The 72,089-nt window shown below is 40.5% G+C and overlaps 1 protein-coding gene across 1 annotated transcript; it reads left to right on the top strand.

Moving 5' to 3' along the window:
- Nucleotides 1-27,437: 27,437 nt before the first annotated feature.
- LOC102574446 (gamma-aminobutyric acid type A receptor subunit gamma3) lies at nt 27,438-58,556 on the top strand. The gene is made up of 4 exons (XM_014600476.3): nt 27,438-27,587; nt 46,920-47,116; nt 48,994-49,023; nt 53,436-58,556. Exons 1-4 carry the CDS (start codon nt 27,449-27,451, stop codon nt 53,712-53,714), a joined length of 645 nt encoding a protein of 214 aa, XP_014455962.2. The 5' UTR covers nt 27,438-27,448; the 3' UTR covers nt 53,715-58,556.
- The last annotated feature ends 13,533 nt before the right edge of the window (nt 58,557-72,089 follow it).

Below are 72,089 nucleotides of genomic sequence, written 5' to 3'. Positions count from 1 at the left end.
CTTCTGCTTATTGTTTTAAGTAGTGTGTATTGCTCTGGTTGTACCAAAGGTGCCATCTTTTGCTTAATGAAGTTTTGGGGTCTCTTTCATTGGAGATCTCCTTCAAGAACCTGGGATGATTTAGGCACAATGAATCTTTCACCTGTTCAGGGAGTTGGATTAGCCTGGGGCGGCCAACCTGTGGCACATATGCCGCAAGTGGCATGGGCGGTATCTGTGTGTGACACACAGCAGACTAAGGAGGGGACAGGCAGTACAGTGGCTCATAGGGCAGGGAGTAGAAAATAGAGCACCAGACAGGGTAGGGAGCACATGCAGGAAGCAGAGTGCAGAGCAGCTGATCTCCTGTGGGTGGGGTATCGGAGTGGTACTTGGGGACAGTGTGGGGCTAATTTGTCATATACCTGCCAAAAAAGGTTGGGCAATGAATTAACTCAGGGTTATTCAGCTTCTAGCAAGGTGCAAGCAAGGAGTCAGAGTATGTGTATGAAGGGGTTGGGGCTGCCATCGTGAGGAATAAAGGATGTGGTCAATGATCCAGAGGAGAGAAAGAGAAAGGATATTGATAGGAATAAATTGAAAGGTATGTGGGAGTATAGGTTAAATATGGGGAAATGGGCAGAAAGTCCTGTGTCCACTAGAGCATATCCATTTGAGAGCCTGCAATTTTCAGATCTTGCTATTCCTTTGTAGTCAGCAAATATCCTCAAGCCTCATGGCAAAATCTGTCTGATTCCCAACCCAACCCCTCCACCACAATGACAAACTTTGGCACTTATCACAATAAAGGATGAGGATGATAACCTACTTTTATGATCAGTCCCTGTTAACTCAAGTGGCAGAAGTTGGTGAAAAGGATCTAGAGGTACTGATGCTCTCATTGACTCATGTATTAATAGATTTATTTTCATTTAAATAATACTTTACACAATAGGAAACTACAAAATCCACACTGCAAGACCATTCAAAAGCTAAAATATTAACACTTAAAATTTAGAAAATGTTTGAATGAAGGTCGTGTAGACAACCTTAGTTCACCCCATGTGAGCATGTGTCATAACACAATCTTTATTATATGACCTCTGTATCTTCCCAGAACATCCCCAGTCTCATTCAGTGCATAGGCTGGACCCACACTGAAGCTAAATTATAGGTGGTATGGGGAAGACAGCTCTTGGGACTCCTACCTTATTAGTTTCAGTTCTCATGTGTACCACATGAGGTAAAGCAAAGAAAAGATGATCTTCTAAGGCAGTTGAATGCTAGGGTGGAGAATATGAATTTACCCCTTTTTCCTTCAAGATTTCCTATGTAATATTAGGCAAGTCACTTAAAACCAAGCATTTCTCAAGTACTCACTATCTGTAATTTACTTTCTTGGTGCCTGACATGAGACCCCAGGGTTACAGTTGGGCAAAAATTGTCCACTAGAAGACTTTTTCCTTCAGAAATTGCTAGTTCAGTGGCATCAAAATGTTCTGTTGAAACTTTAAGTAGAAATCAGGTAGTTTGTTCCTTAAGAAAATTTTGACCCGCTCTATGTTTGTCATTCACTACTTTCTGGAGGTAATTGAAAAAAAAAAAAAGCAGATATGTCCTGCGTTAAACCTTTGTGAGATTGCATAGTCTCCTGTAGAGAAAATCAAGGCAATCTACACTAGCAACGTGTTGTTCCAAGAAGAAAGACCTCTCACAGAATGCATAGAATACAAAGATCAAACGGCAATGCCTGAGCTGCCACTACTGTATGCCAGTGAGTTTGAGAGGGGAGTTATTAAAAAAAAAAAGAATAGTCTGCTAGCAGAGAGAACCTGAAGAAACTGTCTAACTGGACAGACTATAGTAAGAGAATAGCTAATTTCTTTGAGGAAGGTCTTGATAGGGGAAAGTTAAAAGACTGGCAAATGGGAACAGGTTTCTATGTGTAAAAGGGGAGCTTTTTTTTAAGCAATTAAAAAAAATTAGACCCAAGATGGCTTTAATTTGAACCCTATCATAGCACCTTTCCAGTAATTTTTTATGATATATAAGATCATAAGCGTACCAATCTTGCTGTGTTTGTGGAAATATAGCTCCCCTGATTAATTTTTTTAAAAAATCATATTTATGTTACAGTAGTATCTAGGAACCTCCCTCAAGAATCAGGGCCCTATTATGCTAGGCACCATACAGACATGTAAGAAAGCAGCCAGCTATTTCCTGAGAGAGCTAATGAAGTTCATGAGGGATAGGACAAAGCAGATGGGCAAAAGCAAACATGCTATGTAGGCATAGGTGGAAAGGCTGAGATAAACAAATTTAACAAAGTTCATCACTATTTTGAGCTGGTAACTTCCACTACTAAATGCTTCACCCCTAAGAGTTACATTTTTATGTTCAGTTTATGAGAGAGCTATCTATATGATCTCCATCAGGAAAGTTGCTTGATGATTTTGTATAGCTACTAATTTTTCAGCATAAAAACATCCAGTTTTTAATTCAATCTACTCCATTGTGATATTTCTTGCAGTGCCGTCCCTGAAAAAGAGGAAGGAAACATTTCTGGATGTTCATAAGAACTCATATGTATTCAATCTCCAATCATTATTAATGGAAGATTCATATTTGTTGGTGAGTGTAAGTCACTCTGGTAAATATGAATCTTCTATGAAGTTAGTATTAAGCATATATCAAACTCATATTTTATGGACTCATAAAGGGGCTAGCCAGTCTTTTAATTATTATATTAACTAAGAAATAGCTTTTCTTCAAGACTTTTAACATCAAAACACAAGTACAGAACAAATGATTCAAGTGAGGATTGCCAGTGTATTTTGGGTTTTTCCAGTCCCTGGAAGTCTGCATGGGTAGAGGGAATATTTAAGTCCAACTGAGATGCATCTCTCCTTCATATGTGCTTGCTGAGGAATGGAACAGAAGTCATGAAGAGGAGAGATGGACAAGAAAATAGCATGCGTATGGTTAGTTTCATCTGAGGTCAGTCAGGCCAATGAAATGGGATGACAGGAGAGAAACACACCAGGAAGTGATTAGGGAAATATCCACAATAACAGCAACAAAAGCCACTCTACTTGTCTCTGTTGATAAATATCTTTGCTCTTTAAGTGTATAATTTCCTAAATAGCTTTAAAAAGTTAGAGCATGTCACCAGATAATTACAGCATTTGCCAAAAATAATAATTGAGGGTTGTACAAAAATGCTGTCTCACTAGTCAAACTTCTAGTCTCACTTCTACATCTACAAGCTACTAAAGCTATTTTTTTTCCTGAAAGTTTGTGAGAAAAAGCTTCCAAGGCAGGTTTGTTTATCAAATTTCATATCTGAATCAATTTACACAGCTGACATATACACCCCTAAAAACAGGGAAATGCTGGTATAACCTGAATTTTAAAGACACTATAAAATGCCTTTTCATAAATAATAGCACAGCTACAAATAAAAAAAAGAGGCAAAATTCATAGGAAAGCTGTCACTTTCCATTTGCTATGCATTAATATTGCCATCCCTGTCTTAAAAAATACACTTAAATATTGATGGAAAAACAAGCTGCTTGTACCAGAAGTGATTTTTCATGCCCTTCCAAGCACTTCAGTGAGTCTGGCAGCTCCTATTCATTTTCTGATGGCTTTAGGGGATTAGCACCTCATTAATATATTATTTGTATACATAAGGCTACAGCGTGCTATTATAGATGGCCTCAGCTGATAAGTGACCTGATTAGCCATGCCGTAGAAGCCTAGTTCCAGGGACTAAGCAGTCCAGTGGATTAGCAAAAAAAGCATGTCATCTTGCATTAATAAGCACAGAACTACTGCACATCTTTGGCACAACTTTAGGGGCAAAACCACGCTAAGGGTAGAATAAAGTTATTGGTAGCTAGGAATCAATCAAGCATGTAAAGAAAAAGCAATGTGAATTCCAAAGCACTGACAACAATAAGGTTTCTATGAATTCTCTTGAGATAGTCATGCACATGAACAAATATCTGAGAATAGCAGTTCACAGTTTTGGTCTAGAATATACTTGGTTTAATTAAAGTAAAATCTGAAGCTCATAAAGAATAGTCTTACATTTTTAAGAATAATCACAGAAGAGAAAGAAGGTTAGAAATGATGAATGTGGTCACTTCTGAGAATAACCATGCATTAAGAACCTTTTTCTAGCTGATAAAAACTTGTGCAGCACCTGTCCATCTCATTATTCCTGGCTTTAACAATTTCACTCTCACACAATGAATTAAGTTAAAATAATATTGGAGTTGGAGTCATAGTGAGCTGGTGTCAAATCACAAACCAACTTTCATACTTGGCTGTTACCACTTAAAGCAGAAAGCCCAATATTGGATATGGGGACCAAACCATATACTTGTCCCCAGGGCTGACCCCTCATCTTAGGTTGTGGTATGATACATTGTGGAGTGGGAGAAAATAGCTTGCAGAAGCTTTTGACAAAACATTTTTGTCCTGCTAAATAAGGTACTTCATTTTCCAGGGCTGTCAGTCTGGCTCAGTTTTTACAAGCATTAATTTCACTGGGGAGAAAAATATTAAAAATTTACTTGCGTTCCTTTCCCTGAATTGATTGTTATGCAGGGAGCATTTAAAAAGACAAATTAGATGTCAAATGCGATGGCTCTACTGTATGTGTTTAGGTTGTAAATATTTGGATTATATTTAACATGAACCTTAGCTGTGAATGAATTTTCTCATTTCCTTTTCATTCTCATCGTAAGCTTTCCCCTCACAAGCCCAAAATACATATTCTAACCATCTCTCTATAAACTGCTACTCTTCTGATACTGGAACATTTTGCATCCACTTTGTATACTCCAGTGTAAGTAAAGAGCAGGACAAAGGAAAATAGAGCCCCTATCAACCACAGAGCCATAAAGGGTCAAAATGGGGCCTACAGTGAAACTGTATTTTGAGCTTTGGTACTAAGTGGGTGCATCTACACATGCCCTTTAATGCACAGTAGTCTGTTTTACTGTACATTCAAGCATCACATAAAGAAGCATGCAATTATGCTAATGCACAGTAAAATAAGCCACTGCACGTTAAGCGTCACTTAAAAACCAAGCACATTCATTACTATGCATTAAGGCAGCCTAATGCGCATCTCTTTAATACCTCTCCTTGAAGGTACTGAATTTAATGGGCATTAGAAAAAATGCCTCAGTGCATGTGTAGACATGCCCAGTATGTTTTAATATCAAAGTGCTTTGTATAGGTAAGCATTGTCATACTTTTTTTACAGCTGGGATAACTGAAGCATAAATCTAAGTAAGGAAATATAGTAAATACAGCTGAGAGTCGGGCCAGTGAAACTCACATACTTTGTTTTTTTCATTAGACTACAGTTACCATAGATTAGGTTTACTGCATACCCAATGAGCACATTTGAGGTAAAACACCCCAAAGTGTCAAAGTGGCTTCAAATTCTGTCATTTAACATGGGTGCTTGTGAAAAGTTTACCGCTTATCTTTTAAGAGAAATCTTGGGTCCAGTGAGTTCAATGGCAAATCGGTCTTCAACAAAGCCACACTTTAACTTCCAGCTCCTCCTGTGAGTAGGAGATACCAAGAGCAACTGATTTCAGGATAGTAATAGTCAGTCAAGACAGCTGTTCATGCTGAAAACCATATGTAGCTAAAACTATATGCTGATATTACTTAACTATGATCCTTTAATTATCTACTCTGTTGCAGCACTTTAAATTCACAATTGAGCCCTTCCACACAACCAAAGGAATCTTGGCAGCTGCCATCTCAATAAAAATATATTTAATCTTAATGTTTCACAAACCTTCAGACAGAAATAACTTTATGACTGTTCAATGTGCTCTCTGTTCTGTGTTTGCCTTTGTGTTCACTCTGGAGCTTCAGTTACCACAGCAACACACGCCTTTAAAAGTCATACTACTCAAAGACACACTAGTCAGGGAGCCCTTTGCTATGGTATATGCTGATTATTCCTTCTTCCTTTGAACGCTGAGCCAGAATTGTTGAACTAGCAAAAATAATGTGGTTTTGCCTGGGAGAATCAACTCGAAACATTCAATGACAATGAACTCACTATCCGTGCATTTAACATGTAGTTTCACCATGGACACTTCCATTCGACTAGAACAGGGTGTCCAACCTCTGGCACAAGTGCTATAAATGGCACAGGCAGCCTCTGTGTGTGCCACATGGCAGACAGCACAGTAGCAAATAGCATAGGGAGCAGAAAGCAGAGCAGGAGATCAGGCAAAGGGAAAGGAACAGAATGACACACGGGGAGGGAACAGGGCCAATTTATGGCATATCTTCCACAAAAGGTTGTCCCCACTGAACTAGATCATGTGGGTGATTCAGGAGCTGGATTAAATTTACAAAAGATGTAGAGGCCAGGATTTATAAACCTGACTGAAAATAACTCTCAAATTTGCTATGTACCTAAATACTGGTGGCTTATCAATGAAATGAGGAATACTGGAACTTTGGAAATAACATTATTATGCTCTTCAGAAGGTCACAATCAACCTAAAGAGTCATATTTTGATCCAACTCAATTACAGGCAACTTGCATTTGAATTTGCCAATGGCCAGATTTGCCTGTGGCATAAACAGGGGCAAATCTGTTGCTTCACTAGCTTTGCATTTTCTCTCAGTGAGCTATGTGTTTTTCATGAAGTGTTACTTTAAGTAAGACAAGGTTCTTTGGGAAAATGTGATATCTTACTAGACCAACTAAATAGTTGGAAAAATTGTTCTTTGCAAGCTTTTGGGCACAAACACACTTACAGGGGATAGTGGGAAGAAGGATTGCAAGAAAAAGTAGGACCACAAGGAACTGCAGAAAGGAGCAGGGCCCCTTATGGTTATAACAGAAAAAAACATAAAGGGTAAAAAAATTTTACTTAAGGTCTAAGGGGCATTGGTTATAGCTGTGTTCATTTAAGGCAGACAAGGTTCTTTGGATAAATGTGATATTTATCCAAAGAACAACAATGGAGAAATGTGATATTTGTCAAGAAGGGTGTGCCCAGAAGCTTGCAAAGTAGGGCTGTGCAAGGCTTCAGACCATGTGTCAGAACTGGAGAAGCTTCAGCATCTGAAGCAGCATGTCTGGATTGAAGTGCTGGCTTCGTTAGGCTTTCTGAAGCGGTTTGGAGCTTCCAAACCACTTTGGAAAAGCTTCAGAGCCACTTCAGAGATCCAGCCATAGGGTATAATGGGGAATCAATTAAATATCTATAACTTTGTTGTTTTTTTGTCTTATTTGAATGAAACTTGCAGGGATGGTAGCCTCTGCTGAGAGCATGGAACCTGCCAAGTTCAAGAAGATCAGTGCAGGGGTTCGGGGGGAACTGCACCCCAAATTCTTGATAGCAAAACTCATGTCACATCTACATGTTCCACCCCAGGGGGTGAAAGCTGCAGGCCTGCTAGCCCCTGCTGAGACCACAAAGTCTGCCAGCTATCAAGGAGATAGGTGCAGGGGGGTTCTTGGGGCAGTTGGTTATCTGTATTGATTATTTCCTCTCCTTAGTCTGTGGTTTTGAAGGTGTTAATCCTTGCTCATTAACTCATTATGTAGTAGCTAGGTACTGTGTATTGAGCTGGTCCCTGAGTAAATCATGATTAATTGGTAACTGGTAACACAGTAGCTTAGCAGCCAGGCCTGCAGTAGTTCGTTCCCCCCTCCCCCCCCCCATGCCCCAAGACAGACACAGCTGCACAAGCACCCATGTCACAAGTTTTGCCTGTCAGCAGCTAGAGGTGCAGGGCCCCAGACGCCAGAAACCCCTGCACCTATCTCCTTGACAGCTGGCAGGCTTCGTGGCCACAGCAGGGCTGCTGCATCTTAACACACACAGTGCCTGTCACCCATGTCATGAGTTTTGCTTGTCTGCTGCTTGAGGTGCAGTTCCCCCCAACCCCCTCCACCTATCACCTTGAAACTTGGCAGGCTTTGTGGCCTCAGGAGGGGCCACCACCCCTGCAGTTTTCACCCCCCTGTGGTGTAACACATACACGTGACATGAGTTTTGCTTTCAGGAATTTGGGGTACAGTTCCCCCCAAACCCCTGCACCAATATCCTTGAAACTTGGCAGGCTTTATGCTTACAGCAGGTGCTAGCACCCTGCAATTGTCATCCAAATCAAACAAAAAACAACAATGTTATAGTTATTTTTTGATTCCCCATTATACCCTATGGCCAGATCTCCAGGGCGGCTCCGAAGCTTCGGAGCTGCTTCGGCCAGATAGAAGCGGGAAACCGATCCGGAGCTCCGGATTGGACCCCTGGCATCCAAAGCAGCCAGATCCAAAGCCAGATCGAATAGCTGCCTACTTTCACAGACCTATTGCAAAGAACAATTTTTCTAACTATTTAGTCGTTCTAGTAATACATATCACATTTACCCAAGAACCTTGTCTGCTGCCCCTGAGACTTTAAGTAAGACTTTTTTTGGTAATGTTTATGCTTTTTTTCTGGTATACCCATAAAAGGCCCTGCTCCTTTCTACAGTTCTTTGTGGTTCTATATTTTCTTGCAGTCCCGCTTCCCGCTATCTCCTATAAGTGGCCACATAGATGAGGAGTGGGTGGTTGAATGTAGTTGAGATGTACTTAGGAAAGATGGCTCTACTTTCTATTTTCACTATTGATAGCACTGGTCGTTTTTTTGGATATGGTAACTTAGCAGGGAAGCCACTTGCACGTTCCTTTCCTGTATTTTATTTTATTTTGCTAAATGTCTTATGGTTTAAAGTTCCTTCTAGTCATCGATTAAGTCTCTTGTTCCACAGATGAGGAGATTGATATAATCACATTCACTCTAGCTTTGACACTGTTTCAACCACAGATTTAAGTTAGAAGTATTGTTCTGCAAATTCTCAAATAGGATTTTTTATAACCAGGCTTGGAATAAAGAAAAATAGTTAGAGAAAAAGCATGTTTGTGTTTGTTTGTCTATTATTGTCTTATTTTTTAGTTTCTTCAGATCTTATTTGCTAAATAACTTAGAATAAATAAGAACAGATTGTTATTTGGGCTGAGGCACTGTGCGTAGATCATTGATTCTGGACATGTGTACTCCAGATGTTTTGTGCCCTGGGACTCTGTTATGTCATGGTTTTGGTTTGCGGCTAGGCAAGTCTGGAATTTTGGCCCACATGCTACATTATTTACTACCATAACTTCTCCATGGAGATCTAAGCAAAAAGGTCTATTTTCACTTACATGCAAATGCTTTTCGCTGGTTAATATTTTATTTCTTGAGTGCCATCATTGTGTAACAAGCTGCAGTACATGGAGACAAAATGTAAGGTGATGGGGACTCAGACAGTCAGTGAAATTTGCAGTCTGACCTGTGCAACTGGTAGGTCATTTTTCACTGTGGTAGAAGTTACCTTATTTTTGTGTACATAGTGTTCAGCATCTTTCCAAGGACTTGGTATGACTGAAAGGTGGTAGGAAGATTTGCATCTATGGAATAACTGGTTATAACCTATTTAGAAAGGACTGAATTGGTAAAAGGAAAGATAACAGCATTCTAAATTAAAACTGGCATTATCTTTTTCTCAATCACTGACAGCTTAGAAGCAAATCATCTTGAATCTTTATGGATCAATGTTTTAACAGATAAAGTGTGAAATAAGTTACTAGGATGACTATCACCAATTTTCAATGAAGAGACCTACATTATTCTCTTCAGTCAGATATTCTGGAGGTTTCATTTTGTTGATAGTAAACATACTTGGGATTTTTAAAACTTACCCATGATAGTTTTCTAATGCAGAAAATGTTGTGCCCAATGTGTGGGGATTCTGTATGATAGGTCAAGAGGAACTGATCATAAAAATGAAATTACTGGCTCTTTAGACAGAAGTGGTCACATTCTGATTATACTGTATGCAAATAATTATAATGATATACCTAGACACATATATAGATAAAACTGTCTTCTGACATAAACTGACATAACTGTTCAAAGTTGAAAAGTAATTATGAAACAAATCAGTTGGTGAAAATAATTTAAATGGAAAAATGTAAATGATTTAAGAATTAATCATTTAAGAATATTTTCTATCCACAAGCACATTAATGAATAAAAGGGTAATTGATAGCAAATAATATGAAATAGACATTTAAAAAATTTGATGAGAGAAGCAAAGGGAAAGAAAACAAAATCATTCTGCCAGCAGAGTGAAGAACAATGACAAGTATTGTTAGTGCATGAGGAACAAAAGGAATCTTAAAGTGGCACTAGTCTATTACTAGATGAAAATGTGAAAATTGTTGATAATGACATAGAAAAGGCAGAAGCTTTTCATAATATTTTCTGTTCTGTATTTGGGAAAAGCTAGGGTATATGTTACTATCACGTGTTGTTTATAATGTACTTTCAATCCAGTGGTATATATATAAGGAGGAGATTAAACAGTTGGCACACCTACATGTGCACATTTACTGCACAGTAACCAAAATTACAGTGCAGTACAGGCACACATCTACACATGCACACTGGTACTGCACAGTAACTATAGCAGCTTACGATGACTTGAGCATAAATTTGATACCTGCATCATGCAGATTAGTCCCAAGCGCTGTGTGGCAGAGCACCTTTGGTGTTTGTTACTTTAAGGCTGAGAGCAGGCAGCCAGAAGGTGCGAGTCAGCCCTGATGAGGCGGCCATTTTAAATCCAGGCTTTCAGGGCTAGGGCAGCAATCTGCTGCAAGCAGCTGAAGGAAAACACCTGGCTGACCTGTTGCTTACAAAACCTTGGAAGTAAGGGAGGTACTATGGGGATGGTAGGAGGGTCCTAAGGGCCCAGTGAGGTCCCAAGCAATAGAGAGAAGGCTGTGGGCCTAAAGAGAGCAGGGCCAGCCTGGGAAGGGGCTTATTGTTTTCAGGCCTATAAAGGGGCTAGGCAAGCCTCTGATTTAGAAAAGGCAGGGGTGAGGCCTGGGGCTCAGATGAGCCCGGTTGAGACTAGAGCTATGTTATTAATATATCTGGGGCTCTATGAAAGCCCAGTGTTAGATGGCTGTATGGTGGAGCCCAGAAGGGGATCCCTGCTGCCTAAGAAGGTTAGCTGCTGCAGTGCTGTGACCAGAGCACCCCAACTGGTTAATGTAAGAGGGCCAGGGCCAGAAGGCTGAGGGGCAATGAAGCCCAATGTGAGGGGCAGGCCTGGGCCATGACGAGCTATCTGACACCCTGACTGGCCTGGAGGTAGGGCCAGAGCCTAAGGAGGCTGAAGGTCCCCTAGATGGGGGAGATATCACTGTCTAGAGAAATAAAGGCTCAGTGAAACAGCAGGCTGAAATGAAGGAAGCTGAAACTCAGCCTGTGAAATGGGAGGCATCCAATGGAGTGATCCCATGAGGAGATAAGAAGGGGCCAGGTGTGTCTGCATGACACCTGAGTCCCATCAGAGGGTAAGACCCTGTGGAATGCCCTAGCTAGAATGCATATGTGGAAGGCCCTAGCAAGTGGGCATATGTGGAAGTGAAGGCCCTAGTGAGAGGGCACAGGTAGAAAGTCCTAATAGGAAGTCATAAGTTGAAGCCCCAGGAAGGGGGAAGTTAAGCCAAGGTAACTGTATGGATACCTGAGGCCTCAGATGTGGTGAGGCTGAGTTTTGGGTCAGAGGAAAACCCCAGTAAGTCCTCAGACATTGTGAGTCTGAGTTTGGGTCAAAAAGTTAAGTACTGTCCAGTGTGAGGGCACTGTGACTGTGAGCTCCAGTGGGAAGTGAAAGTCCCATGTGAGACTCTGGAGCTCAGGTCACAGTGTGGGGCACTGGAGCAACATGGATGCCATCTGTGAGTCATGGACCATGGTGTAGGCATTGTACAGACCCGTGGACTGTGCCCCTTGGCATTGGGACATTGAAAATGGGCGGCCTCTCACATTTTACACCAGCTTTGGAAACAGCAAGTCATGGCAGGAGAGACTAGGAAGACTGCCTTACTTAGACAGGCAGGCAGGCCGATATAAGACCTGACCCTGAGCTGGCCCCCTGGCACATCCTGGCAGCTGGCTCTGGCTTCAGTTTGGGACTAAGATTAGTCCCAAGTGCTGGAATCCATGTGGCCAGAGGCTGGAGCTCCCCTGGTGGCCACAGGGGCACATGATGGGCTGCTCTGACCTGGGATTTAATTTAGTCCCAGGTTGCCTGCACATGTAGACACTAGCCTATTCCTGCACAATATGTTACTGTGCAGTAAATTTAAAGATAGCATAAATGCACATGTAGACATGCAGAGTGACTGCTAAAATTAGATGCTTTTAAATTAGCACATTATATTCACAAACTGGGTTATGAGCTCTTTGGAACAATAATTTGGAATACATCGTACAACATTGGGAAAGCTCTACTGGACTGAAAGAACATTAAATTGTTCCAATTAAAAAAAACCAAACATAAATAGGATGACCCAAACAGCTATAGACCTGTAAACCTGGCTTTGAGCTCAAGAAAAATACTGGCATGTCAGGCACTAGAATAGATACATAGGGAATTAAAAGAAAAAGTGTTAGTAATTAATGCTACTCAGAAAAGAGATCCTGAAAACAGATCTTGTTAAATTGACTTGATCTCCATTCTGATGAGTTTACAATTTGTGTTGATGCAAGGTACTTTTGTGAGGCATTTGACTTGGTGTCTCATGGCATTTTGATTATGAAAATGAAATGATGTAAGAACAACATGGTACACGTAAAATGAATAAAATTTGACTAATCAATTAGAATCAAATTGCACCTGGAATTGCACCAGAATTATCATTGATTAGGTTTGTTTCTGGTGAGCTGGAGGCCCAAAGGGTTTATTCTTGGACTTAGCCTATTTAATATTTTTCCACTGACTTGAAAGTAAACAGAAAATGCATACTGATTAAGTTTGCAGATGAGATGACAGATTGTGGGAATGGTAAGAAATGAAGAGGACAGCTTGCTGATACAGGGCAATGTGTATCACTTAGTAAACTGGATGCAAGAAAACATGTGCACTTCAGAATGGCAAATACATGGTTTACATTTTTTGCTCCTAGAATTATGATTTTTAAATACAAGTTGGAGATTTCTATCATGGAAACCAGTGGTTCTGAAAGATTTGTGGATGATGATATCATCAGAACCTGGGTTCCTGAAACAACAAATGCAGTTCTTGCATATACACAGGGAATACAGAAATAGAAGTAGGTAGTTCTTATTATTTCTGTATTTGACACTGTTAACCGCTGTGAGAATGGCACCTGCACTTCTAGAAAGAAGTTACTAAAACTAGACAAAGTACAGAGAAGAGTAACAAGACTGATTTAAAACATTAGTGAACACCCAATAGAGTAAGAAACTGAAGGAGCTCAATCTATTTGGTTTATCAAAGAGAAAGTTAAAGCATAATTAGATTTAGCTTCTAAGTGCCTACATAGGGAACAGAAATTTGGTAGCAAAGCAGCCAATCTAGCCGACAAAGATGTATTAGGAGCCAATTTCTGGAAGTTAAAGCTAGATATATTCAGATGAACAAAATACACTTTTTTTTAAACAATGCTAGTAACTAGCTATTGAAATAATTTACCATGGGTCATGGTGGGTTCCCCATCACTGGCAATGTTTAAATTAAGATTGGATTTTTTCTGAAAGATAATGGTTATTTCAACCATAAACTGTTGGACTCAAATTAGTAATTAAATCAGGGAGGCCCTATGTCATGAAGTAGGTTAAATTAGGTGATCACAGAGGTCACTTGATGATATTCACAAAACAAATACAACACTTGAAACCAATGAAAAGGGCCTGGCTACTCCAGTTGTACAATATACATATAACCACATACCAAGTATTTAAGCTATGGCAAGTACATATTGTAGCACTCCTAAAATGGGGGAAGATCACTCAGATCAAAATAACTTCAGGGGTATATCCTTACTACACCATCTTTTCAAACTCTCTGACGAATTTGAAAAACATTGCTTAGGGTCTACTCAAAACTTGTTTCATTTTGTATTTCATGGAGAATTCTTTATTTTCTTCTAAAAACATTGTACAGCTCCAAGACAAGAAACTTCTCAAAAAGATTCCTATACAAATTACACATATTTTAGGTCTGGTAGTTCAATTTACCTTCAAAGGCAGGAAGAACATATGGCACTTGATTATTTTTCAAGCTGTTTCAAATACTGATCATCTTTTCTTTAGAATCAAAAGTAAACCTAATGATGATACATAGTGATATTTTTTATGTATAAAGAGTAACAGATAATACATGTTCTACCATATTTGAACATTGATTTCCTTTCCACTTGATGTACTTAGGTATTCTAGGTGACCAAAGTTGTTCATGTAGTTTTCCTATTGTTCAGCCAGAAATTGAACTAGCCATGTAATCATGGATCAAATTCCTGCCTGTAGTATTATATATTTTTATCTCCATTATTTGGCTTGATAGGCCTGCATTTCTTGTAAGGACTACCCAATATTACTTGTACCTTACAATCTTGAAATGAAAAATCAATCACTTTCATTAGCTCCACATTTCAAAGAACATATTATTCTCTGTTCTGAAATGAAAATGTCATCTAGCAAAAGTCTAAATGGTCTGAAGGCAATTCTGATGTTGGCAATGGTGCACATACGAGTGAGATGCTGTAACTTCACATGACCAATTTAAGAAGTAGAAGATCATTATGTATTATAATAGTACAGCAAGCAAAGAAAACTGATTTTTCTGAATAAACTGTCACTATAAATGATACAACTACTCTTAATCACACAGAGCACAGTAATAACTTAGTTGTTCTGAGCTTCTTATATATTGGGGCTGACTTTACAGGCAGCTATGTTGGGGGATGTTAGTCCATTCTCCCTCATACTCTCACAGGGCCACAGGAGACAGCAGAATATATGCCCTATAGTTTACAGGCAGCAGAATGATTGGGGCAAATGTGAATCAACTGTTTAAAAATGTAGGGCCATAGTATATAATGAATTTGTTAGGACACAAGGAATGCTTATTTTCTATATATAATTAAAACTTTAATTCAACGTGAAGTGGTTTTACCACATCATCTAAAACTATCAGTAACTGTGAAAACCTGCCCACATGAATAAACTATTCACATATTTAACCCAGTTATTTAATAAACTACTTAACCCAGATTTCCAAGGATCTATATATTGTAATCTGAAACATAGTAACTGGCTTTTCAAAATCAGCACAATATCATTCAACAAATGTTGATATTTTACCCCCCAAAAATGAAAATGCTGCTTCTCTCCAAGAAAAAAAGAAAATGTACTGCCTAGGGAAGAACAAATAGCATCAAATGTAAATTTCTCAGCAGAGAAGGATATAGCTTCAAGTGAAATATGTTCCAAAATATTTTACTTCCTCCTGTGATTACACTAGGGAAAGACATTTCCTTCCTTGTTATTTTAGACAATTCTGTTATGAGGTACAATTCAGGAAAAATATTAGTCCGAGGCAACGGCACCTATTCCATTGACTTCCATGAGTTTGCAAGTTGGTTCTTAATGTTCCCTCATTACATCAGTCTTTTCTTCTTTTTTTTTTTTTTTGATGTTTCAGTTTTAAAAATGTAGAAAAAAAATTCTATATATACAACTGCTGCTTTTTAATTTGCTTGGGTTTTTCACCATTTGTACATGTACTTTTCTGAGAATAAAAAACTTTTGTGTAATAACTTATGACTAGCAGGAAGCATTTACCATTAATAGCTTTGCTATTTCACAGAAAAAATCCACATATAAACAAGTGCTGAAAGCAAGGTCTGGTCTGTGCGCAATATGCATTTCAGGAGTGCTGTCTATGACTAGAGCAATTATTCGTCTAGACTGTCAATACTGTGGGGCAAGAAGAGTCCGCTCTGTGTGTACAGTACCTAGTAAAATGGCATCCTGACCCATGACTGGGATTACCAGGTGCTTCTATCATACATATACAATCGCCAGATGTTGTGAAGAAATCCCCCATCTCTCTGCCCTGCCTTGGGACATCCTGCACATCCCTCCTCTTTCAATTTGGTTTGAACCTGGTTACCTATGTGACCCGGCTGGAGAAATTCCTGAGGGAGAGGGGAGCTCACTCTTTCCTTTCTCCTGGAGCAGGCATTTTGGGAAGGACAGGAATTATTTTGTGGACATAGACAATCTGGGACCTCTGGAGGAACCCTCCAGATGACTATATTGTGAGTAGATATGGGAATTTAGCCTGTTTTAAGTGAATTTTAGCCACATGTTAAAAGAGTCACTGTACTGAATATTGAATGAGACCCAATTTATTTTATATTGCTCAAGGTGTTTTCTCTGAAATCCCTTTGTTTTCCCCTAACCCCATTCTCTCTCTCTCTCTGAACAATAAAGGCTACCTGCATGAAGCATGCTGGCTGTGGATTTCTGAAGGGAGAAGGGTCAGGTAGCTTTTATAGCTCCCTTTGCTCAGCTAGCTAAGGTGGGCTTGGCACTTTACTTTCCTCCAGTACAGGAGGCTACTTTTGAATGCTTCAGGCTAAAAGAAGCACCCCAGAATACCATGGTGGGGCATGGTTTTGGTTAGGCAGAGTGAGGCAGGTGGCTCGGCGTAGTAGCATCCCCTACTGTCCCACCACACATCTCTTAACATTTTTACCGACTTATTAAAATATTTCACACTAGCACATATAATATAAGAATTCCAAATGATCCAACTTCTATATTGGCATGTGATCACCCCTACTCTACCCTGATGGGTCATTGTTCACACAGAAGAAGCTTGGGCATTGGAGCAATATACAACAATCTAAAGATTCATGCACATGCGTGCACAGAGAGAGAAAGAGAGTAAAAGGTCAGGCTGAACTCAGACATTTTATTTGTCTTTTTAGTATTCATTCTAGAGTGCTTTAGATCAAAGAAGGTTTATGGAAATAAAACTTAATGATTCATGCAGAATGAGAAATTTTGGAGGGGTTGTCATAAAAGACTTCAATAGGCCCACAGCACAACTGTCTTGGCTGTAGAAACTTTAAGGAAGGCAGAGACATTTTTCATACTTTTAACTTTTTTTCATCTCTTTCAGGAAGTGTTTATGATGTCCTGCTTTTACCTTTTAAATTAATCTCGTTTTGGACTCACTACTGTCTGTGGCACTAGCTTCCACCATTGTGCTAAGTCTTTGGATCTTGCAAAGACAGCTCTTCCTCTCCCTAACAGACAAAAGGATGGTATCTCACAAAATCATGTTTAGTATCATTTTTGGTGTCTCTCAAAATCATGTTCAGGGATACTGAGATATGAGAAACCTGGGTGCAAACCTCCTGCTCTTCCTAATTTGAGAGGAAAGTATTTTTTGAGTCAGGACTATGATTTGAACTTCGGGCTGCTTGCAGACATTATAAAAATAATTATGCTTTACTTTAAACTCAGAATGCCCCTACACTGAGCCCAGTGCATAACTAAAAGAGGTACTGTATTAGCTGGACCCGGCTTGCCCAACATCTGTATAGATTGGGCAGTGTAGTGGGGCATTTTTGGTGATTTTATCTAATAGCTGATTGAATCAGCTTTAGATAAAAATGACAAAAAAGGTCCGCTGAAGCACCCAATTTATACAGATGCTGCAGAGCTGGGTCAAAGTAACATGCTGGTTCTTCAGGTAAAGCATTTTGTTTCCTGTTTTTGGTTTTTTGGTTTTTTTCAGTGTCTGCAAGCAGCTTGGTTTCAATGCAGCAACTGGATAGCCATACGAGCTGCTGGGGTATAATCACTAATAGATAAAGAGTGCCTTAGCATATCCCAATCCATCTGTTTTCCTTTGAGTAGTGCTGACTGAAATAAGACTGCAACTTCTATGTTTCAAATTGGGTTTTGCTCCACCCTGAAACAGAAACAAAATCTTTCTACTGTCGCAAAAACGGAAGTAAATGTATAGGTGTAGTTAGGCAGTCAGGGTACTGAGATCTGAAAAACCCAGGTGCAAACCTCCTGCTCTTCCTGGTTTAAGGTGAAAGCTTTTCTGTAAATGAGTTAGGATAATGATTTTGTTGTCCCCAAAGGACAGTGAGTTCATGCCCGGTTCACTTGTGCCAATAAACACAAAGGGGTGGAGGATCCAACTTAATCTTTATTTCTGCGCAGAAAGTGGTGCTTGGCAATCGTTCGCAAAGCAAGCACCCCCACCCCAGTGGGCGTCTGCCTTATATAGCTACGTAACAGGTTAAACTTGCTGATGTGATGAAATGTGTAGCAAGCCCAGCAAGTAACCCCCCTTCCAGCTCCCCCCCAAGTAACCCCCCTTCCTTCCCCAGGACTTTGTTGATACAGCTTTTCCTTCTAGCGAGGCCAGCAATTAAACAACTAAGCAACAAGCGATCTCCCCCAGCCTAAACAACCTACTCTATGCCCTTGGTTAGATAAAATACTTTTTCAAAACATACAAAGCTGTTCCCGAAGTAGAAAATGCATAGTGAAAGTTCAGGGGTGCTCATCAATTTGAACTTTGGTTTCTAGCTGTACAAAATTAAGAATAGAATCTTTGGGCACCTCTACACAAGCAGCGAGGCTGCTCTGACACGCTGTAATTACAGTGCATTAGAGCAGACTCAATTAATCTAATCTGCTGCATGGTAACTACGATGCTCCAGCAGAATCTAGCATCTCATGTATCCATGTTGCCATGCTTAAAAATGGTGGTGGGGGCACTTTAAAGTTTATTGAATGAGCTTTAATTAAAGCAACCCTGCTGCCATTATTAAGCACAGGGACACTAATGTACAAGATGCTTCCGTTGCTTTAATTAGAGTGGCTCTCGGAGCCACTCTAATTAAGATGCACCTTCCCCCCGCCCGGCCCTCCGAGAGCATGTGTATAAACAACTTTTTACTCCAGTTCAGGCAGAATAGACATTGGACCATGGTCTCCTGCATCCGAACCCACTACCCTAGCCACCAGGCACAAAAAAATCATACTTCCTACAAATTTCTATCAGGTAGTCAGCATGCCTCCACAAAACTTCTTGGTTTTAACAAAACAGTAAATTAAGTCTGCTTTTATAATGTTAAATGAATCCCCCATTGTACTCTCTTTAGTCCCACAGGTTAATAGTAATAGTAATAATGTTCATGGCATGTTATCAGTCCTTTTACTAATGAATAGACTTTTATTTCCAGAGTCAAATTCCTTAACTCCACAGGTAAACTCTGACATTCATCATTAATCTCCACTTCAAGTGCAGAAGCATAGATGTGCAGTCCTCATTTTTCTAGTAAAATTGCTTAGTGGGCCCATTCTATTTGTATGTGGAACATCACCAAAATCAGACTTCATTCAAATTTTGATAGGATAATTGGAATCACAGTTCAGTTTAACCTTAGGTTATATTAGTAGGATGAGTGAAAGTGTGCAGTCATACAGGAAAATTTTATTTGAATTAAAAAAAACCTGAACTACTGTTCAGTAGTGTGATTTTCATATAAAAAGATGACATAAAAATAAACCTTTTAATTATGTGCTACTTAAAAGATTCCACTTTAAGGGAGTTCAGTTTTAAGATGTAGGAAACTTTTTGACAGATTGCTCAACCCTATCTTATCTCTTTAACAAAAAGAAAATAGCTATAATTTAGCACCTTCATTAAAATCAAGGTGATTAGTTCTTAAAAATATCATTATTGTTTTGCATACAATCCAATTTTCAAATTATAAACTAAAACTAATAAACATTTTATGAGTTAGAGACAGTGCTCATCATGGTTTCATGGGAAATGTTGTTTTTCTGTTCTTATTACTTTAGAAGATTTCTTGCCTGAAGATACAACCTTTTTTCCCTATTGTACAAAACCTATAAAGGAATATTTTTACCCAGAGCAATTTTAGTTATTCAATGAACTGGTCTGATAATTTAGTTAAAATTTATGTGGGTTTCCTGAGATCTGATTTAAGCTTTTGATAACCAGAATGATTTGGTTCCAAACCAACATTTCTTTAGTTTAAATTATTCGGGTTGATTTAATTTGGTCACTGGCCTGGAATTTGGTATGGATTTGTGGGTAATTTTGTTTGAGTGCTTAAATCAAAGGTGCTCAACCTCTGGCCCATGGACCAAATGTAGCCCACAGAGCCTTCACATCTGGCCTGTGGGGCTCTCCCCAGGTCTGAAAATTTGGCAATGGGAGAGAAGTAGCCATTAATAAGACCACCTTACCCCCTGCCAAATTGCCAAGCCCCAAGACTCACATGACCAGTGAGAGCCAGGCTGTGCCCCCTTCTCTATGCTTAGGTTGAGCCATGCCCCCTTTCTCCTGCAGGGTCGGGTCATGCCCTCTCTCCCTCCATGAGGCCAGACCATGCCCCCTTTTCCTCCATGGGGCATACCACACTCCCTTTGCCTCCATGGGGTTGGGTCAAGGACCGTTCCCTCCTGTGGGGATGGGTCAGGTCCTTCCATCCATGCATTGCCCATCCAGCCCACAGGGGAAAAAGGTTGAGCACCACTGGTTTAAATGACTGCGTTAAAGCATGATTTTCCTTCCTACTATCTTTGCATATTTTATATTTGTTCTTCCTAGGGAAATCCCACTGATGCTGGTAGAAATTCTATAGTATGAAGAAAGGACACACCACTAAGATCTACATTTTAGAATTCAGAGATTTTTTACACATTTGCCGGATGTGTATCTTAGTCTTTTGACACCTTTTTAGAAATATGCATTAAAATATAAATTGGACTGTATGAGTTTTATTATTAATGACCCATGTACTGTAAGTTGATTTTAAATTGTACTGTGTGAACATATAGGCTAAACTAAATTAAATTTAAATGTAAATAAATTACACATAAACCAGTATAAGTGATCAGAAACATGTTTAAATCTGTAACATAACAGAATTTCAGTGCACATTCAGGATGCAGACAGAAGTGACAGTTTTTGCCCAATCTAGCCAAAGAAAGCAGCTTATAGTTGTGACCAAAGACAAGTGCATGGCTGCAGGCATCTTCAAAAATGGCCGATCGGGTGAAAATCTGACCCTTCATTGAATGAATTATCAGATAAAGACATTTCAGAATGTAGCATCTTCTGTAACTTGTGTCTGTGGAGCTCCCAGCCTGTCATTGTTTTCAGAATGGGAGGGGGAGATCCCGGGGTCAAAAAACCTGCTTGGAAAAAAAGCAGGGTAATGCACGTGGCTGCAGCACGGGCTGCCCAAAACCAGAGCCTGGCTCACCGGAGCCATGCTCTGGCCACTGGCCAGATTCCAAGCTGTAGAAGCACCGTGGCTGCAGCTTCCCTGGCACCCAGGACCCCAGGTAATTCTGCGGGGGGCAGCACGGTTGTTGGCTCCAGTCTCTGGTACCCACCTGGGCTAACTTGCCATGTGCCAGAGACAGAGTGGTGCAGGTGTTCCCTGGAGACAAGAAGCAGTGGCACAAGGTTTGCCACTACTCCTTGTCCCTGGATAACCAAATGTCCACAGTCGTCTGGAAGCGGCCAAAGTTGGCATGTACATGCTTTTATTTCCTTTATTGGTTTTCAAACAAAAAACTGCAAGAAAGCACTTCTGGATATTTCAGTAAGCAAAGTGACAAATTGAGGTCACTCAAAAGGATTTGGTCTGATCAAGATTAAAAAAAATAACTAAAATGCCATTTAGATGTATATTGCAATCCACTATAACTATAGAAACCTGCTGCCAGTACCTAGTGTACAGAGCAACACTTAGCTTTTACAACAATGCCAAGATAAGGTATGTAAGCATTTGCAATTTCTTTAATGCCAAAATTGTCAGCAATTTGAATAGTCTCCAAGCTGTGTGCTGTCTGATTTTGACTTACAATCTTGACAGCAAAGGGTATGGTCATTCTGTGGAGGGAAGTACTCTTGCCTTTCCTTTGTGCATGAGGGAATTAAGGTGTTGGGGTAACCTTTCTTAATTCTGTTTCTGTAAGTCACAGAACAGCAGGGAGACACTAATCCATATACAAAGAATGCTCCAGAACCTCCTACGCTGCTTAATCTCAGTTCTGCACTGTAGGAATTGTTGTTTGACATCCAGGAGATAATATAAACTAATCTGCTGCTAATGTGGTGATAAATCTGGCACTTGCTGTTGTAGATTTGCACTTTCTTTTAGTTTTAGTAAGCATCATGTCCATTTTGTCCTAAGATGCACATAGTCCAGCCAAGCATCCCAAAAAGGAAAATGCAATGGAAAATTTGCAGCACAGAAGGGAAAGAGGACATGATCAAAGCAATTATGATAGTAAGGACTGAGCTAAAAGAGGGTGTGCACATATGTAAGAGAATGAGGGAAGAAGTGGAGGCATTTCAGAATGAGGGACAGAGTTGTACAGAACCTAGAGATGAGGACAGCAAACCTCAAAGAGTAGAGTAAGTAAAATGGAAGTAAAAAAAAAAGAACAAAAAGGTCAGAGCAATGAAATAAAGTACTTGTAGCTTTCTTAGAAATGAAGGAGAGTTTAGTGGTAAAGTCTCTAGTTTAGGAATCAGGAAATCTTGGCCCAGTTCCTGGCTCTTACATGGACTCCTTCTGCGACCTTAGAAAAGTCACAATTTCTCTGTGCTTCAGTGCTCCATCTATAAAATGTGATTAATGATTCGTATGTTCTCTCACCTTTTGTCCAACAAGTTTATTTCAATTGCAAGTCATTAAGAGCAAAATTGGCCTCTTGCTAGGTGCTACTGTAATACAAATAATATCTGTGTTTGTACTCAAGTCTGTTGGCCAATAGAGTAACTAGGGGTGGGGCAGAAGGACATTCATCCTAGGCACTGAGTTAGGAGGGGCCCCAGAATCACCCCTACACCACCCCACAGAGTTTGTGCTGCAGCAGCATAACCATGCCACAAACTCCAAAACAGTCCCCGGTGGTGCTCTTTTAAAAGCAACAACCAGGGCAGGCAGAGCAAACAGCAGCAGCAGGAGCAGCTCAGCCAAGGACTGTTTAGGAGTTCCTGGAATGGGTAAGATTGCTATCTCACGTGCTCTTGTCCCATCATAAACCATACCCCTCCACTCTCAGGACCTATACCCCCTACCCTGGCTCTTGAACCTCCCCAGCTTCTCACCCTCACTTTCAAAGCCATAAATTCTCCCACCCCCTGGCTCTTGGAAATGCATGCCCCCCCGCCCACTCTCAGACCCATGTACCCCTCCTACTTTCCCACAGGTTTTGCCCCAGATGCAAGCTCTCCTTGTTATGTCACTGTGTTGTCACACATAGCAACAAGCATGCTCTCTATTTTACCTTTCACTATTCCCAGATAATATCTTCTTGAGGAGACCAAGATCGAACCTAAAAATATAGCACTATGACTTTAAGGAAGGGGAGTTGTTTTCCTTTTTAGAGGGATTTGGGCTTGCTTTGCATATGTTTTTTCTCAAGGTTCCTGAAGATTCTTTTTAGTTTTATTATTTTCTGTGGTTTTGTTCTCCCCTGTGCAAGAATAACATCCTCAAACACAGCTACCCTTTCATTCTCTCTTTGAAACTTTTCCCTTCACTTAGCCAGATTTTTTACACTAAATTTTCTATATCTGTGCCTATACGTCTGCTTATCATCTTGCATCTACACTATTGCCCATGTAGGCCACTGTATCGCTTCCATCTGTGCTGCAGTCTATATCCATGTTTTCATTCCTTCCAGGTTCAAATGTTGTAATGCCATATTCTATGCTTGACTGCAGTACTCAGCTCTTACGGAAGAAAACAGACTTCTTTTTGCAGAATATTTTTTTCAGAAGGAAGGGTGGACAGCCTATGTGCCGTCTATTTGCAACAAGTCCACTGGCCCCCTATTAATTTCCAAGTTCAACATGGTTGCCTTTTATTTTTAAATATTCCATTGCACTTTCCCCAGCCTCTTTAAATAATGTTATCTCTTTCTGCTTCTCTTCATTGTTTTTATCATCTTCTTCTCTTTCTCTGTATTAAATGTGTCAATTTCTCCCATGTAACTCCTTCATGCTTTCCCTTTTGGGATGTCTCCACGTTATGTTATCCATTAATCATGCATACTTTATTTATAAAATATGTTTTTCACCTTTTTCTTTCACTTTCTTTTAACTTGGTTAAAGGTTATTTCACTCTTTCTCTCTTTTGTGATGCTTTTGGGGACCATGTGTGTGAAAAACATTCCACAAAATTTAATATAACCGATGTAATCTTTAATCACAGCCAAAAAAACATTCAGTGTCTTACAAAGCATTTATTCATATGCTTTCTGCTATTAGAAGATTATATGCATTTTCCTTATTAGACTTTAATCTGCCTCAACTTTCAATGAACGATTATGCCTCTACTTAAGAGAATAACAGAAATACCTCCAGGGATTTGTTCCTCTGTGCCACCATCTCATTCATAGTCATGTGGCAGTGAACTGTTCCAGCACTGATTAGACAAAATACTACAAAGGATATTGTAGACCTGAAAGGATATTGTAGTTAATTGTTTTAAGGTAAATAGCCTTTTTGGGCTTTTGTTTGTTTGTTTGGGGGTAGGAAGAGAAAGAATAGAGGCCTCATCTCTGTGGTGTTGTCAACATTCCCATTTGGAAACAGAATTTTTTAAGGAAGTAGGGTATTTTTTACATCAGTATGCATTTGAGTTTTTAACAGAAGGATCATTCTTTTACAATGTGGTCCTAACAGCACAAGAATTAACCTTTTCTTGGGAGCTCCAGGAGGGGAAAAAAACCCCCAGACAATATTGAAAATAGCCATGTGTCTGTCTGCTGCTTCTTTTTGTGTTATGTTCCATTCACCCTGGCCAACATTAAGAGTTCTTTTTTGAAGACAGTAGATAAAACTACTGCAAGAGACTAAGGTTCTTTGTTGCTGACTAGCTATGTAACTTTTTTGGGCAAATCACTTCAATCTTTTGCATTTCCATGTCCCAGAAAAAGACAAATGGGTAGGAAGTATGATGCCAAATCTCATTTTAAAAATTCCCAAAGGCACATACCTGCATCCTTAAGTGTGTATATGTCATTAAAAAACATGGGGAAAGTGATCCTTACCATCCTTTTGAAAAGGCTTTGAGATTTGAGAATTACATGACAGCTAAGTATTTAATTACTGGGAAAAATTATTAACTTGCTGCACCTGCCAGGATCAAGTCATTTACTTGCATGCATCTCAAAGATATGAAAATTCTAGTTTCAACACTTTACAGAACATTAAGAAAATACTAGCAATATAATAATGATGGCATTATGTATTTGGCTAAGCCACATGAAACATTCATTACTAAATTGGGGATATTGAAATATTATCAATACCAATGTTTAATATTATATTAAGGCTCTCTGGGAGACTGGGCTGTACTGTGTCACATGATCATGTGGCAGAAACCATGGTATGAGGCTGACGATGCATCTACAGTGCAAGAAAAGATGTGTCCTTAATACAGGTTAAAGTAGGAGTGAAGACAAAGTAGTTTGGGTAAGCGCATGTTGAAATCTACTGAGGAACCTTAATGTCACCATTATTTTAATCCAAATTAAATTATTTGGGTTAGTCAATCAGGGAATGAATTGAGATTCCACCATTGAGCTTTTAGTGTCGATGAATGAGTTCTAAACTTTTGGGAAGGGAGCTTGTGTGCCTCATCTCATAAAGAAATACAGAAATCTAGAACTCTTGGTTCAGAAATGATACCTTTTATTAGACCAACTAGGAGATTGGAAAAAAAAAAAAAATCTTTTCCTGCAAGCTTTCAGGCTCAAATGCCCTTATATACGTCATTTTTCCACAGAGGGGGCTGGAGATGGACGTCTGTCCCCCTGGGTCCATGAGGATGTCTCTGTGAGTTGTTCTGAGGTGCTCTTTGTTGTGTGGATCAGGTAGGATTTCTTTCCTGGAGGTGTCAGATGGCAAGCAGGAAGGTTTTAAATTCTTTCTTGTTCTGCAATGAAGTTTAAAATCCAAAATTGGCTAAAATTTGTCATCTTCCATGTTTCAGGGAAGTATTTGGTAGCCATGTTGGTCTGAGACAAAAAGAAATGCAAAAATCTAGAACTCTTGATTCAGAAATGATGCCTTTTATTAGACCAACTAGGAAACTACAAAAAAAAAAAAAAATTTCTGCAAGCTTTAAGGTTCAAATGCCCTTTATCAGGCTCTGGGAAAATTAAAGATTCCTTCACCTCCAGGGAAGGAATCCTACCTGAGCTACACAACAAAGAGCAACTCAGAACAACTCAAAGAGACACTCTCATGGACCTCTGGGTCCATGAGAGACAGGCTTCTGTCTCTGGCTCCCTCTGTGCAAAAGTGACATTTATTTCCTACCTATGGGGACTTTTTATCATCTTTAATTTTCCCAGAGCCTCATAAAGGGTGTTTGAGCCTGAAAGCTTCCAGAAAAAGTTTTGGGTTTTTTTGCAATTTCCTAGTTGGTCTAATAAAAGGTATCATTTCTTACAGGGGCAATGTGCAGGGGGTGCATGGAGGTGCACGTTCACCCCCTGAGAGCACTGGTGCACCCCCTGTCAGGCTGCTCCCCTTGTGTAGCCAGTGGACGGGGGGCAGGTGGAAACACCAGTGCCCCCCTTGTGAGCACCAGCCAGGGAGCAGGGCCACCAGCAAAAGTGGCCGTGCCACTTCCAGAAGTGGCTGCGGGAGTTCGGGAAGCAGCCTGATCGCTTTTACAGTGAGTGAGATCAGCCATGGGGAACTTCCCCCCCACCTCCCCCAGCTAGCAAGATTGGCCACTGGGGGACCTCCCCCCCGCCCAGCCAATAGGATTGGCCACCAGGGGCACTTGCCTAGCCAGCAGGATCGGCTCCTGGGGGACCCCTCCCTGGTCACTGACTGGTGGCAGGGGGAACATGTGCCCCCCCAACTCAAGAGGCACCAGACATCCATGATTTCTGAACCAAGAGTTCTAGATTTTTGCATTTCTTTTTGTCTCAGACCAACATAGCTACCAAATTCATCTCTCATAAAGAACCAAGGAACTTATTTACTGCTTCAGAAGGGACTATTTGAAGCCAGCCATGCTTGAATTTTGGCATTGGGGTGGAAGGGGAAGGGAATTGGAGTGAAACAGTCACAGAATTTGAGGAAGAACAGTAGCTTGATAGTTCTTGTCATAGATTCCGATGGAAGTTCCAGTCCTTAGGTAGCTGAGATACCTTTGGAAAACCTACTCATGAATATCAGGTGAGGGGGATTCTCTTTTCTATGTCACGCCAGCTGTCCAAAAAATGACATTATCTACCAAAGAGATAAGACAGAAAATTCTGCGTAAACTGGTAATTCCTTTTCATTGCATGTCAGTATTAGTGCATTGATGCACTAATGTGATGAACACATGAAAATATTTGATATGCTTAACATTTTGTAAATTTTACTCTAAAATTGATCAGTGGCTGAACTCATCACAATATCTTTTTTTTTTTTCTGTACTACTGTTACAGGTGATTACGTAGTCATGACAATCTACTTCGACTTAAGTAGAAGAATGGGATACTTCACTATCCAGACATACATTCCCTGTATATTAACTGTTGTTCTTTCCTGGGTGTCATTCTGGATTAAAAAAGATGCCACACCAGCAAGAACAGCATTAGGTAAGATTTTAATCATTTCCCTTTATGCTATGTCTGTCATGTCTGTGCACTGCCATTTGAAAATTACAGCTTATTTTCAAGCAGAAAAATAATGGTTATGAGTACTACACATGTCCACCTCCTGCAGTCCCAAAAACTAGTCACTAAAAGAGACTTTGGAATTTAGCATTTAAAAGGGCAATTTAAATAAACTATTCTGCCACCAATCAAAATTACACTACTACCTATTTTAGTTGCAAAATATCCCAGAATTAATGGTTTCCTCCTTGTCCCTCCTGTGGTATTCTAATAACATTTCTGACTCATAATCATAGATGACATCTTCCTTCCCTCTTTTTTTAAATTGGTCCTTGTGTCTGTTTATATTTATAACATTCCTATGAAAATGGTAATCTTAAATGTAATAAAACAAATTTATCCAAAAAAAATCCACTTAAATTCACAATTAGGTACCTGTTTTCATGGGTAGTGGAGACCTGCAGCTCCAAATTGCCTCGGAAAAACAGGCTACTGGCATAAGTGTAGATTTAGGTGATGAAGTTTAAGCTACACTTGAGATTTATGACCAGGTATTTTTAAATAGAATACACAAGCTTAAGTCTGTGCAATAGGCCTATTCGAATAGGGAAGTATTTGATTCGAATTTGGCTGATTTGGAGGACAGTGATTCAATTCAGAGATTCAGATCACTGTCCCGAATCAATTTCACCAAATAGGCTTCGGAAAATTTGGCACTGATTTGGAGATTGGAGATTCAGCCACAGACTATAATGGGAAATCACTAAAATACTTATAACTTTGTCATTTTTTTCTAAATCTTTTCCAAATAGATTTGGAGGGGATTTTTTGGTCTCCCAATTTGATTTGGATTTGGTGATTTGGCTTCCGAATTGGGCAGAATCTTCTCCAAATTGAATAAGCGACCAAAGTTTTACACACCCCTACTGTGCAAGTATCAGTGTCATAAATTTGTCCCAACACAAAGACAACTCCAAGTTGTCTTTTGGGGTTCACTGTGTGGCATGCATGGATAGTTTCCCAAATTAGATTTACTCCTATGGTGTTTAGTCTCTATTTGTAGCTAGTGAGAAGCTGGGTTCAGTTTTGCCATTTTCATATCTATGTATTATAGCATTTAACATAAATGCATTTTTATAATTTGATGATTTGACTGGAAGATAATCAAATGAGGTATTTTGCACATACCCAAGGCATTGTCTACCTATAATGGGAAATCAACTTCTGTATAGAAAAGGCATCTGAGAGAAATGGCTTTCCAACCACAGGAAGTCCAGGAACTTCAGGGTGACCAGAACTTTCTAGATGATTCTGGTGAGCAATTAGAATAATGGTGGTGTGGGCAAGAGGGGGAGCGAGGAACTGGCTTTGGAGGCTGTTTAGAGTTTAGCTATGAGAGAATCATGGTATTTGGATCCCAGGCTTTGGAGTTTAAATGGCCCCAGCAGCCAAGGCTTGCAGAATCAGCAGGAAGACTGAATCTTGGAGAGACTGCCAGATCTCTCATGAAGGATACAGTATATAGCCAGATAAGAGGGTAAAAAACTTTTCTTGTCTTTTTATTTCTGCTTCTAAAACTACGGTCACTTTTGCTTGCACAATTCTTTTATTTTTTTGTTCTTTTTTCTCCTTACTGATTGCCTGTGGAGAGTGATTTCTGGGTGAGTAATATCCCAGTCTAGCCCTTTCTATCGAAAGGGGGACCAAACATTTCTTTCATAACCCAATGCGGTGGTCCCCTAGGGCTGGCAGAGATTCCCTTGCTGTAGCTGCAAGATCCAGTGTAAGGGCAGTAGATCCAAGGCTTGCTGGGTTAAGGAGTTATTCTCCAGAGCCACCTCAGTGTGAAACTTGGTTAGGAGAAACTTCGGGAGGTCCCCTGCAAACAGGTTTGAGACAATTAGGAACACAGTGCAATTGAAGTACAATAGGAAATATGTTATGTGTACATGATAATAGAAGGAAAAAGGCCCTCTGAGCTAGACTGTGATTGCATTTCTCATGAGCAGAGATCCTAGTTTTCTCTAGTAAAAAAATCCCGTTTTGGGGTTAAAAAAGTAACCCAAAATTCACATTTTTCCATGATCAAAATGAAGCACCACTATATATATAGCATACACACATACACATACGTATGTGTATGTGTATACATGTGTGTGTGTGTGTGTGTGTATGTGTTAGTGGTATTTCATTTTAATCATGGAAAAATGTGGATTTCGGGTTACTTTTTTAACCCAAAAATTCAGGATTTTTTTTATCAGAGAAAACCAGGATCCCTGCGCATTAGTCAGAGCTTTTGACAAGAGACCCCTGCGCTTCAAGAAAAATGGGGTGAATTGATGTCTCAGAGACAGATAGTCTTTTCAAGTGCTGGTTAGTGCCCAAAATGGTATGTGTATTAGGGCTGTGCGAAACTTTGGTCCCTGATTTGATTTGACGGAGATTCAGCCTGATTCGGTGGCTGACTCTCTGAATCCAAATCTAATTAGGAGACCTTTTAATCTCTCTGAATCAAATAAGAACCCTCCGAATTGATTCAGAAAGATCCAGAGATTCAGACATAGACACAGCTTTAATGTTTTTTCTACATACCTCAAGGTACCAGGTGGCTCATCAATATTGTGATGCTGGGGCAGATGGAGCATCCCACAGAAGCATGAGGGTCTCCCCAGCGTGCTCAGCAGCAGATCTGGAAGTGGATCAGAAGCACTTCTGGACCACTTCTGGGTCCACCAGGGAGCATGCACCCCCTGGCTCAGCAACTGGTGCCTCCTGGGTCTGGGGGGGCATGCAGGGTCCCCCCCCATGGACTATCATGGGGGGGCACAGAAGGGAATTGGTGAGTATTTATTCACCAAGGCACCCCCGGGGGTTACAAGAAACAATGGCCACAAGCTAGCAGAGAGCAGATTTAGACTGGACATTAGGAAGAACTTCTTCACAGTTAGAGTGGCCAAGGTCTGGAATGGGCTCCCAAGGGAGGTGGTGCTCTCCCCTACCCTGGGGGTCTTCAAGAGGAGGTTAGATGAGTATCTAGCTGGGGTCATCTAGACCCAGCACTCTTTCCTGCCTATGCAGGGGGTCGGACTTGATGATCTATTGAGGTCCCTTCCGACCCTAACATCTATGAATCTATGAATCACCAGAAGTACTTCTGGTCCACTTCGAGTTTCACCACCAAGCACATGGGGCCCTGCCCCCCACGCTCCTATGGGATGCTGCATCCGCGCCAGCATCATAGTGTTCACAAGCCATGCTGGTACCTTGAGGTATGTAGAAAAAGCATTTAAAGCTGTGTCTATGGCTGAATCGCTGATTCTCTGATCTGGATTCGGCCAAATCGAATTGGGGACATGATCTGAATCAACGAATCAAATCACTGTCCCTGATTTGGGCTGAATCCAAAACGAATAGGACCTGTTTCTCACACCCATAATGTGTATTGTGCTGCTACAAGGCTGATACAAATGGTCCTCTTTCTTTTTATGAATATGTCAGGTAGATGGGGCGGGAGAAGGAAGGTCGGGGGCACACAGCACAGAAAAAGGGTGATGTTCTCATCATCTACTTTTTGGAGATTTGCTTCTTAGGAACGTGAAGGCACTGCTACAATGGGAAGATTTTGCAGAGCCACTACATAGGTGAGATTTTTTTGTGTAAAATTTTCCTATACTCACATAACAAACACCTGTAAGTCATCATGGTCCAGTCCTATTTCTATACAAGAATCATGCTTTCAAAATATTCAGTGACCAAAGATGATATATTCTCCTTATGGAGCACTGGCATATCCCCAGTCCTAATACCCAGCTTTGGCTGCAGCCAACACTTAATGCCTCTGAGGAAGGCTTGGAAAAATAAACTCTGACACAGCTGAGGAGGAAAAAAATTGCCTCCTGGCCCCATGTGGCAACCATCAAAGCATAAGGAATGTCCATAGTAGAATATAGGCATAGCTGTGACTAGACCATCCCTGACCAGTAACTGTCCACCTTTTTCTTGAACAGCTCGAGTGATGATGTGTCCACAATTTCCCTAGGGAATCTATTCTACTGCCTCACTGTTTTTACAATGAAGAAGTTTTGGGTTTTTTTATATTTAATCTAAACCTACTTTGCTGCAACTTCAAGCCACTGGTCTATATCCTATTCTCTGTGGCAAGAGAGAAAATGTATTTTCCCTCTTCTTTATGGCAGCTCTTCAAGTATTTGAAGAATACTATCTTCCCTCCTCTTCTGTATCTTTTCTACAATCTATTTCCTTCAATCTCTCCTTGTATGCTTTCCAAACCCTTTATTATTTTTGTCACCTGTTTCTCGACCCTCTTAAATTTCTCCGCATCCTTTGCAAAATGTGGAGCCCAAAATTGCACACAGTGCTCTAGATGAGGCCTAAACTCAGGTAAGTACCTCTCTACTCAGTGCTGAGTAGAGAGGTACTTACCTCTCATGTCTTGCATGTAATGCTTCTATGCATGCACCCCAAAACCACATTTGCTTTTTGTGTGGCTGTATCACACTGAAAACTCGTATTGAGTATGCAATCTTCCAAGACTCCCAGATCCTTCTCTATCATCCTGTCACCCAGCCAGGTGTCACCCATTTGGTTTTTGTGTTTTTTTTAATTATTCTTCCTGAGGTGTAGCACTTTGCATTTGTCAGCATTGAACTTCATTCTGTTAGCTCCATCTCAGTTTTCCAATCTGTTGTGATTTTCTGTCCTCCAATGTATTCACAATCCTCCCCAGTATCAGGTTATTTTCCAGCTTGCTCAATAAGATCTCAATTGCAGCATCAAAATCATTAATAAGCACATTGAACAGCACTAGGCCCAGGACAGACCCCTGTGGAACTCCACTCAAAACCTCCTGCCATTTTGACATGGATCCATTTATAATTGCCCTTTGCTTGTGGCTATTGATTCAGTTGTCTATCCATCTTACAGTAGTTTTGTCTTTATGACAAGGTCACGTGGGACCTTGGCAAAAGCCTTTCTGAAGTTCAGATACATGATGTCCTCAGCATTCCCTTTATCCATCCAAGTAGTTACTTTGCTAAAGAAGACAATCAAGTTTGTTTGACACCGTTTATTCTTAGTAAATCCATGCTGGACACTGTGAAGTTTTGGCTAAGACATAGGCAGCCAGGCCTGTGGGTAGACAGACCCTGAAGGGCAACCAGGAGGTCAGCTAGGTGGGGATATAGGTTACTAGGGCATGAGGTCGAGGTCCAGATCAGTGAAGCTGAGAGCACAGGGCCAGATCCCAAGAGAGTCGAGAGAGAGATCTGAGAGACATAGTCTAGGTTGCAAGCCAAGATCAGAAGTTGGGAGAGTCAGGTGTCAACTTCCAGGGAACATCCAAGAGCAGGGTCAGGGAAAGCTAAAGTTGAGTCAGGAGCCAAGATAACCAGAGAGAGCAATGAACATGAAGCTTGCTGGACCAGACTGATGCTGTTGTCAAGGCGTGCCTGCAGCCTGAGACTCCAGGTGTGCTTAAATGGCTTGAGTGGCACTCAAGCAGCCAGTCCAGTTACAGAGAACTGGGACAGTCACATTGGCTCAGGATTGAGGTGAGGTGTGGAAGCTTAAGAGGTTGGCCTGGCCAGGCCTGACTGACTAGAGGCCCTGACAGATACCTGTGATCAGTTTTTCCTCCTTCAGATGTTTGTAAATACCCTTTTGGGTATTGAGTTGAGGCTAACTAGTCCATAATTCCCCTGATCTTCCTTTCTGCCTTTTTTTAGAGGGGCACTATGTTCGCCATTTTCAAGTCCTTTGGTACTTTCCCACAATTTCATGAATATCATTGTCAAAGGCTCCAAGATATCCTTTGCCAGTTCCTTTATTACCCTGGTTAGAAGCTCATCAGATCCCGCTAACTTGAATTCATTCAGACCCATCAAAAGCTCTTTGACGCACTCTCTTTCTCACCTTGTCCTATTCCTTAGCCAAATAATCCTTGTTAGTTTTCTGGTTGCAGCTAGTTTGGCTGTATTGTTCTTCTATCAGGTGTCAGGAAAATTGAAATCTGCCATCAGTACCATCTCATGACTTTTGGATAATTTTGTCAACTCCATGAAGAGTGCCTCATTCACCATTCCCTTTGACTTGGTGGCCTATAATAAATCCCCACCTTTATATCAGTTCGGTATCTTTCACCTTTTATTTTCACTGAAATACTTTCTGATCTTCTATCTTCTTCCTCCTGAACTAGGGAACAAGTGTGTGCTTTTGACATAGAAGATGATACCAACAGCTTTTGTCTCAACTCTGTCCTTCCAAAACAGTCTATCCCTGAATGTTCATACTGTAGTCATAAGAGCTGCCCTCATGTCTCTCTGATACCAGTCAGATCATCATTCTTTTTACAGGCTGTGACTTCCAGCTTATCTTGTTTGTTCACCATACTTATTGCATTAGTATACATGCATCAGACATATTTTGCATTTCAACCTATTTATTTCACTTTTGAATCTCTTGTTTGTCTTGTGGCCCTCTGTCCCTTTCCTACAGTTGAGCTGCTTTTTCTGGTCCTTTCTCCTCTGAATTATTTTCTCTCCTGCTGTAGGGTTTTGTTCACCATCCCCTGTGGAACCTAGTTTAAGGCCCTTCTTACTCGGTAGGCCAGATAATGCCAAAAGATTCTCTTTACCATTCTGGTTAGATGGATCCATCTCTTAAGAGCAATTGTCCTCCCCAGAACATCCATTCACTGTGGAAGAATCCAAAGCCTTAGTTCAATACTACAACCTTTAGGGCTGCATCTCAGAGCATTTTGAGGTGCCACAGAAGGCATGCCATGAACTAGAAAATGTTCCCCGCACTGCAAATATGCAGCACAGACTCTAAACTTGATACCAAGGAATCCTGGTGTAAAAAAATGCACTGGCATTTTTGATATCAGGGAATTCTGGCATGAAAAAAGCAGCATGGGGAGTACACTCAGAGCATGCTCAGAAGCAACTGGAGGCTGGGTCCTCCAAGGAGATGCTCTAGCATCCAACCAGAGTGCTGCTGCATGCCCCTGCTGCTCCAGCATGCTGCTTAAGTGTGCTGAAGAAAATAAAAGTGGGGCATTGCTGGCAGCAGTGGCTCAAGAGCTGGCTGGGACCCAGGCTCTGTCCTGGGTTGTTCTGGGGCCTGCCTGGCACCCAGGGTCTGCCCTAGACTGTCCAGGCCTGGAAGGCACACATCCATGAGGCCACAGGTAAAAGGGGATGGATGCTCTCACAGGTGTCAGCAGGTCACTGCTAGACTTGTGCAGTGGGTAGAGGGTGCAGGGGCCACTCTAGGTCAGGGCTGCTGTAGCAGTCCAGCTGGATCAGGGGACTGGTGTCCTCAAATACCAACTGACTGGGTCTCAGAAGCTCCTGAAGGCAAGTAGCCCTGAGATGCTCACCAGGGCAGCTTTTTATAATGCTGGTGCCAGCAGAGGTGCTGGCCTCAGCCTCTAGTTCCCCCTGGCTGAAGTCCCAGGAGGAGTTGGGCAGGTTCAATTTGCCCCAAGCAGCACAATCTGCCCCACACCACAGTGCATGTTCAGGCACATGTGCTGAGGCACAAATTTCCAGAACAAATTTGTGCCACTGATATTTGAGTTGCTGCAAGCGCATGTACGTGCATGTGTAGATGTGCCCTAGTTGGCTATTTGAAATGTCTCAGCCCATACCTATTGCTTCAGCTGGTTCATAAGTGAATCAGAGCTTATCCCACTTTAAAGCTGAAAATAGACCTTTGTAGGCACTAAACATAATACTTTCAAAAGTGCTTAAGTGACTTAGCAGTTCAAGTCTCGCTGTAAGTTGATGGGTTTCTAAGTCACTTTCGTATTTCAGAAAGTTTTACCCTACTCCATAATGACCATTTTTCATTCATTCCTACACTGCTGTGTACTTATCTATTGATATTTTTCAGCACCTGGAGTTGTTCCACATCACATAAATAAAACTAACGTTTTAAAGAAGGCATGGTAGATAGGAACCTTAGAGACTAACTGAACCAGCGAGCAAGAACTTGTTTCATTGGATGCTATGAAAGGACAAGCAGAATTCAGGTTGTCAAACAAAGAGTGATTTGAATAGAAGAACAGGGAAAAGAGAAAGGGGGCAGGGAGAGGCAGTGGTGTGAGAGGCAAATAATTAATACTGTAAACCATAACAGGGCAATCTGTCCTTTTAAGAGGGAACAGTCAGCCCTGTTGAGAGAGGCCAGTTGCAGAGGATTTGGATAATGAGGGAGTGTCCCATGAAGAGCTTAAAACCCCAGAGAAGATAGCAGAAAGGGAGCAAAATGGGGAGGGAACAGTTTGTAAGCAGGAGGCAAGCTGTGAGCAGAACAAGTTTGCTATCAAGCTGCTGTGCTGGGGTCAGAGCCAGACTGCCCAGAAAAGGGCAGAAGGGCTTTGTTTTGTTTTGTTTTTTCATTGGTTTGCTGCTGAAAGACTATGCTTTATTTGGGAGGACTGACTGAGGAGTTCCTGAGGGAGCAAAACCCCTCTGCGGAAATCAGCAGGCTAGGCAACCTGCTTACATAAACCCATAGGGGCAAAGAGGTTACAAAAGCTAATCCAAGCAATAGGATAAGAATCCATAGTCCCTGTTTAGACCAGATGTAACACAATCCAGTCTTGTTCCACAATTTCATGTTCAAATAGGCTTTTAAAGTTTCACTGTATAAGAACAGCTATTCTGAGGTCAATGATGGAATGTCTAAGAAGATCAAAGTGTTCTGCCACAGGCTTTTCTGTGACAGGTTTTTTTCAGGCTTTTTTAACTTGTGTCAGTTCAGTGTCTATGCATTCTTTCATGAAGCATTGCCCCATCTGTCCAATGTATACAGCAGAGGGGCACTGTAAGCACGCGGTAGCATACATGATGTTCTCAGAGGTGCAGGTGAATGAGTGTTATGATGTGTTATTTGATCCAGTGATGATGTGCTTTATATTGATGAGGGGTCACAGCTTGCATCTGGGTCCATTGCAAAGCCTTGTGATTCAGTGGGAATATAGATTCATATATTCATAGATTGTAGAGTTGGAAGGGACCATAATGGATCATCGTGTCTGACCCCCTGCCCCGGCAGGAAACAGGACCAAGGTCAGATGACCCCAGCCAGGTGACTATCCAGCCTCTTCTTGAAGACCTCCAAGCTAGGTGATAGCACCACCTCTCTTGGAAGCCCATTCCAGATCCTGGCCACCCTTACTGTGAAAAAGTTCTTCCTAATATCTAATCTAAATCCACTCTCAACTACTTTACACCCATTATTCCTAGTCACTCCCTGGGGCACCTTAGTAAACAGCGCTTCCCCTATTCCTCGTTGACCTCCCCTAATAAATTTATAGGCAGCCACAAGATCTCCCCTCAGCCATCTCTTGTGAAGGCTGAAGAGATTCAGCTCTCTCAGCCTCCCCCCATAGGGTCTATCACAAAGGCCACTAATCATGTGAGTGGCCCTCCTCTGGACCCTCTTGAGATTCCCCTCCTCCCTCTTGAAGTGTGGCGCCCAAAACTGGACACAGTACTCCAACTGCAGCCTGACCAGTGCCGCATAGAAGGGGAGCATCACCTCCTTTGATCTATTAGTTATGCACCTGCTAATGCACAACAAGGTGCAATCGGCCTTGTTGATGGCCTCATTACACTGCCGGCTCATGTTCATCTTGGAGTCAATTATGACTCCAATATGAGTTAGGTAACCTGTTTCTTGGCAGATTCTGCTTGAAGTTGGGGAGTCTACCTGTAAGCCAGGACAGGTTTTTCCATCCCATGACTACCTTGAGATAGTCATCATTTTCCAGGAGAGGTTGGAGGATAATAATAATAAGTCCACGGTGTCCACCCTGGACACTGTAGGTGACAACCATAGAGATTCTGTTATCCTTGTCTCAGAATTGCTAGCAGGTTAGAGTGGGGTCTGAGTCTGGCTTTTTTTATTTGAATAGTTTGTGTTGTATTGTGTCTTGAGTGAGTTTGTATTGTAATTGTAGGAATTCCTGCTCCAGATCCTTAAGTTTACACCCTCGTCAGTGGGATCAGAGTAGATATGGTTGTAATATAGAGCTCGGCTATAGACAATGGATCTAGTGATGTGCCTAGGATGAAATCTGATAGTACGAAGGTAGCAGTTGCCATTGATAAGTTTCTGATAAAACATGGTGGTGATGTGGCCATTGGAAACCTTCATAATAGTGTCTAGAAAATTAATTTTCTGTGTGGAGTATTCCAGAGTCAATTTGATGGAGCAGCAGCATTTATCAAAGTTCTGGTAGAATTTCTCTAGAGATCCTTTCCCATGTGCCTATACAATAAAGATATTGATGCACCTTATCTGTATCAGGGGGATGAGAAGGCAGCTGCAGAGGAGGCGTACTTCAAGGTCTGCTGTAAATAATTGGAATATAGGGGGAGGCATACACATTTTAAAATTTTCAAATAACAAAGCTGAAGGACAGCAGAAATCTGTTACTGAAAATAGCCTGTACATAAAGGCCTCACTGTAGTTACTGCTTTGTTTCACCAATGAAATTAAACATCATCTGTTCTCCTTTCTTCCACTGGGTTGAATCAGCCTTTCTTCTTAGTTAATGGCAAGGAATGTGTTTAAGCCAGTAACAGTTCAGTATGAAGAATATATGCAAAGGAACCAATAGAAGGAGAGAGGGAAAAAACCAAAATTCGGAGAACCTGGACAAAAGCAGACAAAAGCATACTTTAGTTAATAAAATGCAAATAATGCAACATTAAGAATCACTCTACACAAGGTCAACACAAAGCCCTAGATCACAACAATGTGTCATCTCTGAGTATTCCCACTCAGCTCTTTAGATGGAAAGAATGCATAAGGAACAAGTCACTCTGGCTAAGTACAGACAGTCAAAAAGCCTAAGGAGGAATCAATCCAAACTTTGAGGGTTTCTCTAAGCTGCATAGATTGGACCGTTGAGGTGTTTTAGTTCAAAAGCACACCGCCACCATTTTCTCAGCCCTGACTCACATTTTGCCATTTATACAAATGCACACAACGCAGTGCTGGGAGCTGTGTTGCACACATCATCTAAAAATGCCTTTATACCAGTTTATGTATGACTTCAGTTCCTAGTCTCTAGGAACCCATTACCGCATGGAGGTAATGGGTTCAGAATGAGAGTATGAAGCTAGGATCTTACACAGAGTGTACATAACTACCCAGCTTCTTTTGGTTAGACAGATCTTTGTAAACCCTCTGTGAATAAACTGTAAGAAATACTTAAGTCTTACCTTCAAGGATCCTCCTGAGACAAGTGGCAAGGTTACTGTGCTTAAGGCTTACCAGTTTCTGTAGTCATTGTCACACAGGGGAGTGATCAGGCTATCATCCCATCCAGCTGCCTTTGGCTTTCTGGCCAAAATGACTAGGTACTGCTTTACAGCTGGACTATTTGGTGGAAGGCCATAACAAGAGCCTTGAGAAGAGCTCAAACTTGCACCTCCAGACCCATATCAATGCCTCAACGGTTCTGCTGTTAACCCCTATAAACTCACATAGGCTTCATCAACTGAGTGGAAAGTAATGGACAGGTGAGCCACATGCCTTGGTGCACTATTAGAAAGTGACTCTTTCCCAGTGAGCAATATAACATAACTCTTCATAATAATCATCTAAAAAGACCTAGAGCAATGAAAGGACACTTGCATAATTTGAACAAGAACTTTGTCTCAACTTAAAAGCAAGCATAAATTGTATCCACATCTCAAAATGGTGCATGATGCATTTGTATGTAATATAGCCAACAGCTAACCCCTGGAACAATTCTGGGTCTTTTATAAAATTAATGCAAAGTTATTCAAAATGGATTATGAACTCAGTGGGCCAAATTTTCCCTGATGGAACTGTGTTAATAGAGTTACATGAGGAAATGTCATAGTTTGAAATGAATGAATGCTGAGCTATTGGCAGCTACTTGAGTTTCATAAAATGAAGATCTTATCCCCTTTGACACAGCGCTCAGGAACAAGCTATTTATATGCTTGAATAATGAAACACAAGGAAGGATATTTTGTTGTGAAGTGAATAATGGAACTGTAATAGTCCTGACTGCAGCACTTACATATTGAAGACATCAAATGCTTTTTAAAAAGATTGGGATTGTTATCCATGAGTTACAGCCTGGGGGTGTTAAAGCATATAGGTGAAGTGATTCATGCCAAGTCACACTGTGAGTCACTGGGGAGATGACAGCAGACCCCAAGAGGCCTGAATCATGCTCTAACCATTAAGCCATGCTACCTCCCTCTGTCAGTATGTCCATTTATAGAAAAGGAAATGTTCTGTAGTATTTTTACTTCCCACTAATGGAAAAAAGTCTTCTTCTAAAGATTCCAAACAAGATAAATTACTAAGATGTTTGAAAAAGATTATAGTAAGAAGATAAGATAATTTTCCTGAAAATTAAGATGTTTTCAATAAACTACCTCCTCTTTTTGGAGTTTCACACACACCATGAACAGCTAACATTAAGGTTATGCTACTACAGAGCACCTTGAAATTGCAGGTTTAAGAAATGCAGCACATGTGAAAGCTAATGCTGTGGGGATGTTCATGCACATGTAAAGCGATGTTAATAAAGACAAGCATCGCTTTCCTTTCAATTCTATTTGTCAGTTATGTTCATTTTAAAAATGAATTAGTGCTCTAGGTAGGTGCCAGGACAGGACTTAAAGGTGGAGGAAATTAAATTTTCATTTACAACCTAGCTACAGCATTGGTCCCTGTGGTGCAGTTGATGGGACAGTGTGGGAAAAATGTGCCAGCACTCTTATATGAAAGAAACCCTTAGGAATGAGGAGTAGTTGAACCCTCTTCACAATGCAGGTTGTGGCTCTATGTTGAGGCAGACAGTTATTTGCATAGTAAAGTCCAGCAAATATCTATGAGGTGGCGATATTTTAAAGTAATTATTCTAATCAGCGATGTAAAAATGTTCTTATATATTATGCATCCTCTGAGCCATTTAATCTGCTGGAAAATCTTATACAATTTATAAAATGGCATTTTTTATAAGGAAGGAAATGAAAAAAAATCACACAGGCACTAAAATGTTATTTACACATATACAAACACTTTTGACTGAAGCTGTGATTTGAAGCTGTCAATGGCTGACTTAAAAGCCTGCTGAAATAGTTCAACAGCATTGCTAGTTTTTGAACAGGGTGAGAGACTTTCTTTACTGTACCAATCTCCCCAAGTAAGGGGCTTACATTATGGCCTGGTAGGGCACATACAGACGAGTGCGCATGTGTGGTTTGTGGCACGTGTAGTTTGCCACATGCACACAAGTGTGCACATGTAGTTTGCCACGTGCGGGTGTTTATCACACTGCTGATTTGCAGTGCAGTGGTTTTTTTTGACACCCAGAGATCCCAGTGTCAAAAAACCCCATGCCTGATTAAACCAGGGCAGTGTATGTAGCAGCAGCATGTGCTGCCCAAAACTGGAACCTGGCTGGCCAGCACCATGCTCCAGCTGCCGCCCAGGTTCTGCAAACTTGGATCACCACCACTGGAGGCCCCTAGGACTGCACATAAGGCTGCTGGGGCCAGCCCAGGTGCTGGTCTCAGCCTCCTCTACTGTACCCAGAGCATTTTTCCGCATGCTAACCCTACGTTCAGGGGCATGCACTGGGGTAAAAAGCAGCAGCATGGATTTGTGTCGCTCCTTTTTTTCCCCTTGGCAACTGCACGCCCCTGCTCAGGGGGATGCAGTCATACAGGCCATGAACCAGCAACCTGTGATCACTCAGCATAGCAGCTAAAACAAGCCCAAGGCAAAAAATCGAAAGAAGAACGTGTTTTTGGTGGTGTTTGGTTGTTTGTTTGTTTTAAAGTGGAATCCTTTCTGATGTATACGGCATCTGTATGCTATACTGAGAGATTTAGAAACACATAGGAGTGTTCTACACTTCCTTTCCATCACTTATTTTTATAGTTTACTATAACATGTATTTTAATGTTTTAAAATAATGTGTATCAAAAGTACAATTAAAGAATAAATGGAATTCTTATTATTTTAAAATGCCATGTTATTACTTGAGCTGCAATCAGTAAGCCCAAACCTCAAGCTAAATAAAAGATGATGTGTTATGTTGGTTTCTTAAAAAAAAAACAAAGAAAAACTGTGCATAACAAGTACAAGTAAAAACCTTCATGCTTGTTTACCTGTGAACAGGTGATTCTCAACCAGCATGCCACAACACCACAGGGTGCCATGAGATTTTTTCAAAGCTGTCATGGGGTGCCACTGTTAGGTTTACAAACAAGATTTGCAAGATAAACCCAGAGATAATCAATAGAAATCTATAGTCATGGTATTTCTGAGTTCTTTTAACAGAAAAACTATCCTATTTTCTGTATGCAAAAAAGAGTGAAAACTAAGAGCTGGCACATTCCACATTCAGTCTATCAAGGGTTGATTCAAGTCTATAAAGGTTGAGATCCACTGCCTTTGAAGCTGCCAGCAACAGTCAGTCACATAATGTTTTTCACATGATATATTTTGGAATATAGTGTACAATCAAGAAGATAGTATAAAATATGAAATAGCTTGTGATAATTTTAATCTTTTTGCAGGATTTTCCATTACAATTGCAAAATATAGTTTGTTATTAAAGAGATAGAGATAAAACATGAACAAGAGTAAAACAGAGTAAAACAAAGTCGCCAAATCCTAAGCTATCCAGGCATCTATTTCTCAAACCATTTAAATTGGCCTGGAACCCCATACTGTAGAAAACAATTCTGCACTGATGGAGTGTGGGCAAGATGATCAAATGCATATATAATTTCTATTTTGCTCTAATATCTAATTTCTCCTTCCCTTTAAGCCTCCCTTTCAAATGCCAGTGAATCTGCAACACTAACCTAGTTCATCTCCTCTCTTGTTATGGCCTTTTATATTACATTTTCTTATGTTATCACTGCAGTATCTCAGAGCTACCTATGATTAAAAATCACATTGCTTTCTTCCTCCTCAGATGACAGGATGTAAATTTCAGACAGATTTTAAAAAATAACAGAAAAAAACTACTTGAATACTGGGTTTTTGCAAGTTTATTAATGTTGAGAAATCTTATTGTAATTCACGTTTCATCTTGCAAAACATTCCATAGTCTTGATGTAGTTCCTATGAAAGTTCTGTCTTCCAAAACTGCACTTCCCTCTTTTTTTTCCTTTTTTTAATTTAATTGTTTCAAAGAAACATTTGTATTCGTTGGAGACCATAGTCACTCAATGAGAGTAAGTCTGAGTCTGTCTCTTAATGAGGGCTAATTAGACTACTACCAAAAGAGAGGTTGTGGCCACGATAGTCCAGGAAATATGCAAAAAGCTACATGTGTTTTGGGGAAAGGCCCTTTGTGCCCAAAGACTTGTCTATTTCTTCCAACTATACAGTTGGTCCAATAAAAGATATCACCCCAAAACCCTTGCTTCCCTCAAGAAAGAGACTTTGCATCAGGCACTGAATTCAATTGGAAGTCAGTGCAATGTACTAAAATGATGCATTGCTGAGCATGAGAAAAATTGCACTGGAGTTTTTCAGGAGCTTGCAGTTCATAGATATATCTAAGCTAGTTTTCAAGCTAGCTACTCACCTGAGTCAAGCTGCAGCAGCACAGAGCTCTGAACAGGCTGTAAAGCTAGCCTAGGGACAGAGATCTGGGCTGATCTCTGGGATGCCACATGCAGCACCATACCTAGACTCCTGGTGGCCAAAGCTGATTTTAAGCATCAGCCCCCCCCGGCCCCCCTTCACCAGAGATAATGATAATATTCTGACAACAGAAAGAAAACCTATAATTTTCGGGCCTCCTTTCTGTCTGGGCCCCAGGCGGCCACCTATAGCCAGCCCTGACCATATCTACACTCATTTCAATACCTGATCTAGGTGGCTTAAATCTAGTTCAATTATGCCAACACAGGCAGCTGTGATGCCTTGTACTGCAGTGTAAGAGGGCCCCAAAGTTGAGGGCAAGTACATTCAGTGCAAGGGGTTGTTGAAGAAGAGAAAGATTCTTTAAAGGGGTTTTCTCTTTTCACCAGAATCATCTCAATCTTGTCTAGATTTGTTTTCAGTGAGGTGCTGAACAGGCATTTATGGAGCTGAAAAGGGGTATGGACACACACAACACTTAGGACAGTTTAATTGTGGTTTGAAATAAAACAGACAGATATATACGCCTGTTAAACTGGTTTAAAGCCACCTAAAACAGTTCAAAAGTGTACCCAAAAAATTAAGTTCTATTTTGAACTAGTTCACTGTGAATCAGCTCAGTGTTACATGTGGACACGACATGTTCTGTGATATGGGTCTGTTTGGTCCTCCAGGCTTCCCACACTGCATTGCCCCCCCCATCATCCCTTACTGTTGCAACTGGTACTCAGCCAGAATGCTATTCCCCCCCTCCTCTTTTTATTTTTCCTTTTGCTGGAATTTTTTTAATCAATGAGCTTGTTCAAGGAACAGATGTGTCCTCACTTCCTATTCCACTGCAGCCCCCTCATCATGTTCCCCCTCCAGCCCTGGGAAGCAAAAAGTGTGGATTTCCCCTTTCGCCCCTCCCCACCACCCCAAATTCAGACAAGGATGCAGCAGACTCCAGTAAAATGGAGGTCTTTAAGAGGAGGTTAGACAAACACCTTGCTGGGGTCATTTGACCCCAGTACTTTTTCCTGCAATGGCAGGGGGTCCAACTTGATGATCTGCTCAGGTCCCTTCCGACCCTACCAACTATGAAACAACTATGAAACTGTAAGGTATTGAAATTTATGAAGCTTAAATTTGGGGGAGAAGTGAAAGCAGAAAAGTGAAAACACCACCAGCTACAGGTCTCCCCCCCAACCCCACCCCAGGACTCCCAAAACACAGGTGCAAGCACTGATCCCACATTCATCCATTGCAGGGAATACTGAGCTAGATATTCACTCCCACCTCCTGGTATCAGAGCCACAGAACTTCACACAGTTGAGACCCTGATCCCAATCACTGACCTTTGGGAACAATTCAGTTGAGAATTCTTCCCAGTCAGTAACAGTTTGGAACAAATCAATTATTATGTCTGTCCACACTAAGTTTACCATTTGTAGGATGTAGACATCTAGATCTTGATAATGTAAACTTTCTGCTAATGTTTAATGTTACTGGCTCTCCCTGTGATTTTTTTAAATATTTTGAATAGGAACTGAAAAGAAGTTTTGATCTGTATTGAGATTTTAGTAGTCCACATCAAACATTACAGATCAAGTACTAGCACACTTTTATGAAGATAAGTAATCTGTATATACTGCTGTATTTGCAAAGTACTGTTTGCTCAGTGATTTTACTGTGAAACGTAATTTCTGTCATTGTTTGATATGTCAAATGCTACATGCTCTGCAAAATACTTTTATAGTTAAAGTAATTTCATACAAAACAATGTTTTTCAGCAGTTTCCACCTTATTTCAATGGTTACTGTAAACTCTTTCAAACCACAAAGAAGTTTCTAATTTTTGTGTAAAAGCTTTGTAATCCCCAAGGAAAGCACTGACAGTAATAGTCTCAAAATGGAAAAATAAACCTGTCACAGTAAGAACAATTTCCATATCTTAAAAATGCACATAACTAACTGCATAGACAAACACATAGGGTGCATGTACATATGCTATTAAGGCAATGCAATAAACTTCAGAGCAGTTCACATCAGAGTTAACTGCTCTCAGGTGCAGTGTCTACAACTGTGCCTGGGACCGCAGCATTTAGAGCCACGGCAGAGCAGACCAAGGCTGGCAGGGGACACAGGAGGTCAGCCCTGGGCTTTGGGTAGTGGCATCAGGTTTCAGAACAGCTGGGAGGAGCTGCGGGAATGGCCGCTGGCTGGTTGGGTTAAAAAGGCACAACTTGTGCTCAGCAATCACCATCCACACGAGTGTTTGATCTCAAATAATTATTCCACTGTAAAATATACTGTCCCTAAGAGTACTATCTTATGTGAGAGTTAATTAATTTACTGCACTCTAATACCAGCATGTGTGGACAGTGACACTTTACTGCAGAACTAATTGGTCAGCTCTGCAGTAAAGCCCATGTGTAGAACCATCCACAGATTTCAATTCCACTATACCCTATATTGTTGGGTTTCAACATACTTTACATCAAGAGAATTCACATTAGATTATATTATCACTCCATCCTTTAAAGTACTAGATTACTGGTAGGGATTCTGAACTAAACCCATATTTCATTCAAAGTAGAGTTGAAGTTCATATACATTTCTATTTTCTTCCAGTCTCTAAAGGCCAGCTGCTACTAGCCTTGACTACTACAGACTTTGACCAAGGTGGCACTCCTCTTGAGTGCAGTAGTTGTTTAGTGTATTATCAGTTGCAGGTTTGGTAGATCATGATGAATTCCTCTATTTATTCATATGAAATACAGCAACCGAATGACAGAAGAAGCTATAAATAACCTGTAGACAACCTATAAACAATGACACTGAGGGATAAGGCTAGAGTGACAGTTTTAGATTTGATATTGATTGCAGAGCATCATCAGTAGCCTTGTGCAGGTCTTCAGTGCAACCACTAAAATAATAAATAGGACATCCCTCCATGATGTGTGTCATAGTTTGGATTTTGCTACACTCAGACTTGGGGTCTTAATAAAATTCTATTTATGCAGTAGGTAGTTACATCGACCTTATCCAGTACAAACCTTGTTTAATGTTGTCTAGCTCTGCCTTGGTAAAGCAAAGCCAGTGGGTTTAGATGAGGAATTGTTAGGTCTGTGATGAGAAATGTACTAATGATGTCAATTGTGTTCTATTTCTGGATCCATTTTTTCTTGATGTCTGCATCCCTATTGATAGCTTTAGCTGGTCTCTTCTTTTTTCTTTGTTGTTGTTGTTGTTGTTGAACACTGATTATTTAACAAAAGAAAGCTTTGTGAGGGACATATTATTTCCATCAATATTTTTTCAGGGTTTTTAATAATAAAAGACCTGCTTTTTATTCCCCTTTTTACTAATTTTTTCTACCCTTTTCTATTTTATATTTTGCCACTGAACTGGATAAAGGATGAGTCACAAATAGGGAGGAGGAATGAAAATGGAAAGGAAAAATGTGGCAGATTTCAGTTTCTCATAGAAAATTTGAAACATCTAAGGGAAAAAATATTATTTCCTTTAAAATGTTTTGTGCAATATACAAGTGGTTTTACTATTGTGTTTTATGTTAGCAACAGACCACTGAGTTCAGTTTTATTGGGTGGACTTTAGTTCTTTTTTTGTGTGTTTGTGTGTGCAGGTATCACCACAGTATTGACCATGACAACTTTGAGTACCATTGCAAGAAAGTCTTTACCTCGCGTCTCCTATGTCACAGCCATGGATCTTTTTGTGACTGTGTGCTTTTTATTTGTCTTTGCTGCTCTGATGGAGTATGCAACCCTCAATTACTACTCAAGCTGCAAAAAGCCAACCTGTACCAAGAAGAAAAAGTCGGTAAGATGTGATCATTTCAGATTTTTAATAAATTGTATGGAATGTAGTGCAGAAAATTATTCTTTCTCTGTCTACAGAAAGTTGAGTGACTCAGGGGCTATGTAGATGTGGCACAGGTATCTAGAATTGAAGGGGAGGAATGTAATAGGAGACAGAAGTGATCTTGGGGTATATCATAAGGTCAGTCCAATACAAAAAAAAAAACTGAGTTGCAGTAAGGATGAACACAGTAAGAAAATACAAATGTGGGAAGCCTGCAGAAATTGAGTAGACTGCAAAAAATGAATTTGTGGTCTGTTTGTATAAAAAAGAAAATTAGAGGTAGATGTATTCTTGATCAATTTCCTTAAGACAGAGAGGAGAGAGAGGTGGAGTGAAGAGTCTGAATGGGGGTGTTGCTTGGAGATGGCACAGAAGTGAGCATGTGTCTGCAGGCAGATAAGATACCCAAATTTAAGAATTAATTTATGAATAGCAGAACCATGTGAAACTAATTTAATTGTACAATGTGTAGTGTGTCCCTTGCCACAGCTAAACAATCCATTTCCCTGGGACTTATTTTAACCCTAAGTGACAAGCAACCAACATTTTGCTTTTAAATTAATGACCCATAGAATACATTCTTTCTGCCTTCCTCTGGTACAGAATTTGCACTACTTGAAAGGGACACATTTAAATCATGAGGAAACTGCAAGCGTGAAGGCACTGCTTTGTGGGGGATTCTTTTTGTTTGTTTGTTTTGTGAAAAAGAAAAAAAGAGGGCATAAATATGGGAAAAGATAGGATTTGGGAAATAACAGGCTATGGTGGGGCACAGTTGGGGTGCTCGTCACGCGACTTGGACTGCAGCTGGTTAGGGAAGAGCCAGCAGCGAAGGCAGCTGGGAAAATACCCTGAGGATGCTTTTTTTTAAGGTGGAAGGTGTGTGGCGGAGCACCAGTGGGGTACCCGCTACTCTGGGGAGTGAGAGAGGCCTTAGTGAGAGGGAGGCGGTGCCAGTGCAGTCCATAATAGGGCAGAATGTGAGAGACCTAACACTGTTCTGAGCTGGGCCTGGACTCAGGCCAGAGAAGAGCACAGGTGTTAGGAATATCTGCGAGGCTTGGGATGCAGTACAGGGGTGGTTGGAGCTACATACATAGGCCCAGAAGAACAGGGCATCATTCAAAGAGCAGCCTCCCACCTAATTAAGCCCCTAATCATTTAACAACAAGGCATGGCAGGAGAGAGATGGGTGGCATGCCTAGAGAGAGGTGGAAGATTAGCACTGTGGCTGGTCGGTGAGTTCCCACTTTGCCACACAGGCCATGAGTGAGTGAAAAGCAAATAGGTTAATGAATCAATAGAGAAGCATATAAATAAAAAAATATAATCATAGAGGGCTCAGATATCTATAAGTCTATTTTAAAAAATCTATTAAACATATATAGTGGGTTTTTATAAATGTGCACTGCTTGTGAAAGTTACAACAGGAAGAATTCTTCCAAAAGGAATTCCAAAGCATGATAAAAAGTGGCCATTGAGCAAACAAAAATGACAGTGGATGATGAGGAAGGATGAGTATAGAAAATGATAATTATGAAGTGGTTATATTTTAAGGCATACAAATCTAAATGAGGGTGTGATGCAACACCGATGAGATGTAGTAACTGAAAATGTGACAATTTAAGTAACATGAGAATAAAAGCTTTGCTATTTTCTACTAAATATATTAACTTAATTAGGTGATGATAGGATTCTCGAATGAAAAATATCAGTATTAAACTTCTGTGTGATTTTCCTACTTTTTAATGTGTATTTTAAGAAATGTTATTAAACCTGGATGACTATAAGGCAAATGTTTTATTCTTCTAAATAATTCTCTTGTTTTATTTAAGCTACCTGATGTCAGTTTTGGTCATATGATGGTAAGTACACTATTTTATTCAAGGACAGTAAAGGAAGCATGTCAAATTGCTGACACCCACTTCAAAATATCCATGGAGGAAGCTTTAATGTCATGTCATGCTGTACCTGATCTAACTGTGAATGTTTTTCTTTTTTGTTAAAAGGTCAGTTTGTTTTGGGCAATAGAAGAGGAACAACAGAGCTGCCTCTTGCTATATGTACTTGCCAAGTGATTTAGGGTGATCAAATCTGGCATCTTCTGTTGTGTCTTATTCTTTGCCAAAACATTTTGCATATCTGCTTTATAAAAATAATATAGAAATAGATATTAAAAAATCCTAAACACATTTAATGAATTTAAAATTCCCCAAAACTAAGAAATAATTAGTTTTAAAAAGTTAACTCATTTTCATTGTACATAATACAATATCTGTACAAGTTTTAAACTATTCTTTGGATAGTGAAGGCAAACAATTTTCAAGCACAGCTTAATGATGTTTCACTCCCAAATTGGGTCATTGCTTCTAGTTAGTTATTTCTAAATGCACAATTGTGGTAGGTGGGTGCTGAATTACACATACAATTTTATAGATGAACAGTGTGGAAATCTTACATGATTGAATATTCTGATTTATGTGTGACAGATACAGCTAAATATATTGAAAAAAATAAGACCTAGACCTTTTCATATCTTGAGTTTTGGGCTGTTTAAGTTTCTAATTTAACATAGCTAATTGTTAACATTAGCTTTTAAAATAGAATAACCTTTTCCTGAAGAAAAGAAAGGGGAAAAAGCGATGCCCTTTCTAATGTGACTATTTAAAAATTCTGAGTTTGAAATTAACACCTTTGAGATGAATGGACTGAGAAGATGATGTGGTCTTGTTTGCTGCTGCTATTGTTTCACTGAAGGTGCTTTTGTGAAATGTTACCTTAGTATTCTGATAGCTTCGTCACAGCAAATAAAAAGATAGGAATTTAAGTGCTCCAAATGAAAATATATAGCTTGGGGAAATAAAGTGCTCAATGTAGAAAAATTGTGAAGAGATCAGATAACTGCAATTTATTCACCCACTGTTTTCATTTGCCTTTGATGATAAAGCAGCTTTTAATAGTTGTGTGCTTGTACTGTGTCTTTTAAAGAGTACATATACCAAAAAATAAATGAAATAGTGGATTTTATGAGGGTTGATGTGGAAAAGATGCATCTTTCTTAACATTGTAGTGCTGCTATTGATGGAGATGGGTTTTATTAGGCTCCTATAATCCTAGCAGGTGAGTGCTGACTATGAGATAGTAATTTTTCAAGTCTATCCTAATTTCTTTTCCCTGCCCTCCCCCAGCATTTTAAAAAAAGTTTTACCACCTTGTAGAGAATGCCATGTCTAACATGCACAGAACTAATTTGCTCAGCTATTTTTTAATTACTGGATTTGGAAAGCCACTGGATTTGGATCTAGGCACATGGGGATTTCCTTACAGGAGGATCTTTTATGTGGCATAGATGCAAGATCTACACAAGTTTGTAAGGCTAGAGAGTACTGTGCTTTGTCTAATCCCATTTGGTACATAGTAACACACTGACACATGTAAATGTTGCAGGGTAGGTTACTCTAGAGTAAACCCACCCCAGGCAGGTGTCTACATGTGCGAGGATGTGGGAGCAGATTTACTGCTCCTGGCAGCAGTCTGCTTCCACCCTCTTTGGCACTGCACCAGCTGTCTGCAGCAGCCAGGAAGAGCTCTAGGTTCCCCCTGGGTGACAGCTCAGGTGCTGGCAGGGAGCACGAGAGATTGCTGGAAGATTGCTCCCTACCCCTGGGAGCTACCAGCTGCCAGGGTGGGGAGCCAGTGTCCCCTTCCCCTGGCAGCAGGGATCTCCTGGCCCCAGCTTCCCAACTGGGGTCAGGGGGCTTGGAAAGAGCTGCAGGGGAAGGACAGGTCCCAGCCTCCTGCCCTGATCTGCCAGTGGGGCAGCTAGCAGCAAGTCTCCAGCTGGGCAGGGAATACAGCTAGCAGCAAGCTGGGGGCTCACTGCTAACTGCCCCACTGGCAGATTGGGGCACAGGGCTAGGACCTGCCCTCCCCTGCAGCTCTTTCCTAGCCCCACATTTTGATTGCCCAACTGGGGCATGGGGCTGAGACCTGCCCCTAACTGGGACAATTCCCAGATAGCCCCCAAGTCTGAATGTGCAGCCTGGAGGTCCTCCAGTCTGTGTGTGAAGACTTCCCCAGGCAGCCCAGGGCTGCCCAGGGCTGGCTGGGAACTGTCCAGGTCAGAGACAGGTCCCAGCCAGCTCTAGGATCAGTGCAAAACAGTCCCCGTGCAGAGAGCTCCCAGCAAATTACTGCATAGTAAACCTCTGCACATGTAGACAGTGATCCTACAGCACAGTAATTTATGCTAATCTGAAGTAAAGCATCTCATGTAGATTCACCCAGGAACTTTAGAAGCACCAGCAATTGACAGCTTAAAACATCCAAAAAAAGGTAATCTATTCTTATATTGGCCTTTCCTCTGCTTTCAGAGCTGAGGAGAAACTTGACACAACAGAAAAACTGGACTACTAACGGGCAAAAAGAGGCTTTATTTTATTGTTTTTTTTCTCTAAGGAACTTTTGGAATACTGAATATATTCTTTTCAATTTAAGTTAACTGGAAATATTTCCCTCAAGTCTTTAAAAAAATACTAATTTGGGGCTGGCATGGAAAATGCAGCCCCAAAGTAGAAAGTTTCAGAAATCCCAAATATGTGGAAAAGAAAGGTTGGTATAACAAAACTCCACTTGTGCCTTACCTATAGATTTTGCTACTGAATTGTATTACAATCAGGTATGCTGGAATTTTATACAAAAATAAGGTTCCTAGAGCTAAAATGGATTTCATGTAGTAGCAGTATATAATATTGATTATATTGAATGCTGTTGTTGTTGTTGATGTACCAGTATTGATGTGGATGGTGATACACTGATGAGAACTTTTATTTCTTAATAATTAATATTAGTCATATTTACAACACTAATATTGCACTACTAATAATACTGATATTAATAATAATAATAAGTAATACTAATTTAGTATTAAAGGGCAATTGGCAAAAGAGTTTGTAGGGATGACAAAAAGAAAAACAAGAGAAAATAAAATTGTTCTTCTAAAGCATTATAACAAGGTGAAACCATGCAACTTGTTTCCTTTTTTTATACCTCAAGAATTGGGTACATTCTTTTTGAGTCTGATTTAAAGGTCAATGAAGTTGATATGAGTCTTTCCACTAATTTCTGTAGAAGAGGTAAAATTTGCAGGGGGAGGGTGTTTGGTGCACAGAGAGGAAGAGCCAGTTACAGGTGAGGGAACTACATGAAAAAAATGGTGTGACAGCATATAAATAGCAGGCAATATAAAGACAAAAGAAAGAGCCTAGAGTTAGAATGAAGGTGGAGGTGGAACTGTGTAGAGCCTTGAAGTTGAGGGGTCACTGGTTCTGTTTATTATTAGAATAATGCTATAAGATAGGCCATGTTCACACATGGTGTGGACGTTTGGTTCCCACATGGCAAATTACCCTGGGTGGGGTAGGGGAAGCTGGGGCCAGCACTGGACTGGCCCCAGCAGCCTTACCTGAGGGCCTCACGGGGCTGCAGCTGCATCGCTCCTGCCATGTGGAGCCTAGCCAGCAGCAGAGTGCAGCTCCAGCTGGCCAGGATCTGGCTTTGGGTGGTGCCACTCCTCTTTTTTTATTATCCATGGGGGTTTTTGTCCCCTGGATATTCAGAGGTCAAAAAAACCTTGAGTGCTGCTCCATTGCAATGTTGAGAACAACTGAATGTGCAGTATATGGCACTGCAGGTGTGTCTACAATACCACATACTGCATGGCTGTGCTCATCTGGATGTGGCCATAGTGTCTAGTGATGTTAATATAAAAGTTGGCACTGATAATGGTTGTCTTATTCCACTTATGTATGAATGTATTTGTTTGTTTGGTATTTTTCTGGTTACTCTTCATCATTCTAAGCTTAGGTGACATTAATACTGCTGTATTTGCTAACAGGAATGACTGCATGTGAGGGTCCTCTGGAAAATAGCTAGTATACTCATGTATTTGATGACCACATCCTAGTTACTGCTCTAACACCATTCTTAAATAACTTAAGCAGCAATTGATTTTGCAGATGATAGACTGATTGTGTAAGTGAACACTTGAGATGCCCATGGAGAATATGCCCTGAAAATTCATTTAGGTGGCCACTGCATATCATAAGCACTGTATCAAAATACATTTGCAAAGGTATATGTTAGTAATAAATAAGTTGATATCTAAATCTAAAAGTCCAAAAGCATCAGTTGCACATGCTCAGCCTCTCTTTCACCATGTCTATAAGTGCTGATTATATAAGCTAAGGTTTCTTTTTAATCTGTTTTCTTTCCCCAGAACTATTCTGTACTTGATATGAGACCACCACCTACAGTCATCACATTGAACAATGCCATGTACTGGCAAGAATTTGAAGAGGCTTGTGTCTATGAGTGTCTGGATGGGAAAGACTGCCAGAGCTTTTTCTGTTGTTATGAAGAATGTAAATCAGGTTCATGGCGGAGAGGACGAATTCACATAGACATCTTAGAATTGGACTCCTATTCAAGGGTCTTTTTTCCTACATCATTCTTGCTGTTTAACCTGGTCTACTGGGTTGGATACCTCTACCTTTAAATGTTGCCTGTAGTGGTGAAGACTACTCTTTTCACACTGCTTGGGAATGGTGAACATGCAGAAGAGGAGGGCATGGCCAGTTTCATCTCAAATTATAGAGGCCACGTTACCTTTTATCATCACAGAAACTGATGAAGGATTTTAAGATGTAATTGCCTGAAAAAGAAAAATCTTGAATTCGCCCTACTGCTAGTCATTTTAAGTACAGGATTCTTACTAAATTCAGCTGAATATGTAGTGTGAGCAATGTTTATTATTTCTTATATAATGAAACCTTTATTATTCTCCCTTGACACAAAATCATGCAGAATTCAGGCAAGGAAACAAATGTGAAACCTTGATTTGGGTTCTTTATTCATATGCTCTCTTCAGTTTTCCCCTGTCCCTGGAGCTCAAGCAATGCCCACTGGTACTGGCTAGCCGTGGTGCAACTAGAACCGAGAACAACCCAAGCTACCCAATTGTGCTGAAGCCTCCACAGTTGCTTGGAAAAATCATCATAGAAAAAGACTGTTCCTCCAGTCCTGTCAAGCCATGGAAGTTTCCTTCTCCTGTAAAGCTCTGGGATTAATGAGTTTAGCCCCTTCCTACCTATATTGGTTTTAATTCCAGGTGAAAAAGCTGATTTACAAGAATACTCAGATCTATTACCAATCTCTGAGATGGCTGCAAGTAGAACTTTTAAAGCATTTCAAAGCCTTTAACTGTCATGTTTCGACTGGAAACACTTACGGTGGTAACTGATTTCTAAAATAGTTTACTTGAAACTGGGCAAGACTTCTGCTTCTTTGTGTTGTTGTTGCAGGCTGTAGTTGATAGGTATGAGTAAGTTCACTATTTAATAACACTAGGGATATGTGATTTTTTGCAGATTGTGATTTAATACAAAGTTCACCCATGTTTTCTTGGGGTTTTTTACATCCCCCCGTTCAAATTATTTTCAGGCAAAAGACGAGGTTGTATTCCCACAAAACTAAGTCTGGCAGTCCTTACCTATAGACGATTGCCACTGAGTGTGAATTAGGGACTAAAAATGTTGTTCTGTATAGAGCAATATGGCAGCTTAAGTGACTGTAGTGGATTTAAATCAAAGCAATTAAGAAATATGACAAAGGTTAGAGATTTTGTTGGGGGAAGTGGGTGGGTTTTTTCCCCCCAGCCGCCCAGTAGATTTTAACCTGGAAAAACATTTTGAATTCTGGAATGTTTCACATACTGAATTCTTAAACTATTTATTTTGCAACATTTTAAATATTTTTACAGTGTTCAGCTATTATTTTTTGACAAACACAGTCACTAACGTAATTACTAAGCAGGCAAAAGTCACTGAAAATCAAGTAGAAATCAGTTTTCAGTGTCCTTTGACTGATAAAAAGTGATTCAGACAAAAGCAGGATAACACATTTTGAAGTAAAGTATATTTACAACCATAAAAGGCATTTTTTTCTCTTGTGAGACCAATTAAACTTATTCCAAAAATGTATGCATCTATCTCATATGCATTTGAACACAATGGACAGTAGAAGCTTGAAGATCAGTCCTTTGTATCCTCAGATGGAAACAAAGCTAAAATCCTGTAAAAAAAAAACAAGGACTAATACCCTGGCAACTTCAAATATGAGTAAATTAGTTATGTTCTTCAAAATACTAGTGCATCTCATCACTGCTTCTCAGTGCCTGCAGAGTATTTTTATTTGAATGAATATCTCAAAAAATTAAATGTAGCTTTTCAAAATATTATTTTCTGGTTTCATTAAAGCATAGGCTAAGTATGAAATGTTAGTAGACTGAAAACGAGATCTAGAAAAATAGTTTGTGTTTGACTTCTGCAGAATAAAAGTATTGAGCAAAATGCAGCTTGCTCAGAATAGCATGGAAAGACAATAGGACACTTTTTGGTTTGATAAGGAACCTTGTTTTAGTGAAATCTTACCTAATCCATTTCCTGCTAGACTTAAAATTGCATCTTTCCCTGTAACAGATATTTTAATGATACTGCTTTCCCACAGTAATTTGCTATTCCTCTGTGAACAAAATATTTTTTGTGCAAAATTGTGGGTGTTCTTTGTTGGGTTGCAGTTGCATTCTGAACAAATTGATTGGGAAACTCATGAAGTGAGATAAAGCTAAATATCCAGGGCTGAAACTGTGAGCTGCTTGCTGCTCTGATAACTGCCACCCTCAGCCATACTTACAAAATGTCAAATAATATTTTAAGCCAAAGCAAAATAGTGAATCCATTTATTCTTTGGGAGCCTGATCCTGCAAACCCTCTTCACACACTCAATGACTTCAATGGGAGTATTCTAGACCTTTGATTCATAAAATGATGTTTATTAAACAACTGTATATATAAGTGAGCACTCTTGAAGTGCCTGTGAATAGTGTCTGTTCCATTTGTAGACCCATCTGTTCTGCTGACCCATTGCTACCCAATCTATCTAAAAGCACACTGCACCCTCAGGTCCTTCCTTGGAAGATTAATTCTACTAAGTCTGTTTATAGTGCCTCTGTTTTATGAGTGCCTTCATAAACAGATGTCAAGACATGAAATTCCACTATTCCATCTTGTACAACAGTAAAGCTCCAAACTAAAACATACTATTATTAAGCTTGAAAAAAAAAGTAAAGGCACACTTTTGTTGCTATTTTAGGACAGCTACAAAGCTCTTGCCCAAGTACACATATATGCACTCAACTTTTTTGCAGTTCTGGTTCTGTGTAGCTGAAAAAAATACCCTACCACAATGTTATATCCCTCTCTAGCCCTATATAAGAACCAAGAGTGGATCCAGACAGAGGAGTATACAGTGGCACAGACATGCCCCCTTTGGATGTGTTACATGTGAGCTCTTAGCACAGGTTCTACCAAGATCCCCCACTGGAGCCCACAGTGTAAGTACTGCTGCTGCCACTCATCCCCTCCCTTCTTCTGCTACTGAATTCAGTAAGGAGAGGGAAGGAGAGAAAGGGCAAACAGCAGCAACATTAACCCACTGGGCTCTGGAGCTGTGCAAAAGCAGGGGCTTCAGACAGACTCCAGCCCAATCATCTGATGACCCACACTCCAGCTGCCAGCCAGGCTACGACCACCCAGATCACCACTGCTGGAACCCCAGTGGGCCCCCAGGATCCCAGGTAAGGTTGCTGGGGTCAGCCCAGGTGCTGGCCCCAGTCTCTCCTACCCTATGCAGGGCAATTTGCCACATGCCAGAGCGCTCATGCAGGGGCATTCCTTGGGGACAAGTAGCAGCAGTACAACTATGTGCCACTGCTGTTTGTCCCCAGGGAAATGCACATGCATGCTCATCTGGACCTGCCCTGTGGGTGCATCTATACATGCAGTTTGCTGAGGAGCTGACTAATTAGCTTCACAGTAAAGTGTCACTGTCTACACATGGGCCTGTATTACAGCTCAGTAAATTAATTAACTCCACTATAAGATAGTACTGTCCAGGGCAAGTGCTATTCTAAGGCAGAGTAGTTACATGTGCCAAAATGTATGTGTAGATAGTGACCGGGGCTGCCTGGTGTACAAGGATGCTACAGTGCAGGGTTTGCCTGCTTCCTAGCCCCTCACTGTAGCACCCTTGTGCCCCAGCCAGCCCCTCCACAGCATGTTGAGCTCAGGCGGAGCAGCCCCGGGCTGGTGGGCTGATCTCCCTGGGTCCCATGCCAGTCCAGGCTTCTCCACTCCAGATCAATGTGCTGTGGTCCCAGGATCACGTGTAAACTTTGCACCCTGGAGAAATAAACTCCAGCACGAACTGCACTGGAGTTATTTATGTACTAATTACATGTGTAGATGCACCCAGCACGATTAAACAAGATTCACCATTCAAATTCTGTACACCTAAAGAAGATGGTTCTGGATGTGAAACTTATGTTCTGTATCTTGTTGCAACACAAAAGCTTACCCATGTCTCTGTTAATATGATATGAAAATCACACTGTCCATATTTCACTTTGGCTCCATTGTGATGTAGGAGGTAGCTGCTCAATACTTTTGTGGAGTGTCCCAACACCATTCTAACAGTGGGCTTTTTAGTAAATCAGAACAACTTATCCTGAAAGAGTTGCAAGCATTAAGATGAAAAGTGTCCCTATATTTGCTGTGCAAAAATCTGTAAAGCCAAATAGTTTTCCATTCACATTTTATGAAGCTTCAATTCTGAGTGATGATAATTAGTTTGCCTTTCTGGAAGAAGTTTTAAATATGAATGCCTAGTGCAATCAATTCATCTAGATACCTACATGAAAAATCAATCAAAGGCCTTTGCACCAGTGTTGTTTTAGCTTTTAAGTAATAGCAAAGATTTTCTTTTTTTTAACTCCTTACCCTGTGAGACAACACACTTTACATATCAAAGTAATATTTATAATTATCAAAGCTTTCATTTGCTGCAGCTTTATTTCAATTAGGAGTTGAGGAATGGCATTTTACTGCATTAAAGAGAGCACTTGCAGTGCATTTAAAACTTTTTAAAAAGAACACTGTGCTTAATAGACTTAATCACTTCTCAGTTATTATGACCTTGACTCCTAACCTATAATAAGCTTCTTGTTTCCCCTTTCCAAATTAAACAAGTTATTAAATCTTCCCCCTACATTTGTTCTACCCATAATAAAAGTTTATTATACCATATCAAACTATAAGACAGAGTCTGATGTCTTTGATGTATGGGTAATATGGCTTTGTAATCAACAAGTATGACCATAAGTGATATAGGGTAGGGACTAAAATATCTGGAATTCACTGGTAATACCAGGCACCAGAAAGAGGAGCTAAGCTGGATCCATAGAAGTTATATTAAGAAGTTTCCAGATCCATTATCAGCAGTACGTAGAGGTAAATGCACAGTAAACAACTTATTTCTGGCTGAAGTATAATTTGGGCAAGATTCTGTTTCACTTCATGCACCCAAGTGGGATGTATGCAGCCATGTAACTGCAGTTTGTGGTAGTCATGTACAGTATTGCTCACACAAAAACACACTAAGGAGGCTCAGTAGGGCTGCACTCCAGTTAAGTAGCTGTGGCAAAACAGAATCACCTGCACGTAAGGCCAGATTAGTCCCAAATTTCACTCACAGAAAAGTAATGGGAGGAAAAGGCTCTCCTACCTTTTAGACCAATAAAAACAATTTGGGTACTTAGGGAGGATAGTGGAACCAGTATCTTCTATTTTCTAACATAATGAGCTAATTACTAGGCCACTAGCTCCACACTACTTAGGCCTTCCTCCACTCCTCATCTTGAAGCTAGCCACTGAGCAGACAAATAGAAAAACATGTAGGGTCAGGAGGAAAAAGCATAAGTAGAGATAGATGTTAGCCTGGCAAAGAAATAGCTCTGGGTTCTAGCCCCAGCCTTACTCTTAATAGGGCCAACATTTTTATATATATATAGGTGTATATCTCTCTCTCTATATATATATATCTATATATATAGTAGGTGTGGTTGATCTGCTTCAAGATGACAGCCAGAGAGGCCTCTGGTTAGGGTACTTTGTTGGGGGGAAGAAACAAGCAAATTTGGGTTTAAAACAACCTCTTGATTAAGAGGGGAGTTCAAGAAACTAGGTCTCTGCTCCCTGAGCAAGTGGGCTAAAAGGTAAAAGGATCCTTTAGCAGCATCACCACCCTGTCACTCTTCTGCAAGGCATATGCCTGGCACAGTTTTAATACAGCAGGGAGATAGAGGCAACAGAGTCACAAACTGTACCTAAATATGGCTCCTTTTCCTAAAGCAAAATACGATATAGTCATTCTCATTTATGTCTTACACATTTACTAGGTTCATCTTCTCCTCCTGCCCCCTCCTTCCCCACACCAAAAAGTCACACCTGTGACAGCACACTTTCAACTTCCCTGAATATTCCATCACTCAGAGTAGCTATTCTTAATTGACAAAACTTTGAAAACCAACTTGAACACAAAATTGCAAATCAAGAAATCATCAACAGGCTAGATTGTGTTGAGGATGGTCTCAACAGGAACTATGGATTCTCATCCCATCACCTGGGCTAGCTTCTATACCCCTGTTTCCCTATGGTTTTACTGCTTTGTTTATCCCCTTTGGTTCTATCAGCAATATGTCCTCTCCTTTCTTCTCTCTTTTTCTATCCTTTATATTTAAATTACTGCTTTCTGCCTAGAACCCCTTCTCCCTGCAAGTCCAATCATAGCATCTGACAAAGTCTGTTGTTGCTTCCGCCTTTCTTGATTACTTACTTTATAAGGTACCACTCTGCCCTGTCTTCTGTGTATGCTTCCATCTTTGACCTTATCCTCCATGTTGTAAAATGAGGTTTTCAATGCAAATTTTGAACTAGGTATGTAATTAATAACATTTCACAAGAGCTTCTGAAGCTTCTGAGTTACTTATACAGGCAGTCCTCGGACTTATGACGCAATTAGTTCCTGAAAGCTGTGTCTTAAGTCGAAACGTCACAAGTCAGAACCAATTTTCCCATAGGAACAATGTTATAAATGGGGGATTGGTTCCTTTACCATGCTCAACACAGCTGCCTCCAGCTGGTAAGTCTGTTGTGGTGGGGAGGCAGATCAACGCCTCTGCAGCAAGACAGGGATTAGGGCTGGGGCTGGTGCTAGGAGGCACATGGAGAGGGTGGGCAGCTCCCGCCACTGCAGGCCACAGGTCCAGGAGCTGCTCATCTGGCGGCTCATCTGGCGGCTCTTGCCACTGCTTCTGCCACCAGTTCAGGAGGGCATAGGGGAGGCATGTGCCTCCAGATCTGCGTGGGGTGGGCGGGGCTGGGGCTGTGCCAAGCTGTGCTCTGGGCAGGTGGTGGAAGGCCCTTGGAGCAGGAGCTTTGCCCTCCTGCTGCTTGCCCAGCTGAGGTGGGGTGGGGCACAGCTGCTGCATTGCCTACAGAAAAGCAGCACTCAGTGGCCTCCCTGTGCCTCCCGGATGAGCTGCAGCTTTGCCCCACCCTACCCCAGCAGTGCAAGCAGGGGCAGGGCATGGGTGGAGAGTGTGCCTCTGGATTGGGGTGGGGCAGGCAGTGGAGTAGGGGCTGCATCCACTCTAAAATTCCTCATATCCTCCATCGCTCACTCAGAGCACAGCCTGGTGCAGCCCGGTGCAGCCCCAGCCACCAAGTGCAGATCCAGGGGCACATGCCCCCCCCCCATGCCCTGCCACCACTCACCCAGCAAGGGCGGGGTGGGGCCAGAAGACACAGGGAGGCTGGGGTGGCTCCCACTGGTGTGTGATGCTTGTCTGGAGGTAGCAGAGCAGCTCTTCCCTGCCCCAACTGGGCAAGCGGTGGGAGTGCATAGCCCCCACTCCCAACACCTTCCTCTGCCAGCCTGGAGTTCAACCTGGTGCAGCCCCAGACCCACCTGTCCCACGCAGATCCAGGGACACATGCTCCCCCGCCACGCCCTCCTGGACCAGCAGTGCACAGTGGCGGGAGGCACCCTTCCCTTCCCCCCCCCCCCGTTGGACTGCCACTGTCTCAGCCCCAGCCTCAATCCCTCCCTTGCCACCTAGGCATTGATCTGCCTCCCCACGCCCCATCACAATGGCTTACCAGCTGGAGGCAGCTGTGCCCAGTGTCATAAAGTTGAAACCCCATCGAAATACTGTCATAATTTACAAAAGTCATAAGTGTCATTTGTTGTAACTTGAACAGTCATAAGTCGAGGACTGCCTGTACACTCTATGGTAGGTTTCTGGGGAGAGCCACTTCCAGCTCATTAGCTTTCCACATTAAAGAAAGATTCCCCCTCCCCACCAAAAAGGATCATTACAGAAATATAGTTCTCCTTGCTTATGGTGAAATCTATGTGCCTGTTACAGTTGTTAGTGCCGTTATCATTACTTAATATTTCAGGATATATGCTTGGCCTAGCAGCTATGGAGAACCACAATGTGGCCTACACCACTATTCAGGAGAAGTCCTGCTTGACATCTTCAGTATATGCTAATTATTTTAATAACCATCTTTGAAATGGCAGTCAAGCAGCTTTGCTAACATGGCTTCTTTCTCTTTCAAGAACTACAGGTTATAGAATAATATAGAAACAGCAGTGGGATTTTACATCAGACTCCTTTCTATATTCATTTCCGGTTCACTTAGGAACTTTTTCCTGACAAGAAGCGCAGATATTATACAAGTACCATAGTACCTTAAGGCTCATGTTCAGCTCATGCTTCTGCTTTTCCAAGCGACCTATTCCAAAAAAATGGGAAGAGGATGAACTATAAATAAGGCTTGACTTATTCCAGCTCGAGTAGATGGAAATTACGTTTTCAACCTCAACACTGTTCTCCCTGAGAAGGCAGGCATGAAGCATTTTTCAGCCTAAGGCTTCCCTGCGCAGATTTTTCTGGCACTGTTATACCAAATGGAGCAAATGTAATCTATGGTTAAACCTATCAATGCATAGAGTTTCAATAAACTGGAATCATGCATCTAAGGTATATCATAAAGTGATAACTATCCTCCAAGTATACTCTTTCTGGACTTTATAAGGACAAAATATCTTTAGATATGGAATGCTACCCTTAACATATTTCAAAATCACAGCTAATATGTAAGTACTTATTTATATCTAGCAGAGACCTAAGGGTAAAAAAGGCCAAAAATGGTAATTCATATCAACTTTTTTCTTTTCTTCAGCAACTTCTTTTATTCGTCATTAGGAGTAAGTATGCAGATTTATCTAAATCCCTGAAGCAAAGTCTGAAGGGAAATACAGTCTTAGTACAGTTCCTTATCCCACTTGAAGAAAACCACTATGGTCTTTTCACAAAAGCTTCACAGGCCAGTATTGTGTGTTATTGGGGGGGAGTGGCATTTGGGGGAAAAAACAGCATATTGGAACACAAATCAAAGTATTGTGGTCATCCTTTAATTCACCCTTTGCCAAGGACACGCACAGCTACAAGAGACAGCAATCCACAGATAGCTTCAGCTTGCATATTTCTATTCTGCCAACTTGTATTTCCTTTTAGGAAAAAAAGAACACGAGAAAAAGAGGGCGAGTAGGGGACTGCAGCTATCACCGAATCTATATGTGGTTTGCTGGAACTATGTTAAATAGCAGTATCAAACCATGAATAGGGTCTTTCAACTGTGACATTTTTATTTTAAGAGTATTCAGATGGGTATTTTCAACTTGCACTTGCTTATTACAAATATCATAGTAACATTAGCATTGGAGTATATCTACAGGGATAAAGGATGCCAAAGAATTGAAACAATTTCTTTCTCAAGTGCTCCAGTATTTTTACAAGAAAAATGGAGATCATCCCAGAAAACTCTGTAGTGATTATATTTGTGCCTACTGCCCTAGGATTCTCAGAGGATTGTGCCTATAGTTTTTTTTAAGGAGGGGGGGTGGAGAATATAACTATTCCCCTCCTCACTTCATTGTTTTTATGTAAAGTATCTAAAGTATTTAATTTTTCTCCAAGAGATTATTCTTCAAAATTACTAGTAAGGAACACAAATGTGATAAACTGTTCTACACACTGTCTGTTTGGTGTAATAGTAGAAAAATAACACTAGCTGAATATATATTTTGGCATTTTGCACAGCAAAATTTTGGCTACACACAGAGATATTTCAATGACAACAGATATTTAACTTCTCTATTTTCAGAAGATTCACAAAAAGTATTTAGGAGCCTTGGCTTGGTAGGGAAATCCAAAAATCTGAGTAAGGCCCCTAAGTTCCTTCTATTTTAAATGGGAGGACTTAGGGACTTAGATGGGGGATACATAATGCTCAGCCCACTGAGAGGAGTGGATGCCTAAATCTTCCCTTCCTACTTAATGATGCTGTACATTTTATACAATGACTAGTGTATGATGCATGAGCAGTCCCAGAAGTGGGGACAAGAAATCAGGACTCCTTCTTTCCCAGGGAAGAGTCCTTAGCATTGGGCTAGTGAGTCATGCACCCTCTTGCTTCTTCTTTCTCTGTGCTATGATTCTTGCATTCTCTTTGTGCAGAGTGGGGCAGTTTATGCAACAGGAAGGACCAAGAGAGCTCTCAGCCCAAGTTATCCTCTAGTCTGGTGACACGGGCACTTCTCTTGGGACATTGGAGGTATACAGTTGAATTGCTTCAAGTTGAGGAGGGGATTGAACCGAAGTTTCTCATTCTTGGATAATTACTGCAGCCACTCAGCTATGATGTCACTGTCACCACTGGCCATGCTTTCAAATAAAAGTGGCCAAGAGTGTTAAACTCACTGCTAGTGGAGTGCTGTGAACACATCTACTGGGTCTGCCACAGCATGTGGACACAGACACCTAAAAACAGATCTTGTACTATCTATTAGGTACCAAAGCTCAATCCCCTTCCACCGTGTTCAAATCCCTGGAAAAAAAAAAAAACTTTAGCAGACCTACTTTGGTAACATGCCATTATTTTAGCCTTAAACCAAGTCACAAAAATGTGCTGAGGAGGAGGACAACCCATCCACTGTTAACTGTCTTTCAGGGACTAGCCATGTAATTAATTGAACAGAATTTGGTCTCTGGTTGGTCAATTCAGAACCAACTTAAGGAGGACAGATGTCCTGGATGCTCTGTTCAGCAATGATGGCAGTGACTCTGGGTATACGCAACAGGAGAACTTTAGATTTCTGTGTCAGTTTTCACCAAAAAAAAGGTGCTCAAACCATCTTGAGTGCCTCTACAGGTTATGCAGGGCTTCTGTCACTCTCTTCTTGGACTTTGATACCCAAATTCCACCTATATCACATATTAAGCGCTTACATCCCTTTCTGAATCTCACACCTACCTACTCTCTTCATATTATTTCCCCTTTAGAATCTAGCTACTGTCTTGTGACATTTCATATCAGAGGTATCCTTGATCTGCACTAATGCCTTGCCTTTTGAGGCAAACTTTCTTTTAATTTCCTTTCTTTTATCTCTTTTATTGTGAGCCTTTCAGTCAGTGGTATATTTTTGTATACCAGGGATATATGTAATTAGCCATACACATTCATCATGTTGAATACTTCAGTATTTAACACTGAAATATTCTTTAATCCTTATCTAAACAGTGAATCTTGGTCTGCTGGTAACGAGTTTAGCTATGGAAAGTGAAGAAAAATGCAGAGCATATGATGTTTGGTACTGTTTATTAATTTGATTGGTGGGCTTCCTGTGATGTAGGGACAGACACTGAAACAGTCTATTATTTATGAGGCAGTATTTTAATATTTTAGTAATAATCAGTGACACTACATAGAGGAGCTGCAGCAAGACATGTTGATGGCAGCATATCACAATTACTCAGGTTTAGTTAATGGACCAAACAAAACTGCAGAGCTTGTAATACACTGGAGTGATTGGGTGGGGGCATCTCTATCTCTTTGTGGTTACTAGTCTTTCACTATGTTCAATATTTGTCTCTACTTTCATGCAAAAAAGCAGCCTGTGGCAATGGACTGTAGAGATGAACCTCTACTGATACAATGCATTACAAGCATAAAGAGTGTTAACATTAACAATGAAAGTACATTATTTTGTGGACATGCTGTTATAGTGACTATGTTGATATTAAACATCAAATGCAACTGCAAAAGAATAAGGATAAAGTGCTACAGCAGAAAGAGGGATCTGCTGCCTGGTTTCTTTCCCTGCCCTCCCACATCGTCTTTGTTAGATGGGAAAGGAGCTGAAAAGTAGAAGTATTTTTTATTTTCCCTGCAAAACACAAACAATAGCCAGTTCCTTAATAAAGGAAAGTTGAAGAGGCCTTATAGTAATTGTTAAAAGTACATTTGGAACAACAGACATAAAATGTAACATACTATAGAATCTACCACAGCATATGTAGAATCCATAGAAACATGTTGCAGGATTTAAATATTAAATCCTACTGATTAGAAAATGAAGAACATAAATAACAGGCCTAGATGGAGCTTTTCACATATAATCAAAGTTTACTGGCAGTTCAAACATGCAAACCCTCAAAACCTCTATTGACTTCAGTGGCCAATCTTGGGCAGAGCTCTTGCAGGATCACTCTCTCAGTTTCTTCTCTATGGATGGCTTTGTTGTCACTAGCCATCACTCACTAACCAACATGTGACACTCCTAAGCACGGTAACATTTTTCATAAAGAATAGTTCAACTGAGGAATACCATTTAAATTACAGTCAGTGCAATTTTAAGAATCAAATGATATCTACACGTAATGTGCCAAAATAGAACTTTCTTACACAAGAACAAAATTATAGATTTTTAATTATCTTTACTTCCTAAGTTTTTCTTAGGGATGTGTGATTTCTTTGCTAGCAGTGCAGCTTGTGATGTCATAGTGAAATGAAAGTAAAATTCTGTGCCCAATGTGCCTTGAATAATACAGGTAGCACTAGTACCAGTATATCATTCTAGTTTAGATAGCCATCCTAGTAATCCCCAGACCAATCCAACAAAAGCCAAACCTCCCTTTGCTTCATACCCTCAAGTTCTCAAACAACTATCCCTTAAAAAAAACCTCCATTCCACTCTACTTTGTGTTAAAGAGTAGGGCTGTGTGTCTAGACCTATATTTATATTTGTATTTTGATTCCAACATTTGTATTTCTGAATACAAATAAATACACATTATCAGAAAACTGAGTGGATATATTGGTGACTGTATTTTTCTTATGAAAGTAAATAATTTTTAAACTTAAAAGCCACCACCTGAAGTTGCATTTAAAAGAATATTATGTCATAGGCACTTTGAAAGCAGAATATAATATTTTACGAGGCGTTTAAGGACACTCCAAATATTTATTTCTTTTAAAAGAGTTCCGCAATTTAAGCTGAGGAGCCAAGGATAGGAAGCTAAAAAACTGAGTTTATCCATTAATTCAACCATAAAGTTGGGGTTGTGCCTTACATGCATCAGCAGCAAAGCAATGGAAGTGCTATCTTTGATGTGCATTTAGAATTGCATGTAGTGATGCACATAATAAAACTGCTATCAGGTGTTGGTTTTATAGAAACCTCTGAGTGCCAAACACTTAAACAACTGTTTCTTTAAATTTAATATGTATCTGAGGCTTGACTACGCAGGGAAACTTATGGGCATCATGATGCAATATAGTTTTACAGTATTACTTCCAAGCGGACACTCTTATAGAGCAAGGTGTTGTTGCACATTACCTTTAGGCTATACTTAGAGTTCTTAATACCAGATTGTCCACATGTTAAAATGTGAAAAGTAGTTTTAAGTTCCCTCTAGGTGTTTTAAAGTTATGCCACTTTGGGTGAGGTTTATCTTTGAGCTGTGTTACCCAGCTCATGTTAAGTAACTCTTGACCACTCTGTGGAGATAAAATTACCAAATTTCAGTCCTTCAACACCCCAGGATACACCATACCCTCTCCCCACCTCCTGCTGGCTTGAGTGGAGTGGAGGCTGGCTGGCAATCATGGCTAGTACTAGCCAGGCTCAGTTGGCTGACCAGGCACCAGCAGCCTCATGCCCCCCTACCCATGTCTTCCTTAGCCAAGGGGAAAGCTGGGGCCACCCTCAAGCCCGCTCTGGAAGGGGAACAACAGCTCCACTTCAAAGAAAAGGAACCAGAGAAGATAAGGAAACTTCAATTAGCACTTCAATTGAAGTATCCACACCTGCTTGGCTCCAGGGAAGGGGCATGGGCAGTCCATGGGGGTGGGAAGGCCAGGGTTGGATGGGGATGGCTTGCTGGAGCCCTAGGGTTTGGCTGAAAGTGTCTTAGCTTCCCTCTTCCAGCCCCTCAGGGGCAGGACAGCTCGGGAAGGAATCCAATACTACCACTAAACTGATTGAGCAAGCTTCCCCCAGGGTGCATGACCTCTGCTGACTTGATCCTAGACACCTTTCCTACTCCAAGCTGTGCCTCTTCACTCTTGCTGGGACCATGATGCCCCGCCCCGGGCAAATTATTTTCCCCACTGGTGCACACTTGAGCCCTGCTAACCAGTTCCCCAACACGTCCGCGACCCAGTCTCAATTATGTAGCATGAGACGCTTTCATTTTATTTTTAATTCTTTTTTACTTCTTTCATTTTATCCTTTGAGTTTTAGTTCTTTTATTTCACTTCAGTGCCTGGCTGACTGACATACTTTTACCAGCACCTCCATTCCCACTGCCTCTCTGCCTCCCAGATCCATGTTCCCCTCAATGCAACCCGAATCTCCCACCCCACCCTCACCTAGAGCCCGTCCTGGCTCATCACCCTGTAGTAGCAAGTCATAGTTGTTCAAGTTAGAGCTAGCATTAAGCCTTAATGTGTGATTACTCTAAGTTCTAACATTACCACTGCTCATCATTCCATAGCTCTCAGTATAGCCTAAGGTTAAGGCGTGACAATACCCTATGACTGCCTTTTTTGGTTTAGCTGACACTATGCTGAGAGCAGCGTAATTCCACACTGCTCCCATTTATACATTTATACTTATCCAGAATGCAAATCCATCCAGATATGAAAATATCAACCAACTGCTACTCTATTTCAGTAGAGTATTTCATTCACTAACTCAATGGATGACCAGACTAAAGGGAAATCCCCTTGAATTGTTCTTTATCCCCTAGTATGACAGAGACATATTCTACCTTTCACCTTGTCAAATTTATATCTTTGAGCTGTGTTACCCAACTCATGTTATAGCAAATGTGTATTCTTTAATTTCCCCACCTTTAAAACCATTCTCAGAAAAAAAAAAACTTCTATGTTTAGCCTTTTGCCAAAGCCCCTGCAAAGAAGTCTCTTTTCCCACCAGAAACTACTCTGTTTTTGTATTTTATGTTGAAAGGCAACTCATTTTTTTTCACTTTAGGTGGGGTTTCTATTGACTTGGCTATTCAAAATAAACTTAAGTTATACTTAAGGATTTCTGTGAGTGATATATTTTATTGAAACAACTTCATGCTTGGGATAGACTTAGACCTAAGTTTTCAAATGCATTGTATTCTTCTTCAGGTCTGAAGGAAAAGCAGAATGTGCTGCATTCAAAAACTTGTCTAAGTCGATCCCAACTATGTACTTAGTCTAATAAAAGATATCAACCTACAGAAATCCTTGCCTCTCCTATATTTCCTGGGCCATCACAACTATAGTATCATTTCAACACTACCAGCTGTACTTATTTTTTAAATAGAAGCTGACCAGGTTATAACAGCATTATTTGACCCACACAGTGACCAAGCAAATAGGATTACAGCCAGCTTAGCCAGAACTTTGCTAAAGGACTGTTGTTAAGCAAAGTTATCTTGTCTAGATGGTTCCTGAATCTATGCCATTGTCCCGGTATAAATAGCTTTTTGGATGTTATATCATGTAGCGTGTACAGTGAAACACTTACGCTTCAGCAAGCACTCAGAAGAATTAAAACACTTCAGGTTGATTAAGACAATCCCACATGTTTAAAGTGCTCTTCCTACCAAACTCTTATGAATCTGACTCTCCTCCTGACTTGGTAACATATGCACAATGCACAAGTGAAAACGACTGGTGATAATGAATTATGCACACTGGATCTTCCTTATATTTTTCTCTTGATCACAAATCTTGTCAAGGACTGAATCTATGCTGAATTCATGCAAACAAGTGTGCACTTAAATAAGTAGGGTTGGTTGGACTCCAAGATCCCTTTCAGCCACCGTGTTGATAAGAAGGGTGTTTCCCAGCCTATAGGTGTGTTGCAGGTTTCTTCTCCCTAGATGCAGTACCCTGCACTTGTCTGTGTTGAATTCCATCCTATTCTCATCTGCCCACCTCTGTCACCTGAACAGATCTAGCTGGATTCTGTCCCTCCCCTCCAGTGTGCCCAATCAGACCAAAATCAATGTCTATAGACCAGTCAAGATTTATCATCAGTGACATTATTCTTACTACATTTTATTATTTTGCAAAGTTCCAGTTCAAGTGTTTCTTTTATTTCAATAAATGTTTATTTAATCAGCATTGTTGTTTTAATTTTTTTCGATTTAACATCTTTGTTTATAATATTATTCTTCTTTAACAAAAAACCTTATTTCACTTATTTTATTTACTGATTTATTTATTTATTCACTCTACTTATTTGCTGATTCTGATGAAGTACTATATTCATTAATTTTATTATAGGAAACTACACTTCCTTCAAAACTTTGTTAAAGCTTATGATAGTATTAGAAGAAAGCCACTATAGTCAGTCATGGTGGGGTCTGGAAATCCCAAGAAACTAGTATGCCTTACTAAAATGTGCATTGAAGGATCAAGGAGTAATGTGAGAATTGCTGGAATGCTATCAGACTGCTGGAAATCAATACCAAGCTCAAACAATTGCAAATGCATTGTCACCAATGTTTTTCAACTTGATGCTTGAGAAGGTCATAAGAGTCATTGAAGAAGAAGGAAAAGGTCAGCAGCTTAATGGACTGCACCAGGTATTTGCATATGCTGACAATATCTGCCTAATAGAAGAGAAAATGGAAATGGTACAAAAGAATACAGAAATCGCAGAGTTAATTGACAAAAAAGTTGGACTTGCTATCAGTGTTGGTAAAACTAAATACACAATTACATCCAGAAATAAATCTCAAAATCACAGAAAGATAAGGATAAGGAATGGCAATGTGGAAAAGGTAAAGAAATATAAATATTTAGGAACAATAATCACTGAGGACAACCAATAACAAGAAAGCAAGGCAAGAATTTATAGTACTAATACAAGCTTGGTGAGCTGGATAAAATAATGGCATCAAGGAAAATCTCAAGAAACCTTAAAATCTAACTTTATAGTACAATTGTTCAACCTGTACTTTTATGCAGATGTGAATCCTGGATGCTGACAAAGGCAAATGGAAAAAGGCTGCAAGTGTTTGAAAATAAAGTGCTAAGGAAAATATCTGGTGAAGTGCAAAAAAACAGGGCATAGAGGAGAAGACATAATCAAGAGTTTGTGAACCTTTATAATAGGCCTGATGTGATGTCTTGAACAAGATAAGAGTGTAGAGAATGAAATGGGCAGGCCATAGCAAGAAAACTGATGACAGAAGGCATGCGAGGCAGATTTTGGAAGCTGAGATGAACAGGATCAGACACTGAGGTAAATCAAGGCAACAATGGGAAGATAACATGAATACTGATTTAGAAGGGACAGGAAAAATGTGACAAGGTAGAAGGAGATTGTTCAAGACAAGAGGAGATGGAAGGCTATGGTTAAAATGGTTACAGGCTCCCAAGGCCTATAATGCCAGATAGAAAGAGAAAGATAGAGAGAGAGCAAGAACTCTTAAATGTGTGTTTAATTTGTAAACTACATGCTAAGTTTCCAGAAATCTGAAATAACCAAATTATTAAAACCAGGAAAATGAGATTTGTAACAGAAATTTTAATAGATTCACAGCTACAGAAGAGCTGTTTTTGATGTTAACATTTGTAAAGGTGTATATGGAGAGATATGTTGGATGCGTCTGCCAAAACTTAGATGCCTCCATAAATTACAGATGCAAGCTGTCTCAGAGTGAGGCTGAAAATTTTTGCCACTCGCATATATTAGTACTGTAAATTCTTGCCTTGATTTCTTCAGTTATTTTTGCCATAGATTCACAGTATAATCACTTTCCACTGATGGCAGCTCCACATATATGACATACTGCATCGCGTTACAAAGATGTCTAAGCTAGCCCAGGTACAGTGGCAGGCTAATTAGCTATACAGATTCCAGTAACTCAGCTCTATCTCAGGTGTCTCTGCACAATACTGTCATATAATATACACTAAAACAAAAATTTACCTAGCATTTTAAAATTATTGCTGCAGCCACAATTCATATACTCTAAATCACTAACCAGTAGATAGGGAAAAAATTCCACAATACATATATGTTGACATCATACATGACTGTACTGGAAGAGCGTTCTGTTTTAAAAAAGCTACATATTTTTGTTCTTTTTAGTATGCATCTGTCCACTAGTTGAAAAAAATTAGAATTTAAGTGGTCCCCTAGGTTATATATGCATTAATTACATATACATATATTTATTAGATTCTATCTATCTATCTATCTATCTATCTATCTATCTATCTATCTATCTATCTATCTATCATAAATTCATAGAAAATTAGGGTTGGAAGAGACCTCAGGAGGTCATCTAGTCCAACCTCCTGCTCAAAGCAGGACCACTCCCAACTAGTTCATCCAAGCCAAAGCTTTGTCTAGCCAGGTCTTAAAAACCTCCAAGGATGGAGAGTCCACCACTTCTCTGCGTAATCTGTTCCAGTGTTTTACTACCCTCCTAATGAGAAAATTCTTCCTAATATCTAACCTAAAGTTCCTTTGCTGCCACTTGAGACTATTGCTCCTTGTTCTGTCATCTGCCATCACTGAGAACAGTCTAGCTCCATCCTCTTTCAAACCT

The sequence above is a fragment of the Alligator mississippiensis genome, chromosome 1 (genome assembly GCF_030867095.1).
Source record: "Alligator mississippiensis isolate rAllMis1 chromosome 1, rAllMis1, whole genome shotgun sequence".
NCBI classification, from domain to species: domain Eukaryota; kingdom Metazoa; phylum Chordata; order Crocodylia; family Alligatoridae; genus Alligator; species Alligator mississippiensis.
This window is presented reverse-complemented; position numbering and strand designations above follow the sequence as displayed.

What these genes read in the sequence shown, in the direction of transcription:
- LOC102574446 (XM_014600476.3), top strand. Translation starts at nt 27,449, where the DNA reads ATGACAATCTACTTCGACTTAAGTAGAAGAATGGGATACTTCACTATC. An exon ending in ACCAGCAAGAACAGCATTAG is followed by an intron (nt 27,588 to 46,919) that starts GTAAGATTTTAA and finishes TTGTGTGTGCAG; the next exon opens with GTATCACCACAGTATTGACC. An exon ending in TCAGTTTTGGTCATATGATG is followed by an intron (nt 49,024 to 53,435) that starts GTAAGTACACTA and finishes TTCTTTCCCCAG; the next exon opens with AACTATTCTGTACTTGATAT.